The sequence below is a fragment of the Humulus lupulus genome, chromosome 1 (genome assembly GCF_963169125.1).
Source record: "Humulus lupulus chromosome 1, drHumLupu1.1, whole genome shotgun sequence".
Taxonomy (NCBI): domain Eukaryota; kingdom Viridiplantae; phylum Streptophyta; class Magnoliopsida; order Rosales; family Cannabaceae; genus Humulus; species Humulus lupulus.
In genome coordinates, this window is record NC_084793.1 from 16,918,934 (window position 1) to 16,983,835 (window position 64,902).

Genomic DNA, 64,902 nt, shown 5'->3' on the forward strand with positions numbered 1-64,902 from the left:
TCATGACTGTCTTGTGCCTAGGAGCGTCTCTTGCTGTGACCAGTAATTTGATTGTTCCGGCCGGTGACAATCCCTCTCCAGTAAATCCGTAAATAACTTAAGAGCATGGCTTCAAGCCATTGATGGACAATTCATTTTTTCAAAAGATGACTTGTAGATAATGTCCACAGAACTTCCCGTGCCAACTAGGCATCTCTTCACTTTCATGTTTGCAATTTGGACTGTAATGAAGAGCGGGTCATTATGAGGATACCTCACATGTCTAGCATCATCCTCCGTAAAAGTAAGAGACTCACTTTCATACTGTGGATTCTTTGGAGGCTGCTCCTCTACAGTCATGTCTTCTGACGTTGATGTTCCATCCAATTCATGTCGAAGTGTCCAGGCATATGTTTCCCTTGCCTTATTACTATCCCCAGCCAAGTGTGGACCTCCACATATAGTGTCTAAAGTGAAGTCCACTGGCTCGGGTTGCAAGGGTGGAGACCGGTGTCGTTTGAACCCAGGATTGTTGTTGTTCCCTTCTCCTTGGGTTTTCTTTGCCCGATACGTTTTCAACTTTCGCGACCGGAGAATAAACTCTATCTCGCCCTTGAGATGATTGCATTCGTTTGTGTCGTGACCATAGTCTCCATGGAAACAAAAAAACTTATTCATGTCTCTTTTACTCATCTCCTTCCTGATGGGTGAGGGTTTTCGGTAAGGAACCTCTTGATGACTTGCGAGATATATTTCTGCCCGGTTAGCCGAAAGAGTGGTGTAATTAGTGAATCGAGGTTCATACTTGGTTGGCTTATCATTTGTACTCGACTTAGCCTTCTTTTCTTCACGGCGGTCAGACTCGTTATTCTCACGTTTCTTTCCACCATTTTGACTATTTCCACCATTCTTAGGAGGGTCAGTTGATCAACCCGGATTGTTTATGCCTTTCTCCTCTTTCTCGATCGCGTCATCCAATTTCATATACTTGTTTGCTCGGTCAAGAAATTGTTGAAGTGTTGAAATTGGATTTCGATGTATACTATCCCATAAAGGGCTTCGATAAGTTATTCCAGAGGATATGGAAACCATCTTCCCCTTGTCTCTGACAGCAGTTGCTCGGTTGGCTTCTCTCATGAACATTTGTATATAGTTCTTTAGAGACTTGTCTTTTCCCTGTTTGATGTCTGCCAAGTGGTTGGCATAAACTGGTGGAGTTCGAGCAGTGATGAACTGTCTACAAAACTCTTTCCTGAAAGTTTCCCAAGAGGTAATGGAATTCGGCTTGAATTTCCAATACCATTCCTGGGCAGTATCGGATAATGTAGTCAAGAAAACTCTACAACAATAGTCGTCACTTACCCCGAGCAACTCCATTTCATCCTCAAATTTCCCGACATGTCTAATGGGATCTGCCTTTTCTGTATATACTGGCAGCACAGGTGCTTTATATTTTTCCGATGGCTGGGCTGCTCTGATCTGGGCACAAAACGGACTGCCACTCCTGTGGTCTATCGCATCCATACCGAAAGGACGTTTTGACAAACCTTGCACTGCAGCCATTAGCGCATCGAGTTGGGCTTGTATGGCTGGGGCAACCGACAGGGTCCCAAGGTCTTAACCACCTGGTTGGGCATTTCTATCTGGTGCACTGTCGTCGAGTATTTCTACTTGACTGGCAAGGCGGTTTAGATCTTGCCCTTCAACCAGGACGATCCTCCTCTTGCTGCTGATAATATCCCTTAGATCCTTCCAGGAAGTGCGTCCTCCTAACTGATCAAACACTGTGCTCTTAGACTTTTCAGAAGGCTTACTTCGCGGGACTTGCTCTTTCCCACTATGCTGTTGGCCGGGATGCAGTGGTGGCTTTTCGGTATGTACCAGCCAGTCTTTTCTTCCTTATTGGCCGTTTCCTTCTTTCTCCTTTGACCGATCGGTGTGATGGCTATCAACCTCATCATGACCATATCCATCTTTAAATTGTGAAGTCTTCTTATCCCGAGGAGTCTTGGTCTGATTATTCCTTGGTGGAGTCTTCTTACCACATGACTGGTGACTCCCTGATCTAGAAGTTTCTGACCGATGGCTCCTGGAAGGGGTTCTAGAGTTCTCCCTTTGCGTCGAGGCAGTTCCAGAGCGGACCCCATCATCCTCCCGACCAAGGGGATTACTCCTACTTCTGTCTGGCCCCCGAGAATTGGTTCTGCCAGCGGTTCCCTGACTAGCATTATTATTCCTTGCTCCCTGGGTGGCTGCTCCTCGTGCTGCGATTTGAGCATTGGCCTGAGTCAACTGAGTAGCCGCTTCTAGAGCAAGTGCAGCCTCACAATGTCGCCGGTCGGCCTCCTCCTGCCGCCGCCTGATTTCTTCACTTCTGGCATCCATCTCTTGTTTTTGCTGCTCTAATGCAGCCTTCTGCTTGGCCATTTCCTCAGCAAAATAATCTTACCGAGCATTGAAGTGCATCATATCCTCTTGGAAAATGCCTATTGCTTCCTGGAGTTGTTCGACTTCTGGAGTTGTCTCCTCAAGTAAGACCCTGGGTTCAGTCTCAAGGTTCTGAGGTCCAGGACCTTCTGATCTAGCAGGCTCTTTTGATGTACCTGGCTTCTTGGACGCCATATTGATATTCTTGGGCGCCATATTGGTAGGATAGTAGTGTATTTCTTCTATTCATGCTCTCAATGAAAGCATAAAAAATGTTGACCACGATTTTGGCTAACTGCGAGTAGACGCAAAAACGACAATGAACATTTAATAGAAAGTAAATAACACAAGTAATTTCTATAGTGATTCAACCCCAATTTGTTTGTAATAGCCTAATCCACTTAGAGTTATGATATATTTAACCTATACTTAAGATCAGATGAACCTTGGTCAACTGAGTTTCTCAAGTACAAGTAGGAAAATACAGTGTTTCTCTATCTGAACTCTCAGAAAACGCTCCCAGAATACCCCAAGTAATGGTCCCAAAGTCTCAAAACCAGAGAGCTTTCTTTTTCAGTCTCCAAAAAAGATTTGAACCCTCTAAATGATGCCATGAGCCCTTTATTTATAGGCTCATGGATCGTACACGAGAAATATCTCGTTTGACGGGATCCTTGGTTGTTCCAACCAACTTTAATTAAGAAAATATAAATAAATTCAAATTACAACAATATAGCTATTATTTTGGGATATCTGAGAGATTCATGCGGCAGTTGCGAGTGATTCCGGTTGAAGCAGTTACTAAGGCTTTACTGAAGAGTCACTAGATGGTAACTTCTGAGATTCTGATTCGTCGATTGACCAAATCCATCCCCGAAGTGACTGGTCGACCAACACAACTCACCGGTTGGCCAAATCACATTACTGGTCAGGCATGGCACACCACTGGTCGGGCATGGCAAAGCATACCACTGGTCGAGCATGGCACACCACCGGTCAGGCATGGCAAAGCATACCACTATTCGGGCATGGCACACCACTGGTCGGCTAAACTTATTTCCTGACCAGTAATATCATAACTCCTTAGGTTCATTCTCAACCTTTTCACCTCTTTAAATAACACATTTATTGACCATGCCCTGCCACTTGTACATCCAATTCCCACATCATTGAACAAAATTTTTAGGGATAACAAGTATATATAAGGCTATAATGTTTTGGGGGAGCATTGCAAATTTCAGTTTTTAGTGTTTTTGTTATTAATTTAATTTAAGTTTTGTAAGTATACTTATAATTTTAGTTTATATTTAATATATGTTGGGTTGTTTTTTAGTTATTTTTGTGTTGTTTTTTTAGTTGTTTAGATTTATGTATAGTTGTTTTTCATGTTGTTTTAGATTTATGTATAGTTATCTTCACATTGGTTTTTAGTTGTTTTAAATCTATATAGTTGTTCTTTTATTGTGTTGATGTCTAATTATTGTTTAGTTGTTTCAAATATATTTTGATTTTTCTTTAAAAAAAAACATGGTAGTATGCAATAGGTTGACTTATAGTTGTTATCTAATTATTATTTGTTTAGTTGTTTTTAAATATGTGTAGTATGCAGTGAGTTAATGTTTAGTTGTTGTTTTTTAGTTGTTTCATTGACACTGTATTTTTGTAAATATAAAACTTTAAAAAAACATATTTTTGAAGAAAAAAAATCAGCGACCGTAAAAAAGTAAAAAAAAATACCACATTTTTTAAAAAACCTCTATATTTTATAAAAATGAAAAAAAAAAATAGAAAATAGAATATAAAAAAAGGTATCCTAACATATTGAATGAGGATATCTCTTCTATATAAAAAGTGTATAGATAACCAAATTTTTTTGTTTTATCGGTTTGTTTTGTTAACTTTAATAGAATATTCTAAATATTTAACAAAATATACCTTTAAAACTAACTAAAAATAGATATTTATTAATTATATTAATATAAATTTAAATATTATAAAATATCATTATTATAATAATATCTAATATAAGACTACATATATAATAATTATATCAATATAAATTTAAATTCAATTTAAATTTCAAATATTATAATAAATAAATAATTATTAAACACATTAAAATAAGATATTTTTTAGATATTTTATAATGATAATTATTTAAAAATAATAAACCTTACATTTTATAACTTAAATAAAATTTAATTAAACTTAAACTTCACACATTAGAATAATATCATATTAAATATATAATATAATATAATCTACTATCAACTAGCGATAAAATTAAATTTAAAATCCACATATAATATTAATATTATATTAAACATATAATATATCATCTTTTGTTGTCACTGCCAAATTCAAAAACTAGAACAAACATAAACTTAAACAAAAATTAATTAATTAATTAAAATATGATATTTTAAAGATATTTTATGATAATTTTAATAATTAAATCGTTATTTAAAAATAATAAAGACATACAAATCATTTTTTTATCTTATAAATTTGTGTGATAGTTTATTTTTTATCAAGTGATTGGAACTATTTTTCTTCATCAAATTCACCAAAAGACATTGTGAGATACATTAGAAACTAAAAATAATTGATGCATATATACTATTGTCTACACTATGACTTTTTATATTCTTATTTTATTTCTATTATTAATTTATTTTTAAATATTATTGTAATTTATATATAAATATATCATGTAGTCATGTAAATATATATATTAATATTGTGTTTAGATGTCATATATGTAGAGATTATTGATATAAATATTTATATATACTATAGAATTATAATTCATTCTATTATATATACATATTTTAAAAAAACCAATAAATAAATTTTTTATTAAAATTATAGATAATGTTTACAATTTTTAAAATTAATCAAACGACACGATACTTCTATCTAGTTATTAGATAAGCATAAACAATATCATCCATAATATATAGTCTAAAACATTAGAGAAATTATTATTAAACTATACATATTTTTCGACAGTAATATATACAAAAAATAGTTCATATACATCAAATAGATCAGAATAGAGAAATACCTCATCTAACATACCATTTTATTATAATCCATATAAAAATAGCAGAAATTCCGTTTTTGGTAATTACCAAATTAATTAAACCATGTGAATTAATTAAAGTGCAGAATGGTAATTAACTGTTTACACAAATAGCAGTTCTGTCGGGACAAAATCCGAACTTGTCACGACAGAAACTGAACACAATAAATAGACAGTGCAAAACAATAAAGAAAACACCGAATTTTTACAAGGTTCAGAAACCCTTTCGGATAACCTACTCCTTGGGGCCACGCCCAGAGAATAAACCAATTAGTAAAGAAACAATGTGTACAAAAGCATTGACTTAAACAATGTAAGACTCCCTCTTAAACTATTGCCGCAATCTTGTTGTACTCTTCTCTACGAATCTAATTTGATGAAACGCTGATTCTCTTGAACTCCCTTCAAAGAATAGCAAGTGCACACTTCCTCCCGAAGTGAGACTTAGATAGAATCCTCTCCCGAAGATCCTTATGAACACGTTCACAATAGACACTATCTGTTTACAATAGACTAGATAGATATCCACAAGTACACTCAGCACTCTCACAAAGATTAAGGTGAACAAACTTAATCTCTACAAATAAAGACACTCTTCAAAATAACATAATGTTTACAAATATTCAAAATGGAAGAGGTGAAAATTCCAAAGGCCTTGGCAAGATATTTATAGGCAAGAAAATCGTCCAAGGCCATCATTTTCTGGTATCTTTGAAATCAATTTGCGAATTCCTTTGATTAAGGAAATCAGCCAGCCAGATGAATTCTATGTCGACAGAAAAGGAAACTGATGAGTCAGCAATGAAATCAGTTTTATCTGGCAGAACGAACATGGTCATTTCTTTTGACCATGTTCATTTTCGATACCTTCTTTATTCCAGAATAATCTTCTTTACTCCAGAATAATCATAATTCCTGAAAATAATCTCAAGATAATTACAAAATATATTATTACCAAATATTGATTATTTGTGATAAATAAGGTCAAAAATATATTCACACTTAAAGATATTTTCACACTAGAAAATCAGCTGAATCATTAGATCAAGAATCAATATGGATATGCTACTGATTTTCTTTAATAACTTTAAAATATTTTGTCTAAAATAAAGTTAGCCAATAAAGGACTTTACAATAGCATAATTTGTTTAAACACCTAAAAAAATCTTGCATTTTTGCCAAAATAAATCCAAAATATTTTTCTAAAAAAACGTAAAGAAAATAATATAATTGAACATTAATAAACAAAAAGGGAGATATTAATCTTGTATTCTTGCCAAAATAAATCCAAAATATTTTTCTAAAAAAACGTAAAGCAAATAATATAATTTAGGAAAATTCTATTGTGCGGATGTTAAAAATGTCCCCACATGTGGGAACCGTTTTTTGTAACGTGATTGGATTTTATATGGATGACCCTTCTTAATAAAATAGGCATGGGTGTATTTTATAATTAATTCCTGCTGGGTATTGTTTTTTCTCATCCCATCTAAAGATAATCAAAATCTCACAACATTATTACAAAATCAAACAAATACACAGTGAGCTCCTCCACCCCATCTCCCGTGTTCGTCTACCTAAAGCTCCTCCTGTGTTCGTCACACGCGAGCCAAGCTCCTCCAGTCGTCAAAGATCTGAGCAAGTTTTGAAGCTGTACATCCCCATCGTCAATCATATGCACACTATGCCATGCCCAACCAATGTCGAATCCAAGACCTGGTTCACGCTTGAAAGCCAGAGCTAGTCTTCTTCCCACTGACCCCTCTGCCTACAGCCATTTCTGCGCTCCAACCAAAGTCACTTTCCCTAGTTAGTATGAAATTTTTTGTTTGCACATACTGCAGTTCTGTATTGGAGGGTTGTGTTTAGGGTGTATGAAATTAGGGATTAATTAATTGGTTGGTTTCTCATTCTTTGTTTCTCATTATTTTTATTTGGGTTTCTCATACTGCGTATAGCCATATATTTTTGTTAATGGATCTTCATTTTGTTTGTTTGTGTAGTTAATTTTTTCTTTGTTATCAGTTTTTTATTTGTGATGGTTGAATTGAATGTCATTTTTGTGATGGTGTCAGTTTTCTTTGGTATTTGGATGTATGTTTTAACTCTTTCACCTTGTACAACCAATTATACATATATGAACTCTTATTTTGCATTCAGTTACTATATTACTTATGGAAAATTAAGTAAATGTTGTAATAAATATTTTGAATTCAATTTCGCTGCAAACAATGTTATTTCTTCTTATTCATAGCTTAATGGAATGGGTATTCTTTTGATGAACTCCAAAGTTTTCAAAAAAAAATTTCTTCATTTTAGTAAATGTTTTAGTGAATATGTTTGATTTTTTGTAGTTGATAGATAATCCTATAATTCGATGAAAGTTGTTATTTTGTTTGAACTTGTACTTGATTTACTTGTCGATGAAAGGCTCAGTGACTTGAACTGTCCTTTTCTGGAGAAAAATAAGGTTGGACATTCTACTGATGTTTAAGCAAGAACATGTTTATGTCTAGTGATGTTTAAGCAAGAACTGTCCTTTTCTAGTGTTTTTTATGAAATTCTCATTGGAGAAAGGGTCAATTTGATTCCAACCGCATTTTCGATTAAGGGGTCACTGTTTCTTTACGGAATTTTCATGAACTGGGCTATTGTATGACTATTCTGTTTGCAGCTTGGAACTTCTGTTGTATAGCATAACCTTGATAAAACTTAAAACCCGTGTGTTTGAAAATAGAAGCATAAATAATTTGCATTGTTATAAATCTTGATTGTTTATGACTTTGCACTGTTAAAAAACTGATCAAGTATAATATATATTATTTGTTAGGCTTTATTGGTTTCATTTAAGCTTATCATTTTGTATAAGTTTTTTCCCTTGGATTTAATTTCTTTGGAGATAATTTTGATGGAGATTTAGTGGGTTGTAGAAGTCTTTGCATATGCAATGCTTATTAATTTCCCTAACATTATAGGTTATGATGTGTATTGGTGATTTCGATATTCCCTAACATTTTCAGTTTTTATTCTTCATCTCTCAAGCATCTCATACTTGTGTTCTTCTTGATTTGCAAATCACAGTCATATTTTTTGTTTTTCTGCTGGGTTGAAGGGTGAACAAGTGAGAGGTCTTAAAGGCACCTGAAGCACTCTTCCAGGTTAGAAGCTTGTCGTTTAATTATGTTGTGTTTGAATAAATTTTGTTTGCCACATATTTCACTTTGTTTGTTGAAATAGTAAATCTTGCTGTGGTAATTTGACATGCCCCTGATTTCCATACATGGGTATGTATGCAATGCAAAGTCAATAGTAATTGAAGAAAAGTAAAGTAAAATATTTCATAGACATTGTTTGCAATAGTCTTTATTTATGTTGTGTATGATATTATCCTAAAAAATTGTTTGGATATTTCTCTTGTGGGGACTTTAAAATAGCCCCCACCAATGCAGACTTTTATAATATACAGTATATTTGTATTAGATGGTTGATTCTTGATTACACTTAAGTTATTGTGCACTTGGGCAGAAAATAGTATTTTTCGAAATTTTGTTGGTCTTTTTTCGTAAGTCTGTACATGTATGTAGTGTAGATGTGAACCATGACTTTAGGGTTTGGTGTTTCAAACAGAGAAAGAAAGAAGGAGAACAAAGAGAGAAAGAAGGAGGCTTGGCAATATACGGGTGGGGTTCATTCGAAGAGGGAGGTGAGATTTTTTGTTTCTACATCTGTAGCTTCGTTTGAGATTGAATGTTTGGTTTTACGAAATTAGATTTTAACACATATAAGTGATCTCTAAACTGAAGCCCTAAACCTAGTAGTTGGATGGTTTTGTGGTATAGCATTAAATTAAATTCAAATTGATTTTGAATGATGTGGTTTATTTTTTGGGGATTAACAGAGATGGGTGTGGTTTTACAGTTTTTGGCGAGAATTAATTTTGTTGTATATGTATTAGGATGGAAGGTACGATTCTGAAATACATATGTAGTTGTGTGGAAAGACTGCGGACTGATTATAAGGAGGTGAGGAAGGACTTGCGGGTCATACATCAGGACTTGTGTTCTTTACTAGATAATTGCAAACGCAGAGAGGAGGACCAAAAAGTTTATCAACTTAATATGGTGGATAGATTCGAACCAAAATCTGATGATGTTGATCCATCATATTTGAAACCTATTGGTAACTTTAACTCGTGTGATGTATATAAGGGTGATAGGATGAAAGGTTGTGTAGAGAAGAGTAAGGCAGATGATGGAGAGGTTGAGTTGAATAAGTCAAAAGGTAGTATGGCCGATTGTAAAGGACCTACTTCTTCTTTGGTAAAAGGTGTTAAATGTGGCGTGGAGAGTTCTATTAAGTTAGGCAGTAAAACAGAGAGATTCATAGGTAGTATGGGTGATAGTTGTGGAAGTAGTAAAAAGTTGAAGTTTGATGATTCAGTTTTTAAGGCATCAAAGCAGTTTGGGGAAACTTTATTGCAGCGTGAGCAGTCTATGAAAGTAAGATAGTAATGAATTGTTCTTTATTTTTAAGTTATTATGTTGTTAAGTATGCAATACTATTATTATTTCTAATATGGGCTTTGTCTGTTGAATATTTAGAAGCCAAGTGAGTGTTTGAACCTGGGATAAGCTCTTCAGATGTTAATGCTGCAAGAAAGAGTCGGACACGCACCGTAAGTGGTGTTGGTGGTGGTGGTTGCGGTGGAGTTAGAGGGAAGGTACATGTGTTCTTATATTGTCATTTGATGTGTGATTTTGTTGGTGACAATTAATGGAAATGGTAGTATAAATTGAACAGTTACAGAGTAATTCAGATTCAAGTGGACACAGAGTTGGGAGCAATTCTGAGTCAAGATCTCTTTTAGTTGGGAGTAATTTTGACTCAATTTCACATAGAGTTGGCACGCATAATAGCGATTCTATGCAACTCCGGGATATCGAGCCATTTAAGATATCCCTGCCATCTTTTGATGTTGACATTGCAACATTAGTGGAGTATGTTTTTAATGAGAAATTACCGGAGGAGTAAGTTGTTAGTGTGTGGTTGTTTGATGAGACTGAAATTCTTCTGTCTGAATTTATTTTTCGATTTTTTAAATAAAAAATTATTGGTTAATTACTGTTTACATTATTTTTGTATTTATGTGATTTAGTGAGGTAGTTGTGGACACTGAATTTAATTACCTGGCGAGGAGAATAATTAGATCATTGTCACCCGGTGTCATGGTTTTGGGGGAGGTGGGAGTTATATATATATACAAATTTTTGGATATTTTTTTTTAGCTGCACTAAGATTGTTTATATTGATTATTCATGTTTTGTTTGGTGTTGATGGCATGGATTTTGAATGTAATGTGTGAGATGAACACATGCACAGAGTTGCAAGTTTCCATGTCAATGGAGTGTCGATCAGCCTGATATTTGAATACTCGTGTGTCGGTATGGGTTTTTATATTGATTGTATGTTATAATTTGAATCATATCTTCTTCTTCTAATGAGGAGTATGTTTTTCCTTATTTGAACTTAGTTATATGTGATTAGTATACAAACTCTTTACCCTGATAATGGAAAGGAGACGTGTGCTCGACGATTTTTATCGGAGATCTAGCTTATTGTAAACGGGTATGTACCGATGGATATTCATATATATTATTTTTGTTGAGTTTTTATCTTGTTTAGAAAGTAATTTTTTATGGATATAATATGATTTTTCATATTTATATTCTCATTCACAACAAAAACCTACTGCACTGGTTGTTATTTATAGTTCGGGTGGATGAGGCAGTTGTAGAAATTTGTGATTCATTGCTGCAGAGGGGTTTGAATCAAGTGGAGTTGCTTTTGTGAAGGTTGTGGTGAGTATTAGAAGAGCTAGTAGTTACTGATAATATTTTGTTCAACAAGTTATAGTATGTATTGCTTACTACAAATTTTTGGAAGGTGATGTTATTTGTTTTATGGTATTGTGCTGAATACAAATTTTAGAAGATAGTTCATACATATTTTAGTTACTCTAAATTTCTTATAGAATTTAATATGATTTATTTAATCTCTTTTGTTTTTATTCAGGGGATAAGTTTAGATGATTAAATTGAAATTTTTATTATTTTGTGAGTAGAAAATTTTAGAATTTATTTCATTTGTGTTGTTGAGATGGAAAGTTTGGAAGATTATATCTAATTTTAATTTTTCTTTTTTTGCTAGGCAAATTTAGAAGATGAATTTTTTATTTGTTTTGTTTTTGGGCTTTAGACATAGAAATATTTTGTATTTGGTACTTAGGCTTGGAAATGATAGTTGAGAAGCTAAGTGTGTGTTTTGGTTATTAAATTTAGATGAAGAAGTTGGACTCTCTGCTTGCGGAAGACATAGCAAGGATTAATCCACAATGGGGGTCTTTATGTAACTTTCAAGTTAGAATTAACACTGGTATTGTCCAACAAACGAATGGATATGAAACATTGTGTTATTAGTATCTTCGCTTATTTTATTCATTTAATTTTAGGTTGCTTGATTTAGTAGTGTTCCCTAAAATTGTTACGATCATTATTTATAAATTTTGTAATAGTATTAAGTAATGTTGTTTTGTTTTAGTTTGATTCTGACAATGATAGGGCTTGTGTGGCCGTTCGTCTTCTCACATCTAAACACAACAAAGTTCGTGATGAAGTGAAGAATGCAGCCGCTGCGTGGAAGCAGGAGAAGGATGTTGGTGAAATTCTTGGGAAATTGTTGTAGTTGATTTACTCGTTTAGTTTGTTGTAATGTGTGAGAGGAATACTATTACATTTTGGCATAATGTTTTTTTGGTGGTTGTTCATTTAGCTAATGTACATAATTTTTTGGAGATGAGATGTGTTTGTTCAAACTGAGTAGTACTTGAGAGTTGAATGTTGTTTATATGAAGTTGGAACTTAATTAGTACATCATTTTGTCAAAAAATTTGGAACTATAGTTGTGTGGATTACTTTACCTTCATTAGTGAAAAATGCAGGTTTTGATACTTTGATTCCCATTTATATTTGAATTTTGATGGAATTGTTTAACTTCTTTGTTTAATTCAATTTATTAAGCATTTTTTATGCCATTGTTTGATTACCTATATGATTTGATCTGATTTACAAATTTTTTATGTTTCATTTTAATTTACTAGTTATACATAATAAGGCAGTGTTATTTTGAGAGGGAAGGTTTAAAGATATGGATTGATTAGTGTGAGACTTTGTGAACCTTGTATTAAAATTTAATAAAGGAATAGTAGAAAATTTATGTGATTTAATGGTCGATGAGGGGAAGTTTATACATATACGTAAATATCAAAGTTTGTAAGTAACTATTTTTTCTTTTGCAATCCACTGTGTATCAGTACCTAATTTTGTATACTCCCACCATGCGTATTATGCTTATACTTGTGTCAATTTATGTGTTCAGAATTTGCTGAAATTTTTAACTTAATATATATTGGAATATATGAAGCATAGAGTGGGTTTTCAAGAAATAAAAATGAATCCTTCTCTCCCACCTAATTATCCAAGATTTAAAACGATGAATTTTAGACATTATATTCCCAACCTCAAGAAGATAGTTTCAATAACCATATGGAGGTTCCCACCACTTAAAGGCAGAACTCATATCATCTGTTGCAGAGTAACTCAAATTTTCTTCTGTATAGTTATGCACTTGGTTCGTACAATCTGGTGTGAAAGGTTGTCGGTGAGTAGGTGCGTTGAAGTCTTCACTTTTCGAATTATGGTAGATAGTATGTTTTTCCCTATCATCCATATCCTCTGTTCCATATAGATATTCGTCTTCTTCCTGTGGTTCGGAGTTGTCAGAGCCCCCGCTCTTGTGGTTCGGAGTTGTCGGAGTTATGCACTTGGTTCGTACAATCTGGTGTGAAAGGTTGTCGGTGAGTAGGTGCGTTGAAGTCTTCACTTTTCGAATTATGGTAGATAGTATGTTTTTCCCTATCATCCATATCCTCTGTTCCATATAGATATTCGTCTTCTTCCTGTGGTTCGGAGTTGTCAGAGCCCCCGCTCTTGTGACCATTTTTCTTTCTTTGTAGACATGTAGACTTGTTGTGTCCTTTTTTTTTTTGCAAATACTCCACTTTCAGGCTACTCCACCATTTGACCCTTTCATCTTAGCTGTGCCTTTATTCTTACTCAAATAAGGATTCAATATGTTGAAGTCTGATTGACGATGTAAAGGAAGCTTGTCCTTGGAACCTTCTTCCCCAATTTGGATGTTGTTTCTTAATTGTGCGCAAATTCTATCAATCTCATAGTTTGCTATTTCGTATGCATAATGAGTCCTTGATCCCAGGTAAGCGAGTTCAGTCATTTTGCTAGTAATGCCACCAAACCTTGCTCTCTCTTCTACATCTCTGTCTTCATATCTTGCATAGGAATCGTTTTCCACATCGAGAAGTTGTGTAGCGTCAATCGTCCACTGTGTTAGGATTAGTGATTTAGGCATTTGTGTGATATGCAGGTGCTTAATTGCTGCAAAAATATGCCGACAAGGTATTCCAAAGGAAAGAAAATACTGGCACTCACAAGCAAATAATTGACGATCATCTGTGACATAGACTGACCTCCGTGTTCCTGGGTGAGGATACTTCTCTAGCTTCAATATCATTGCATCATCCTCTACGTCAATAGTTGCAACGGTGTAGTTTCCTTCTTTGGACATCTGCTTCCTTACTCTGAAGAACATGTTCCTCGTGTAAATTATCGACAGCTCATCCTCTATGTTGTGCAAATTTGTCTTGCCTAATTGTGGGATTGTGTGCAAGGACTCATACTCGTCTTTAGCCTCTCGTTGCCGTACCCATGAAAGTGCCATGTCAAGAGCTCTAACAAACTCATACATCTTCATATGTTGATTGACCTTATTCTTCAAGATAGCGATAAAACCCTCGCTCCTTTGGGTTGTTGTCATTCCGCAAAAAAAATTTCCCCTCAAGAAGGTTTCTGCCCAACTCTTTCTTGATTTATAAAGACTTACGACATATGAGTTATCTTCCACATCAAAGTGAGTGAGCAATGCTGCCCACCTTCTTTCAAATTCCTCCTCGGTGTAATATCTAAACACTAAATTAGTTAGTTGCTTCCCGAATGATGGGTCTTTTGTGTGAGAAATGGCATTGTTGTGTATATCCCAATAACATAGCCGATGTGTGACATTAGGCATCAACTCTTTTAGTGTTTTTTCAATGGCAGAATCTCCATCGGTGACAATTGTTATCGGTAGCACACCTTTCATGCAAGCTAAGAAGGCTCTCGTTGCCCACATGTAGCTAGCAGTGGATTCATTGTCAAGGATTGTGAAACCAAGTATACAAGTCTGAAAGTGGTTATTAATACCAACCCAAATCAACAAAGGCTTACCAAAGCTATTTGTCTTATATGTAGAATTAAAGGCGATTGCGTGTCCATATCTTTCGTAATCCGACCTTGATTTTGCATCTGCCCAGAACAAGTGAAGCAATCTCTTGCCTTTATAATAAGCAAATAAATCATAGAAACCTGGATCGTGATCTGCTTTGTGCTCCAGATACCCCTTAAAGCCAACATTTGAAGTCGATGACATTCGATTGTATAGGTCTTTGATTGTAAATGGGGTCTTATCATATCCGCCGACTAGCTCTGCCATGTATGACATAATGTGGCATGTTCTAATGCCAGATTTCTTCATACATTTTGCCTTCTGAAGACAACCAAGTGATACCACTCTATTTGACCATAGATACTGCTTATGACGACCACTTGCTAACGAGTGTGAATGAAATGGAAAAAAAATATTTGCATATCCAGTTACCCCTCTTTCTGTTAAGGATAACTCGAAAAGCCACATTGCACCCACATCAGGTGATGGCCTTTGGCTCCCTCACTCTATCAAGTCTTGAAGTATGCTGTTCAGACCTACTTCCCTGCCTTGAGCAGACCCACTCTCTTAAACGAACGTTACCTCGAATATTTTTACGCATGTGGCCCTTACGAATACTAAACCCTCTACCTTTGCGTACTCATATATGAATTCTTCTACCATAAGAAGTGAAGCAAAAGCATGACCGACCATGTTATCCATTGTCAAATTGGTAGCCGCTACATGTATACCGTACTTTAGAAATACCCCCTGGTTGGACAATCCTTCATCATTTGATACCTGCAAGCCCCTTTCATTAGTTATGTTCTCTTGTGTTTTAAGTGCCTCATTTACTTGGTCACCATCAATAGGTCCCCCCTGGCGCACATCTTCCACTTCTTCCTCTTCACATGTCTTATTTTCTCCACTAGAGTCACTGCTAAAGAGGTCCTGCACCTCCAATTCTGCTTCCCAGTACTCCATAAAAAACGTATAACCTTGTTTGAAAAAGGGCAGAACATGATATTGCATTTGTAAAATGACATCTATGGTTGGAGAGAATATTATGACTACAACATAAAAACATAGTTCAAGGTTGGCTTAGGTAATCTTACATTCATTGTCATGTCTCGAAAATCAATAAAACTTCTATATCCCACCCAAGAGTTGGTTGTGGAAAAATAAGCGATGTAGACATTTCTATAGTAGAAAAATGGTTGATAACCTTACACTGTCCACTAAAATGGGTAATCCAACTTCTTGTTCTTAAAAGTTGGAGGGCAGAGATCTCAGGTTGTACATCTGCCTTCATATTATCCTGACAATAATTTAAACCACCCACATATGTTGGTATGAACATATTACAACCCTATTAACAGGCTAAAATATGATGGGGAGGTATTTCTAGTGAAGTTGTTATTTTTCATATTTTTTTAACAAGCCACACTGAAACAAATACACATGAGACATGGAGAAATCTTAAAAAAAATTATAACATAAGAAATTGTACCTCTCCGATTATGGAAATCTTTGGAGGTGTCCGGAGATGGGGGAATATCAAATGCAACCACCTCCTCAGGAAAACAGTCCCCTGCCAACAGGTGAACGTAGTCTTGCCTAATAGATGGAAAATGATACTCACTAAATCATGTAACAATATCATAAACAGGGAACCACCAACACAGCAACTCCATTGAACAAGACAATAAATATCTTCAAGGCAGGGGCATTTTGCTGTTATGAGAGTCAAATTTGAACAAAGACATTTTGACTCACCCAAAAATTGAAGACCAAATATTGAAGCACATGTGTTAGATATTGTGTTTCCCTTTTGGGGATGTTCAAATGTATTGACATTCATTTATAAAAGTCAATTTGTCTACACAACTTGTTGAAAATGGTAGGCTGTCGTGTAGGGATAATAAAGAAGCCTTAGTTAGATCAGAGTTGTTCTGTCTTGCTCTAATTTTTGCACCAACCAATAAAGTTCTCAGTTTTTCTAATGTAAAGCAATCAATGATAGTTTATCCATTGTGGTGGAGCCTATTGTGTTTATAAAAAATTAAATATTGTGGAGAAATTTATGTTGTGTATTCATTTTTTTATTTTAAATTTAACCTTCGGCAATTGAAGATAAATTTGCCAAAATGGCTTTCTGAAATAGTGAAATTAGCAAAAAATGACTTTTTCATTTGTTTTTTTTATTTTTTTTATTAATTTCTACTTTTTTAAAAAAAATTTGATGATGTGCCACCTCTCTTCTCCAATCGCCTTGCATTATAATCTGCAATTTTTCCTGGTTCATATGGTAGATTCATAAAGATTCAGTTCAACTTTCTACACAGAACCATTGACCCAATACATACATACAAGTAATTGGAAATGGAATACGCCATTAGGAGGATCGTCTCATGTTAAAAAGTTTCATACTATGTGGCACTGTCATCAAAATAAATAGATCAAACATTTGAACCAGCTACCTGTCTCTACATGTATGATGTACATATTGGGGGTTTCTCAATCGACGATATTAACACTTCAGTGTTCATGACATGGAAGTTTGGTTTTACCTATCCCCCTATGCGAAGTCCAATAGCCATGGGGAACTTCTTATCATCTGCACCATTGGATCCTCCATTGTGTTTGTAAACTTCACTCTCCTTATTAAACACAAATAACACAATTTCATATAAATAACTACAATACGAATTCCTACTAACTTCTTTAGTGACGGGTGATTCAATCACAATTAGTTATTAAGATATTATAATATTATGGATCAATTTTCACCCTTGATCCAATGATGGTACACCAAAGTCACATTCATTCCTAAAATTAGATACATGTCAAAAATTATACATCTGGGAAGCTTATAAGCATGTCACAAATTATTTTGATTTTGTAGGAAGTGTCCAACCAATTTTACTCTATACAATTTTGAATACATATTTAAATGTAACAACCACCCTTCTTAAATCAGTTTTTTTAATTTAATTAGCTTGGGAGCTTCTGAATTGTATACGTGCCACTATTTTTTACAATAGTTCCCCTGTCATAAATGTAAATTTCAGTTTACATAATTGACATATGCACTGAACGTACTAGCTAGTAACAATGCAATGTAAATGATATTGTCAACGTTTATGAAACACTTTAATCCTCCGATGATGTTTTTTTGAGAGATTAACAAAATACATAATTACCACAGCAGTTACAAATATTGATAAGCATTTGAAATACTAGAGTTAGGAGTAAAAAAATCAGTTAGTACCCATGACGAATTCCTCTGACTCTCTGCCTCCACTCAGTCCAGCTCCAAGCTCGTTATGGCGTTTTTCTATTGAATCCACCTTCACATCCACAAAAGCTTCAGATTGCACGACGCCCTCTCTTTCTCGACCACGTAATGATCCTGGAAACCTAGAAATATTAGTAATGTTATAGCTACAGCAGCACGAAGCTATGTGCATACTATTAGATTTCCATTCTACGTTATCCTCGAGAGAAGAAATCTTCTTCTTCAACGATTCAATCTTTTGTTCTTGTTTCTGACGGAATAAATTCCCACATTTTATCTCGAAAGACAGATCCTGAACCTCTTGCCTCAGCTCGTTAATGGTTCGCAAAGGATTGACTGGAACCTCCGTCAACTTAACGCAGCCGACCCCCTCCGAATCCGGCGTTGAAGGTCTTTGAGTGTGGTCAACAGGGAAAACCTCCAAGTTGCATGAATCCATGGACGAGTTAGACTCCATTTGCAAAGGTGCAATAAATCGTTGATGAACTTAATTGTAAAGTTTGAAAGTGAACTGAAAACGAGGATTGGAGGGCCAAAAATATGAACGAAAGAGGAGTTGAGGACGTTTACAGTCTCGGTCGTTTAAATTTAAATTTTAAATTTTAAATTTTTTGAATGCTTTAAAGGCATGTCCCACTTGCCTACATCTGTTTCTAAAGTTGGCGTCACTGGACACGTGTTGTTTTTATATGACCAGGGGCACCTCCTCTACATTGCCTTACTTCCTCAGTCACGTCAATCAACTTTTCAATAAAAAATAATGCATAGTGTATTAAGAATTTATTGATTACACTGTCATATAAGCCAAAAGTTTTTCCACTTTTTATATCTACAAGGGGGAGTGCCACGTGGGTTGCGAAAGGTGGAAGATTTATTATTATTTTTATAGTGATCATTTTGACACGTTGTTTTCCATGCGCCTAAAAAAATTAGTCACGTGTACAACATTCTCTTTTTAAAATATTTTTTATCACTGTAAATTATTATGATTTCGACATTATATTATTATGCTCTAAATAACTACATTACTCACGGTCATAAAAAGAACAATGCTAAAAATTGTTTACACCTCATAAATACAAAAGAGGCCCACCAGTGGAGGTATTTCTAAAGTCCCTACCATAAATTCCTTCTAAAATCAATATCTAAATAATCATAATAATATGTCGAAGAGGGGTATGATAAATAACTTTATAATCTTCTTTGTCCTTGATTACAAAAGTTTTCTTAATGTGGATTCACTTACTTATAATATGTTTGATTCTTATAATGTAAAATTTAATGCATGAACAAAATAATTACAAGTAAATCTGAAATCCATAAATTCAAAACATAAACACAAAGACTTCAAGAAATTAATTTAATAGAAAAATAAATTAGGGAATTCAATCAGTTTCCTCTATCCACTCTAATACTTATCAATGCTTGTGTTACATTCTTTATTCTTATTAAGATGGCAAGTTAACAAAATCTTTTTATATTCAAATTACGAAATATAAAACTCAACCTAAAGAATCATTTTCTATATTTCTATGCGAAATTCAGCATTAAGAGGCAATCAATTCTCAAATCTCACTTTTCAAGTTTTGATTCAAAAACACGTAGGTTATGAAAAGTGATGGCCATTCAATTCTCAAACAATAAACATAAATTGAGAAGATGTCAATAGAGGAATAAAGAAAATAAAACTTTGCTTTAATTCATAAAAGAATTTCCAGTGATTAAATTAAAATCCCTAATACAGAAATTAGTTGTTAATCATTAATAAATCCATAAACAAGAAATTAATCATAAAGTAAAGATAAGAAAAAGAGAAAAGAACTCTATGTTGATCCCAAATCTTCTCCAAAATGATCCCACTCCTTTTCTCTCAGTATAGGTATGCAAAAGTGCCTCATTTTCTCGCCTAAATCTTGATTTAAACCTAATTTGAGGTTTTTTTAAAACAAAAATATGAACAAAAAAAATATGCATTTTCCACCTTTGACAACATATCCTGCGGTCGCACGATGTCATTCATGCGGTCACATGAATGCCCTGGAAATGCCCAACTCTTCTGGAATTGCGGCCACATAATCCTTTACCTGCTGTCGCAAAAAGTGGTCCAAAACACCGTTTTCCCCCAACTTTTGTCCTTTTGTCAGTCTTTCCATCATGTTTCTACACCTAAGTCACCTGAGCCCTCTGACACCTGAAAACACATGAAAACAAGCGTAAAATAGAACAAAACAAAACTAAACCCCTAACACTTAACCTGAAAACACATAGATAAACGAGTGTAAAATTCAATTAAAATTTGCTCGACCTCGTGTAGAGAAAACAAGACTGAAGACAAACGAAACAAAAAAATACAGACACTAAACAAATGAATCAAGATAACCACAATTTTTAAACCAAAAAAATAATTGAATGACAAGCATATAAAATTGTTGAAAAATAACTGACAAGTAATCCAGATTTTCAATACAACCACTTCTTCAATTTACCCTAACTCATTGATAATTTTTGTCTACTCAATCAAGAACAGTAAATAACACACATTTAAAATAATTTACACATGTTGAATTCTCACCATCAATCCATCAAATCTCATATTTCCATATGCTTGCTAACTTATTATTCTCCACGAATATATATCAATGCATGTTCAAGAATCAAAAGGTCTTTTAAAGCTTGTATTGAACGGCTTAGGTAACGGTAGATAAAATAGTCATTTTGGGTCAAATATACCATAAGCATATAATCCAAACAAACCAAACCTGATATCCACATTGTAATCCAAACAACCCCAAAGTTCCCTTTATTTTCCAAGATTGAGAAAAATTCACACTAGATATATCTTTTTTTTTTCTTTTTTTTTTTAACTACACTTCCCCAAACTTATGTTTTTCGATGTGAACAAACATAAGAAGTGTAGTTTATTTTCACTCTCTTTTTTTTTTCTTTCCGAATTTTCCTCTCAATCTTTCCTTTTATTTTTCTATTGTCACAACCAAATCACAAAAATAACACCCATTACAAATCAATACCCATTTATATGTTTATATATATATGCTTACGGTATAAATCAAAGGAATGGAAAATAATAAAGTGTTCAAATAGGCTCAAAATAAGTGTTTTACAATAAAAAGAAATTATTTTAGGCTCGAAAAGGGTAACTAGGGATAAAATAATCAAGGTTGGCTTGAAAGGTTCAAACGTTCTGAAAAAAAAAATTGCCTAAATCATTTTCCTAAATAATCATTGACTATGATTTCGCCCCAAATAGCAAGCAAGCAAGTTCTAGAATTTTTCATACATTCTTTCCACATTCAAAATTCAGCAAGTGTACATACATTTAAATGCAAGAATTTACCAATCATGATCAAATATTCAGTTTTACCTGTTTCATAAAGTAATCCGAAGAAGTGGTCAGACCAAGCACAAAGGTTTTTTTTATATATAAAATGAAATATATTTTTCTCCAATTATATCACAAGTCATTCTCTTATTCTCATGGACTAAATCATTGTTATATTGATTGGACAGACTCTGTAGATAATCTAACACACAACACAATTAAGAAACAAAACCAAACACTCTATAACAAAACACCAAGCGAAATAGAAACTGGACTCAACTAACCTGACACAAATAACTAAAATAAATCCCTCTTCCCCAAACTTACAAAAATCAGTTGTCCCCAATGGTTAAATAAAAGTTCAGGAAAGGAAACTTACCTCACTCGACTCACGATGAAGGACCTGCCCGTCATCCCCCTCAGGTGGAGGATACCCAGAGTTGGGTTGTTGTGGATATGGTGGGAATCAACTAGTGTCAATGCCAAAATAAGTGGCAAAGGCTTGGTTGTAAGTGTTGGATTAGCTTATACAGGATCTTTATTTATTTTCATGTATATCTAATATTAAACAAATTAATACGAGATAGCCTAAAACATGTTTCTAATATTGAATTCAAGAGAAACAAAGAATAGAATACTTACAGTATACGCAGCGGAATTAAAGAGTCCTTCCTTCAGTTTCTCTAACTCTTGTATCCTCTCTGTCGCAGAGTATTATCAAGAAACTACACCGATCTTCTATTTTCTTCACAATCTTCCAATGTATCCTTAGAACCACCTAGACTAGTGTGGGCAATTCTCAACACATGAGATAGATATAGAGAGAAGAAGAGAAAATAACAAAGAGGCTTAGAAAATGACTTGTGTTTAGAGAGAATCTAAAACTATTAGAAAATCTGACTTGTGACTTATCAAACTTATGTTTTGACTTCTCTCTAAGCACTCCTTTTATAGACTCAATTAGGTCATTTAATTTAATTAAAAAATCAATAAAATAATAGCCATTTTGAAGCCCTAGGTCGAAATTATCATGGGCTATAGGCCCATGAAATTTTCCATTTGATTATAAGCCCATTGGACTTAAAATCAAGGCAGACATAGACATAGACACTACTTAACTTATAAGCCCATTGGGCTCTATGGGAGTAGACATAGACACTACTTAACTTAAAACTACAAATTACCAATAAAATAGAAATCAATCACATTTGCTCAATAAAACTTCTATTCACACATATTTCAAGAAATAGCACAACATATACCAAAAATATGTAAGATATGAGAAAAAATACCAAAAACAATCATATCTCTATTTCTTTAGGTTTCTAACTAATCTATGATACCCTTGTCCTGGTTGGCGAGAGTCAAAAATACCACTAGTTAAATAGAGTTGTGTAAACTCTTTTAATAATGGACACCACTATTAACAACCTACTATTTGATCAAAATAAGAAAACAAAATCTCTTATTTTATGAGCTAGACCCACGACTTCAATAATCATAGATTTAGTTCTAGTAGTCACCGTAGGGGTGAGTCTAGTAGAATTTGACCTATAATTATCTATCTTTCGAAATCTAACCTTGTCAAAATAACTAATGAACACCTTCCGTAGGGGGACGAATCAAAGCACCTCGAGGCCCCATTAAGCTATTGACTATATTAAACCAACGACGAAGATCGAATAAAATCCTTAAAATAAGCACATTATAAAATTAAAATAGTATTTTTATTATTTATTTTTAGAAAATTAATGACTATGGTTTTCCAAAAAAAATTAAACAAATTAAAATTTTTAAAATCAAAGTCCTATAATTTCTTATTAATTTTAAAGTGTCACATTGAAACAAATTCAATTAATTTAGAATTAATTTGTTGCTAATCAATATTTAGGTTTAACTAATATAATGAACCTATACAATTAAGTCCAACTCAGGTAAATGGGCCTTAACAATTGGGCTTGTATGGAGGAGGTGTAATGACCCAACTACTCTAGACTTTTGGACCATTAACGAAAACTATACATAAACACTAATCCTTAATAAATCTTTACAAAGACCATAACTTTATTAAGAAACTTGTAAAAATAAAAGTTAAACTTACATAAAATATTAAGTAGAATATGGGATCCCATTGTTTTAAAATCAAAACATGACATAATTAAAAAGAGATTTACATAATAAAATGCGGAAAAATACATGTAAAGACCATAAGAAACAAACTACATCCTCGAATCGAAACGCTCGACTCTTGAATCCATTCCGCCTCAATACACATTCTCCAAGCTTCCAAGAACCTTTCCCGCCACTAAGACTATTTTCCTGCACATATAAACAAAAAGGAGCGAGCCTAATGCCCAGCAAGGAAAATCTAACACATAGTCCATATACATAAATTTCATAAAAACATAACATAACACTTATATCACATACATACTATAATGGCCATTATTACTTGGGGTCCCATAGACTAAACAAGTCATATGCCCATTAGATTAGTGGGGTCTTGCTAGCTAAGCAAGTCATATGCCCATAATCTATTTGGGGCTTGTTAGTCATATAGGTCATATGCCCAAGCCTACAAGCATACTTAACATAACATATTTCATAACATAAAAATCATAAGATAACATATAAAACATATAACATATAAATTCTATCCTATTTTCCTTACCAAAATTACCGGGATATGAGGATAGAGTTGGAACTTTGGAACACTCCTAAAAACCATTTGAAACAGAGTGAGTACTTTGAAGAAAAGAAATGAAAGGAATGGGAGGACTATACCATTGAGAATATACTTACCAAAAACTTATGTGCAAGTTCTTAGATTTCATAACCAAATAAAGAATAAGGTTAGAAGGCTGAGTAGAAGACTATGAGAACTTAAATAAAATAATACCAATGAACTAGAGTGTGGGAATACCTTGAAGACTTGTAAGACCAATCTAAACCTTGAACCGAAATGCTATAAAACCTTACTTCCCAAGTGTTTGATAAGCTTATGATGATCAAGCTTATGATTCCCAACCCAAGTGTTTACACTCTCACACTCACCTAGCAACTTGCAGCCTCTGAACTTAGAGTAATAGATGAATAAATGGCTGGGTACTAGGTCCTATTTATAGAGTTTAGGAATGAAAAGATCTCATTTAACTTGAATAAAAATAATGGCTTTTTAAGTGACAATAATTTGAATTATCGTTCAGCAGAGGCTGAAGACTCGTTCAGAAAGGTGCTGGACTTATCAAGAGGTTGAAGGTTTGAATGGAAAACGATTTCAAAAACTTTCAAATTATGCTGAGAGGGGCGATATATCGCCCCCTGTAGGTGATATATCGCCTGGGCCAGTCTGCCCGAGGAAATCGTGCATCGTTTCGGGTTTTTCGTATCTTCGTGCTGCGATATATCGGCATACGCTGATTATTTAAACATGAAATTACACATTTTTAGCTTAATTTAAATTGAGTAAACAACCTTGACTAAGCCCTCTAACATTTTCAAAGCTGATGACTGACCTTAGAGCATTCAAATTTTATCCTTAATAATTTTAATCCTCAAAATACTTAATCATTAATAACCCATACATAACATGTGCTATTATCTAATTTGTTCTTATCTAAACCTTATAATATAATAAATATTACCCTCAATATCAGTCATATTAATCAAACCTTAGGTTAAAATTAATATTCTTAAACTATAGGTTAAACTTAGAAAATCTACAAGTACTACTACGAGTGTCCAAATAAATCCCGGTCTGAACCAAAAATCCACAGTCATAAAGATAATACTATTATTACTATTATACTACTATCTACTTAGCTAAGTAAAGTTCTTGGACTCTACAGGAGGGTTGGCTCCAGTATGTCGTTCCCACTACAAAGGCCCCATATCTTCCATACAAGGTCCAAAATACAAGAATTTAAACCTTCGTTTTATTAATTGTTATTAATTGATTAGTCCCATTATATTCATGCAAAGCAAATGGGCCTTCACAAGTGGAATCACCCACAAGAGAGGAATTTAAACTTTACATTTTCTAATGGGCCCAAATAAAACCTATCATTTTATGAATATTTTATTTGGCAAAATACCATATATCTAACAAACATATGGGCCACTATATGCATCTAAGCTTAATTGCAAAAATACCACATATAGTGCAAACAGACATGTTATAATTGGATGGGCCTAATCATGTTACTATATGAGCAATTCTATGAATTTATGCAAAAATACCACAATTTATTTCATTTGCAAAAATACCACAATTAATTATCTAGAATTTATCAAAAAAAAATTCAAATTAATTAAATTTTTACAAAAAAAAAATAAGTCAATTTAAATTAAATTTATCAACAATTAACAATAGTTAATTTAAATTTCATTTATCAACAATCAACTTGGTTTTATATTAATTTGATAAAAAAATATTAATTTAATTTAAATAGAATTTATCAACAATTAACCAAAGTTAATTTAAATCCCATTAAAAAATTATTTTATTAATTGGCTGAAAAAAATGATATTTTTCAAAATTTAACCAATTTTAAATTTTAAAATCAATATCTTAACTATTTTCCAAAATATATTGTGTTGTTATAACTATTGGCTAATATTTTAACAATTAAAAAATAAAATAAAATATAAATAGTTATAACAATCCTAAAATATCTCAAAATAGTTAAACAAATTCAAATATCCATAAAAATATCTAACTAACAATATTCAAATTTCAAATAATTTAAATATTAAAAACTATAGAATAAAAAGATATTTATATTTTCAAATAAAGATTTAATAAAAATATCAAGAATTTAAATGAAAATATATTAAATATCTCATATCATAATTCTAATATTTTAATATATTAAAAGATTTAAAATTAAGTTGTTAGTTTATTTTTAAATTTGAATTTGAATATTTGTAGAAAATATCTAATTATTTAAATCTCAACTAACAAAAATATCTTTTTTTTTTTAAAAAATTAAATGATAAAACAAAAAAGATAATTTTTTGGTTTTGATTATAAATAATTTATTTCTACAGATTTTATTAATTTTAAAAAAAATGGATGAATAGTACTCGATGTACTGTTCACGCGTGCAATTTTTTACCAAAATTTTTTCCAAAAATTTTTTGGAGCAATTTTTCAAACCAAAACTATTTTCTAATTAATTTTTACCATGTTTTACACAAAATAAAGCATATATAAAATTAATAGCATAGAAAACACAACAAAATAACCTAAAATTTGCTAAAATTCACATAAAATCAATATGTTCATAAAAACATGAAAAACCATCCAATTATTCAAACATATCATATAATCCAATTTTAAACATGTTCATGCATGAAAATAAAGATTACCAAAAGCTCTGAGGCCAGTTGTTGGATTAGCTTATACAGGATCTTTATTTATTTTCATGTATATATATTATTAAACAAATTAATACGAGATAGCCTAAAACATGTTTCTAATATTGAATTCAAGAGAAAAAAATAATAGAATACTTACAGTATACGCAGCAGAATTAAAGAGTCATTCCTTTAGTTTCTCTAACTCTTGTATCCTCTCTGTCGCAGAGTATTATCAAGAAACTGTACCGATCTTCTATTTTCTTCACAATCTTCCCATGTATCCTTAGAACCACCTAGACTAGTGTGGGCAATTCTCAACACATGAGATAGATATAGAGAGAAGAAGAGAAAAGTACAAAGTGGCTTAGAAAAGGACTTGTGTTTAGAGAGAATATAAAACTATCAGAAAATCTTACTTGTGACTTATCTGTCGTCTTTGAAATCTTCTCTCTAAGCACTCCTTTTATAGACTCAATTATGCCATTTAATTTAATTAAAAAATCAATAAAATAACAGTCATTTTGAAGCCCTAGGTCGAAATTATCATGGGCTATAGGCCCGTGAAATTTCCCATTTGATTATAAGCCCATTGGACTTAAAATCAAGGCCTGTATTATTTTCTATTGATTTAATTAATTAAATAATTATTTAAATCCTTTATCAAATTAATTATTTATAATTTGAACCTTGATTTAAATTTATTTATTAATATAGATACCAATTTATCTTAATTAATAAATCTGTCATAATTTCTCTTTCCTTCTCAAAATTACACAACTCTGTGAAACTTTCCAAAATTGACCTGGTCAACTTTGATAATTCTAATTGATCATTAAATCAATTAATTGAGACTATCTAGATGATTTTATCCAAGGTACAATGGGGACCATGGGCCTATGAAATCAAGCTCCAATAAGTTATCATAAATCTAACAAATAAATTTACTAACTTATTAATTCCTCGTGACTCCACTATAGACTTGGAATTGCACTCTTGAATTCATAGAACGCTCTATAACAAATATAGATACGCTATTAATTATCCATTGTTACAACCATAATTTTCACTCAATCCTCTATAGACGGTCTACAATGAGATAGGACTAAAATACTGTTTTACACCTCATTGTATTTTATCCTTAAAACACTTAGTTCCTTGTAAATAATATTTCAATAAACTAATTTAATTACTGAAATGAGATCTCTATCATTTATCACCTTGAACCAAACTAAAAGGAAACCATCGTTTCACTTCTTCATCAGAAGCTATAGATGTTCATATCTATGATTAACACTCCCACTCAATTATACTACCGAGTTCCCAAGATGTAAGTATGGGCTAGTCCGTAGGGTAAGCTGGTAACGAACAAGTCAAAGAACTCAAATAATACAATCAGTTAGAATACTAACCACTCAGAATTGAGATTGAATTGACCTATGGTCAACTATATGATATGACTAGAATAGATAATAACGGTATGTTTACTTATCTTATCAACTGTCAATATCGGTCCTGTCCAATGTAACAAATACATCCGATCTTATCTACTTTGCTAATGTTCTGGAAAGAACATAACACTGTAATGTGTAAGTAGATCATATCGTAGATTGGCAAGTCAGTGTAAATCCGGTGCACTAACTAATCTTAGGACTAACTTATTTTTTAACATATAATCATATTTATATTCCACTGTGATTACGTCACTATAAATAAGATTAGCTATATGCTCGGGATTTAATAGAAGTTTATATTAAACAAATAATCATGAAAATAAAACATGTGAGCAAAGTGATTGACCAAGTCAAAAAATGATTTATATTCTTTTATTGATAATAAAATGAGATTACAAAGAATTTGGGTTTTAATTAGGGTATAAAACCCCAACAGTAAGCATATTGGTTCTGTGCCACATTGACACTCCATAAGTGGTGCTGCTGGAACTGAGACACCAAAGTGTCCATCCTTTGGCTTATGCTCTGAGTTCTTTGCGATGGATGAACGGACTGTCTGGAGGTATCTTCACTAAAAAAGTTTTGACATTTTTAGTCTTGACCAAATCATAAACTAGAGGGGGCAATTTCTCCTCTAATTCATTAATGGGTACCCCTACTTTCAGACATAAACTGGTGATAAGGCTGGGAAAATACAGCCCTACATATCCAGTGACACAACACTCATTCAAATTAGAAGCAATAATATTGCCTACATCTATGGATTTCCCTTGTAGGACAGCATGGACCATTACTGCCTTACTAGGGGTGACAATGGTAAAAGCTTCAGTTGGTGTCAAATTTGAACAGATAAAATATAACCACACTCTTTTCTCCCTCGTCAACAAATTGAAAGGAAACCCAACTCTGTGAGTGCCATTAAAGGTCCATTCTGTTCCAGGCGGGGTTAAGGCTTGAAAGATAGTCTCCCAAGTGCTCTCCTCACATAGTTGGTCCTGTAATTCCCTATACTCATTAGTTTCTAGGGTAGGCAATTTGAAAAAGTTGTTGATATCACTTTTGTGAAATTTCACAGTTTTTCCCCTAACAGTGGCTTCCCATGTATAGTCATGGTGAAAAGCATTAGCATAAAATTCTCGAACTACGAGGATGATAGCAGCAATTGGAGGAGCACAGAAAATGTAATGCCCTGGTTACCTCAGAACCATTACCGTGAACCAGAATTTGACCCGCTACTCGAGTCCTTTGGTTAAAAACGTCTTCTAAGTGTTATTAACAGGCTAAGGTGAAAATCAACAAAAAGGAAAGGATATGTTTTTGTTTTTACGAGATTTTCGGAAACTATACTAATGAATATTAGATAAGACTAATGATATGGAATATAGAAGATAAAAACAGGATTTTTACGTGGTTGGGGCGTTAATGAGCCTTAGTCCACGAGTCAGTTGTATTAGAGCTTGGAAAGTCTTTTACAATGGAGTTTCTCTCTATGTTTTGACAGAGTAACTATATACCAGTCGAAGAGAGATCTTTTTTCCAATGCTCTATTGCCTGTATTTATAGGCTCATAGAAACACTGGGTCTGGGCCGGGTATGACCCGGACCCATCAAAGAAGTGGATACTCTTGGCTTCTCTGGCAAAATCCCAATACAAAAGATAAAAATACATAGGTCCAAGAATAATTAAGGCCCAATGGGGCGGCCCAAGAACTATATTTCGCCCGACAAAATGGTGCTTTTGGTCTGGGCACTCCGAGTTACGAGGCAGATTTAAGGGACAAAGCCATTCAGTGTACTGGCAGCGCAGGTCTGAACTAGCGGCGTGCAATCCCGAGGTGGCATTTTCCGCAGATGAAAAGTGGGGACAACCCCCACGCATCGTGGGGCGGCTTCAGGGTCACGGATGTTTTTCCTTGCCAACCGGGAGGACTTGACCCGGGTTCGATTACCTCTGTCCCTTTTCGTTTACCAGAGGCCCGAACCGTTTACCAGGCTCCGGGATCGTTTTGCATATGCCTCAACTGTAATCCCAACTGACCATAAATTTCCTGGGCGACTGTCCTGGATCACCTTCCCGGACACCATCCGGGTCCATAACCAAACTTGGGCCGTAGTCCTTGGTTACTCCCGCAGTTAAGTGGGCCTGGGCTGGGCCCATATCCAATCGCCTAGACCATGGGCCTGGACCATCGTCCCGGGCCCACAACAGGAAGTGGGGATAACATTTACCCCCCAATCCTTCGCCTGGGTCCGCGAGGTGCAGGCTTGCCTTGTTCCCGGATACTCCACGGTTGCCTTCCTAGTTCCTGCTTTCGAATCGTGAGTCTGTGGCAAAGGGCAGTGACGCTAGCCGTATGCTGAGCCCGGACCATTTACCAGTGTCCGGGTACGTCTACCTAAGTCCTGCTTTGTGGCAGGGATACACGTGTTGGCAGGCGACTGCTGCATAGATGGCTCTTGACCTCGAAAGGTCACCTAACCACCTCAAGGGTCGCTAGGCCTAGGCTAGTGCGCCAGCATAGATTCCGAAGCGTCCCATCTGCATGGGGGTCCTTCATTAATGCTTCTGTGCTGATGTGGACCGTAGGATGGGGCGACCTTTGACATTTACCTCTCCTGGGCCGTTAGATCTGAAATGGCGAGGATCCAGCTTAAGCGTGCTCATAAATGCCCCTACACGATCTTGGACCATTCGATGGGGAGATTTCTATCCGCTGGATCAAAGGCCAGGATTGGGGCCTTTATAAATACTACTCAGACATTCATTTGACATTTTTACACTCTCGAGCCATTTCAAGAACTGATAAGCTTTGAATGTCCGATATCGCCGATGACATCCTTCACCGCCTGCTTATTCTATGCCATCGTCTATTTCCAACAGTCCCAGCATCTACCCCTCCGTCTGAGCGCACGTCCTGGGTCTGCCCTATCGACGAGTTGCTGAATCGGCTTCACTAGTTCAAGAACAAAGTTCTGTCGTTCTTACCATCGGACAACCACCATCCTCTATGGCCAACAACTCACAGTAAGTCCTTCTGACCTTCTTGGTGAATACATGAACATAGGATGTTCTTTTAATTCATATGCTTAGGCTGCTAGAATCTTCTTACACTTAGGAACATTGTTAGGAAGGCCGCCTAGTCCGGGTTGCTCCGGGTCCAGATGCTTCCTGGACAGATGGTGGAGCCTACTTAGTAGCTCCTTTTCCGTTCCCGATCTGGGTCTCGCGGTTCCCTGGTGATCCCGGACCCAATCCGGAGGGGACTCCAAGCAGTCCTTAGGAGACCCCTCATACCTTAACCGACTTTCTTAGGTTTAGGTACTGACTGCTTGGTTTCTTTTCTTTGTTCCCAGATCATCAATCATGGAAACGGGCGTCACCCTTCACTCAGAGGAGGAAGTCAACATGGCCCCCGTCGTCCTCTCCGGGTCCTGGACCCCCAAGGGCAACAGATGGGAGATGGACGTGATGACCAACTTGTTCCGAAACTACCAGATGATGTACATCCTGGAGAGGCGCCTGGGCATAGAGTCCACTCCCAGACTCTTCCACAACCTCCTGGCCAGGATAGAGGAGCGGGCGCACAAGTCCGTGGAAGGGTTCGGGGCCTGGAGCGCTGGCCATATTAGCATGGGAGCCACACTCCTGCTTCACGACTACTGCGTGCGATTCCTGACGTACGTGGGGATTGCACCGTTCCAGCTCCTGCCACAAGCCTACTGACTGCTCGCGGGATGGCGAGTATTTTGCATCGCAAAGGAGATCGCGGAGCTGACCCCTGCGGAAATCTTGTATTTCTACAAGATGGAGCCGCAGGTCAACGCCAAGGACAAGACCTTGGACGGCTTCTACAGACTGAAGCCACGAGGTAGCTACCCTGCTCCCACCAGCTCTTGGAAGCATCCCCCAGACGTCCGTCACTACTGATTCATGACGTCTGGGTTCCTCGTGGAGAAGAACCCCACGGTGCTCCTAGACTTCCAGCGAGTGGGTAAGTACTTCCCCGATCCTTTTCCTCTTTTATTTTTTCTTTCTTTTTCTTCATTTCTCATCATGTTCCTCCGGGTGGCAGGACCTTTCGCTCAAATTCCCCTCACCCAGTTCATCCTGGAATGGAGGAGGTTCTACTCCGGGCTGAGCGCGGAGGACCTGAACGTAGGAGGCTACATCAATACGGATAACCTAAGACTGGTCGGGATGCTCGCGACCCACTAGACTATTGTCATCCCGAACCTTTGGGGAATCCAGTGCGAGAAGAATGTCGCCATCAGGGAACAGCTGGCCCTGGAGCACATCGCGGAAGTGGAGAAAGCGGCGCGAGCCGACGCGGCCAAGCGAAAAAGGGACCTAGCCCAAACGGAGGTGGCCACTTCGGAGGAGGTGGAAGAGCTCTTCGAGGATGCCCTGCCGAACACGGGGACCCCCGAGGCTAGCGTATCGGGGTGAGGTAACTCCCCTTTGCTCTTAACTTATGCTCCCCAAGTCGGGGACTTAGCTAGGGATAGGCTAGCACTCCGAGGCCCCGCGTTCGAGGCTGACGGGGAGATGAGACCTTCGTCTCCCGTCCCCGTAGGCTCGGAGGTTATTATGTTCTTGTCTGAGTTCCTTCAGTACAGGAATTTCTTGAACCTGGACGACATGGGGGATCGAGTCTATTCCTTCGCTTTAGAGAAGTTGAGTCACGCCCGGGGCTTAGATTAGGGTTTGTCCCGGGTCACTCTTAGTTTTGATTTTGATTCTCTTGGTTAATCATACTAACTCTTGTTTCTGTGTTTTTGTAGGAGACTCCGACATGTCTACCCCTGCAAGCAAACTGAGGCAACTCCTTAAGGATCGGGCAGCCTGGAAGGCTGCCAGAAAGACAACAGAGGCGGCAGGCCCGGACCCATCCCTCAACAAAGAGGCGCCAGGGGCGGAACTTCGACCCGGTGGGGGAGCGCTTGTCGTGGTCCCCATATAGGCTGTGGACCCGGCTGCAGTCCCCGGCTCTGCCCAACAGCTGGTGATTGATCTGGAGACGGGAACCGCGGCCAGCTGAAGTTTCGGGAAAAGGGGCCTGGACGCGGGCGCTGAGGAGACCAGCACCGGGAAGAAGAGACCCCGGATGAGAAGAGCCGATTCGGCCGACGAGTCACATGGCGAGAGTCGGCTTGCTGCGAAGGAGATTCCCGCATTACCAGCCTTCCCTGTACGTCTGGCACTACTCGAGGAGGGTTGGCCGTCGTGCGGGACAAGCAATCCCGACTGATTTCCCGGACCTGGGAGAATGGCCGGGGCTGGAGAGACGAGACATACAAGGCCCTGACGATCCATCGTCAGGTCGAGTTCGCGGAGTGTTCGGCGGCGTTTAGCGCCCCTCAGCCGATCGTGGATCGGCCAGCTGCCGAGACAGGCTTCCGCCCTAAGCTTGGGCAGGACACGACCCCCTTGGTGGAAGACCTGTTGGACCAGGTGGGGAACACCATGTCCAACCTCCAACTCAAGCGGTACGCCACGATAGCCAACCCGGACGTGTTGTTCATCTCCCAGGCTCTCCTCCATCAGGCCACCGCAGTAAGTTTTACTTCGAGTCTTATTCTTCCATCTTCTTATTTGTTTATAAGGATTCCTCTTAACTTTACTTTGTTCCAGGTTGACCAGCTGTCTCATCGGAGTGTTGATCTGGTGGCCGAGTTGGCCATGAAGACGAAGATGATCCAGCTGGAGCTGGAGGCGGTCGTGAACCAAAGGGAGGCCGCCAAGGAGGCCCTGGCCAGGGAGACGACCCAGGCTCGGGCAGACTGCGCAGAGTTCGACCGTGTCAAGGCCAGGCTGGAAGAGGCTTTTTCCCGGAAGGAAACCGAGGCCAATGAGAGGGCAGCCCTTCTGGAGGCGACCACGGCTCAGTCTGCCTGGGACAGGGAGGAGATCCAGACCTTGACGGCTCGGGTTCGCGAACTGGACAACTCTCTTCGCAAGGAGAAGACGGCACATGAGGAGGCCCGCCGCAAAAAGGAGGAGGCAGACGGCATGCTGGAAGTCACCTTCGAGGAGGCCATTTACATGGCTTGGCGCAAGGACAAAAGCATGAACCTCCTGGTCTTCCCCGACCCAGAATCGAAGAGGGCCGAATTCGAGGCCAAGGAGAAGGAAGACACGGAGCTTCTGGAGGATGAAGCCTAGGCCCGAATCTTCACCTTGCCTCTTTTTTCTCTTTTTTGTAATTTTGTAATAACTTTTTCGGACGCATACGCGTCCAAAACAATTTGTATTTCTTTTTTCCGGTTTATCTTTTTTTTGTTATTCCTTGAGTTGAAATTTCATTTTATTACCGTGCCTGACTGATTCTGAGGGTTTGGTCTCGGTTCCAATGCCCTGGGCCAACGTGGCTTAAATAGTTTATTGTGGAACCTTGTTCCCCCTTTACCAGTTGCAGGCTATGGCTTTACCCTGGGGCATACCGGATGCTTTTCTCTCCCGGACATCGCTCGTCCGGGGTGGGACCAGCCTTGGGCTCGGTCCTTTTAATTTATACCCCTGGACATCGCTCGTTCGGGGTGGGACTAGCCTTAGGCTGGGTCCTTTTAATTTATACCCCTGGACATCGCTCGTCCGGGGTGGGACCAGCGTTAGGCTGGATCCTTTTAATTTATACCCCCCGGACATCGTTCGTCCGGGGTGGGACCAGCCTTAGGCTCGGTCCTTTTAACTTACACCCCCGGACATCGCTCATCCAGGGTGGGACTAGCCTTAGGTTGGGTCCTTTTAATTTATACCCCTTGGACATCGTTCTTCTGGGGTGGGACCAGCCTTAGGCTCGATCCTTTTAATTTATACCCCCGGACATCGCTCGTCCGGGGTGGGACCAACCCTATGGCTTGGTCCTCTTGATTTATACCCCCGGACATCGCTCGTTCGGGGTGGAACCAGCCCTACGGCTTGGTCCTCTTGATTTATACCCCCGGACATCGTTCGTTCGGGGTGGGACCAGCCTTAGGCTCGGTCCTTTTAATTTGTACCCCCGGACATCGTTCGTCCGGGGTGGGACCAGCCTTAGGCTCAGCCCTTTTAATTTATACCCCAGGACATCGCTCGTCCGGGGTGGGACCAGCCCTATGGCTTGGTCCTCTTGATTTATACCCCTGGACATCGTTCGTTCGGGGTAGGACCAGCCCTACGGCTTAGTCCTCTTGATTTATACCCCCGGACATCGTTCGTCCGGGGTGGGACCAGCCTTAGGCTGGGTCCTTTTAATTTATACCCCCGGACATCGTTCGTCCGGGGTGGGACCAGCCTTAGGCTGGGTCCTTTTAATTTATACCCCCGGACATCGTTCGTCCGGGGTGGGACCAGCCTTAGGCTGGGTCCTTTTAATTTATACCCCCCAGACATCGTTCGTCCGGGGTGGGACCAGCCTTAGGCTTGGTCCTTTTAATTTATACCCCCGGACATCGTTCGTCCGGGGTGGGACCAGCCCTGGGCTCGGTCCCACAGGGTTTGTATTCCTCAGACATCGTTGGTCCAGGCCGAGACTAGCCTGAGCTTGCGCCCCGCCGAGTATTTGCTCATACCCAGGATACCCCCCACAAGTGAGCGGAGACTGGTCTGGGGTCACTTGAGTAAGATTTTCAATGTTTGATAACATTTCTTTATGACGTTTTGCACACACCATTTTTATTATTCAAGGGGGTCGCCCTGAGGCGTACATCACTCACAACGAAAATACAAAATTGGAACACGCTCTCCTGACTACTGATAGTATTTACAGAGATGTTCCGCATTCCAGGCTCGCGGGACTTTCTAGCCATCGAGCCGCTTTAAGCGGTATTTCCCGGGGCACACTTCATGTTGGATCTCATAGGGCTCTTCCCAATTCGGGCCCAGAACCCCCATTCCCGGATCTTGAGTAGCAGAGAAGACTCTTCGCAAGACTAAGTCGTCGGTTCCAAACTTTCAGCTTTTTACTTTTGAGTTGAAATGTCATGCGATCTTGCCTTGGTACATCTTCAGCTGCACTTGCGACTCCTCCCTCCTCGATGAGATCTAGTGATTCCTAGAGTAAGGCGTGGTTCTGGGCGGGGTCATACGTGTCTCTTCGGTGAGACGGGATGGTCGTTTCGATGGGAATGACGGCTTCGCATCCATAGACCATGGAGTAAGGAGTGTGGCCGGTGGATGTCCTCTCGGTCGTCCGGTAAGCCCACAACACGCGGGGCAGCTCTTCAGTCCATTTGCTCTTGCAGGCCTAGAGCTTTTTCTTTAGCGTCCCTTTTAGGATTTTGTTCACGGCTTCTGCCTACCCGTTTTCTTGGGGCCTAGCGACCGCGGAGAAGCTCTTGATGATGCCATGTCTCTCGCAAAAGTCCGTGAAGTGGGCGCTGTCGAACTGCTTCCCGTTATCAGATACAATTTTGTAGGGGAGGCCGTACCTGTTGAGGTTTTATGCCCTAATTATAACCCAAATTCTTTGTAATCTCATTTTATTATCAATAAAAGAATATAAATCATTTTTTGACTTGGTCAATCACTTTGCTCACATGTTTTATTTTCATGATTATTTGTTTAATATAAACTTCTATTAAATCCCGAGCATATAGCTAATCTTATTTATAGTGACGTAATCACAGTGAAATATAAATATGATTATATGTTCAAAAATAAGTTAGTCCTAAGATTATTCAGTGCACCGGATTTACACTGACTTGCCAATCTACGATATGATCTACTTACACATTACAGTGTTATGTTCTTTCCAGAACATTAGCAAAGTAGATAAGATCGGATGTATTTGTTACATCGAACAGGACCGATATTGACAGTTGATAAGATAAGTAAACATACCGTTATTATCTATTCTAGTCATATCATATAGTTGACCATAGGTCAATTCAATCTCAATTCTGAGTGGTTAGTATTCTAACTGGTTGTATTATTTGAGTTCTTTGACTTGTTCGTTACCAGCTTACCCTACGAACTAGCCCATACTTACATCTTGGGAACTCGGTAGTATAATTGAGTGGCAGTGTTAATCATAGATATGAACATCTATAGCTTCTGATGAAGAAGTGAAACGATGGTTTCCTTTTAGTTTGGTTCAAGGTGATAAATGATAGAGATCTCATTTCAGTAATTAAATTAGTTTATTGAAATATTATTTACAAGGAACTAAGTGTTTTAAGGATAAAATACAATGAGGGGTAAAACGATATTTTAGTCCTATCTCATTGTAGACCGTCTATAGAGGATTGAGTGAAAATTATGGTTGTAACAATGGATAATTAATAGCGTATCTATATTTGTTATAGAGCGTTCTATGAATTCAAGAGTGCAATTCCAAGTCTATAGTGTAGTCACGAGGAATTAATAAGTTAGTAAATTTATTTGTTAGATTTATGATAACTTATTGGAGCTTGATTTCATAGGCCCATTGTTCCTTGGATAAAATCATCTAGATAGTCTCAATTAATTGATTTAATTATCAATTAGAATTATCAAAGTTGACCAGGTCAATTTTGGAAAGTTTCACAGAGTTGTGTAATTTTGAGAAGGAAAGAGAAATTATGGCAGATTTATTAATTAAGATAAATTGGTATCTAAATTAATAAATAAATTTAAATCAAGGTTCAAATCATAAATAATTAATTTGATAAAGGGTTTAAATAATTATTTAATTAATTAAATCAATAGAAAATAATACAGGCCTTGATTTTAAGTCCAATGGGCTTATAATCAAATGGGAAATTTCACGGGCCTATAGCCCATGATAATTTCGACCTAGGGCTTCAAAATGGCTGTTATTTTATTGATTTTTTAATTAAATTAAATGGCATAATTGAGTCTATAAAAGGAGTGCTTAGAGAGAAGATTTCAGAGACGACAGATAAGTCACAAGTCAGATTTTCTGATAGTTTTATATTCTCTCTAAACACAAGTCCTTTTCTAAGCCACTTTGTAATTTTCTCTTCTTCTCTCTTTATCTATCTCATGTGTTGAGAATTTCCCACACTAGTCTAGGTGGTTCTAAGGATACATTGGAAGATTGTGAAAAAAAATAGAAGATCGGTTCAGTTTCTTGATAATACTCTGCGACAGAGAGGATACAAGAGTTAGAGAAACTGAAGGAATGACTCTTAATTCTGCTGCGTATACTGTAAGTATTATATTATTTGTTTCTCTTTGAATTCAATTTTAGAAACATGTTTTAGGCTATCTCGTATTAATTTGTTTAATATTAGATATACATGAAGATAAATAAAGATCCTGTATAAGCTATTTCCAACAATACCGACACACTATGTTGTTGATGACTAAATCCAAGGCCTTCTTCGAAGTGATCGTGTTCATGGGCTCCGCCTCAACCCACTTGGTGTAGCAGTCCATGGCCACGATGGCATACTTCACTCCTCCTTTCCCGGTCGGGAGCGACCCTACCAGATCAATCCCCCACACCGTGAAAGGCCAGGGGCTAGTCATCAAGGTTATTTCTGTCAGGGGGGCCCGCGGGACCTTTGCGTACCTTTGGCACTGTTCGCACTTATGGACGTAATCGATACAATCTTTCTTCATGGTCGGCTAGAAGTATCCTTGGCGCAGAATCTTTTTGGATAGACTGGGCTCGGCTGTATGATCTCCGCAAAAACCTTCGTGCACTTCATGCATGATGGTGCTTAGCTCTGTCCCGGACACACACCTGAGGTAAGGCATGGACAACCCCCGGCGATAGAGTTTTCAGTCCATCATGACATATCAGTGGACCTGGTACTGAAGCTTCCTGGCTGCGGCCCTGTCGGCTGGCACCTCCCAGGCTATCAGATAGCGGATAAGTGGTCCCATCCAAGACGTGGAGTGGTCGATGGTGTGGACCGCGTGGGCTCTGATGCTTGGGATGGGGAGATGGTTGACGGGGACTAGCCTGGCCAGTTCTGCTTCGGTGTCGGTGGCCAGCTTCGCTAGTGTGTCCGCGAAGACATTTTGCTATCTGGGGATCTGGCGGATGGAGTGCTTTGTGAACGCCTGCAGCATCTCTCTTGTCTGGGTCACATAAGCCGCCATTCTCTCTCCTTTAGTTTGATATTCCCCCGAGATTTTCCTAACAACCAACTGGGAATCGCTGTAGATTTCCAGGTTCGCGGCCCCTACTTCCCGGGCCAAACGCAGCCCGGCTAAGACAACTTCATGCTCAGCTTCGTTGTTCGATGCCTTGAACTGGAAACGCAGGGCATTTTGTAATTGGTGTCCCTATGGTGATACCAAGATGATCCCGGCCCTGGCCCCGTCCACGAAGACCTTCCATACGGGCACCGCGGGGGCCTCAGGATCATCTTCCTGAGATATCCTAGAACACTCAACGATGAAGTCGGCCAAGGCTTGCCCCTTGATGGACACTTTAGGGATGTAGGATATATCGAACTGGCTTAGTTCCATGGCCCACTTTAGGAGTCTTCCTGATGACTCGGGCTTCTTTAACACTTGTCGCCGGGGGTTGTTGGTCAAGACTTTTATGGCGTGGGCCTGAAAGTAAGGTCGGAGCTTCCGGGATGCCATCAGCAGGAAAAATGTCAGTTTTTTTATTAGTGGATACCGAGATTCAACGTCCAACAATTGCTTAATCACGTAGTATACCGGGAGTTGTGTCCTTTCCTCCTCCTGTACCAGCGCGGCGTTGATCATGTGCTCGGTCACTGCCAGATAGAGGTACAGAGGCTCCCCGTCCACCGGCTTTGCCAGGATCGGAGCTTGGGCCAGGTGTTCTTTCAGTTTCCGAAAGGCTTCTTCGCACTCAACTGACCATTCGAACTGCTGGCTTCCCCGAAGGACGTTAAAGAACGCGATGTACTTGTCCATGGCTTTGGAGACGAAACGGCTTAAGGCGGCTATCCGCCCGGTCAGGCTTTGCACGTCCTTATTCTTCCGGGGAGAGGGCATATCAATCAGTGCCTTGATCTTATCCGGATTGGCCTCTATTCCCCGGAAGCTCACTATGAAGCCCAGGAACTTCCCGAAGGCCACGCCAAAAGTGCACTTCTTGGGATTCAGCTTCATCCCGTACTTCTGAATGACTGCGAAAACTTCAGCCAGGTCGTCTGAATGCTTCCCGGACATCTTGGACTTGACCAGCATATCATCGATATAGACTTCCATGTTTTTCCCTAGCTGGGCCCAGAACATTCGATTGACAAGCCTTTGATAGGTTGCCCCAGCGTTTTTCAGTCCGAAGGGAATGACGATGTAGCAGTATATTCCCTTGTCGGTTTGGAAGCTGGTGTGCTCCTGATCTGCCACATGCATAGAGATCTGATTGTAGCTGGAATAAGCGTCCATGAAGCTTAAGATCTCATACCCGGATGTAGCATCCACCATTTGGTCGATCCTGGGTAACGGGAAACAATCCTTCAGACAAGATTTGTTGAGATCCGTGAAATCGATGCACATTCTCCATGTTCTGTTCTATTTCGGCACCAGAACGGGATTGGCCAGCCACACGGGGTATACCGCCTCGCGTATGAAGTTGATTGAAGACAGCTTCTCTACTTCCAATTTAAGGGCCTCGACCCTCTCCGTCCCCAAGGGCCTTCGCTTTTGGTGGACCGAGGTCGCGTTCAGGTCGATACTTAACGCGTGGCAGATGATGTTGCGGTCGATCCCCATCATATCCGAGTGAGACCAGGCCAGAATATCATGGTTCTCCTTGACTTGGGCGATGATGGCGGCCTGGACATCTGCCGGCAGATTTTTCCCAACTTGGATGACCCTGGCCGGATCGGTGTCGCTGATGCACACCTCCTCAATCTCGTCCATTGGCTCCAGGACGCTGTCGTCCCCTATCCTCGGGTCCAGGCCATCTTCTTCCCGGATCACTCTCTCAGCAGGTAGGGGAGGAATCAGGTCGATGAAGTCCTCAACGGGCTCGTCCCGAACCATATATATTGGCCGGGCGGACACGTGGTAGCACTTCCGAGCGCTCTTTTGATCTCCCCGGACAGTCCCCACCCCTCCGTTGTCGCAAGGGAACTTCATGCAAAGATGATGGATAGAGGTGATGGCCCCGAACTCGACTAATGTGGGCCGGCCGAAAATGACGTTGTAAGCGGTGGGGCAGTCCACCACTACGAAGGTGCAAAACTTGAACGAGTGCTGCAACTCACTTCCCAACGTTATAGGCAACTAGATCTTCCCCATGGGGAGTAGTGCGTCTCCGTTGAAGCCATAAATCTGGGTTGAGCACGATGCCAGATCCACTTCAGTCAAGCCAATGGCAATGAAGGCGGGCTTGAACAATAGGTTGACGGAGCTCTCGTCATCCACCAACACACGGGACACCAACTTGTTGGCGATTTGCGCATCTATGACCAGCGGGTCATGGTGCAGGAAATGGACGTTACGGACGTCGTCCTCCATGAAGGTGATGGGGAGGTTCATCAATTTCGGGCGTTGACCCGGGGCCTGGACAAGGGCGCACACCTCCTGATCATGGTCTAGTTCGCTTAGGTAGCGTTTTTGGTCGTTCCTGGACAGTCCTCCCAGGTGAGGTCTGCCCGAGATGGTGGCCACATGCCTGTCCACTCGAGGGGGTGCTGTCCCGGATGGGTAAGGCATTTCGGGGCCAGGAGCTTGCGCAACGGGGGCCCCCTGAGGGGTCTGTGCCGTCGGTCCCTGTGCATACCCTCCCTGAGGCGGGTATGCCCTGGGTGCTCCCAGGATCGTGGGTTGTCCGGGACCTGCTGACAGGCCCGGGACTCCCACGGGCATCCTGACCCACTGGTGGAGATGCCCCAGCTTGATGAGATTCTTGATCTCGTCCTTGAGCTACCGGCATTCTTCGGTAGTGTGGCCCACATCCTTATGGTAGGCGCACCTCTTGTTGGTATCCCTCGGATTTCTTCCCCCCTTGAACATGGGGCTAGGCTTCCGGTAGTGAACCGCCCTTTCTGTGGCCAGGTAGATGTTCTCCCTGGTGTCCACCAGATTGGTGTATTCTGTATATTGGGGCTCGTAGCCCCTTTTTCCTTTCTTGGTCGGCTCAGGCTGGTTTTGGTCTTTGCCAGATCGCTTTCCCCGGGAGGGGTTTACGCTTGCTTCTGTCACTCCCGCCTGCAACTACTGGGCCCCGACGGAGGCGACGCTGTGACCCGCCGGCGCGGCCCCATATCCGGAGAAATGGGCAGACTGGGCCGGGGCATATCCCGAAGAGGCAGGACCGTACACCGTAGGGGTGTAGGTGATTCCAGGCGTAACGGCCGATCTCGGGGCAATCGGGGGCATGACGTAGGACTACGCCGGGAACTGCACCCCGTACCCCGAGAACGCTTGGGCGCTGGGCTGTGGTGCCGGAGGCCATCGGAAAGCCTGGATCTGAGCCTATTCCCAATTGATAAATCCTTGGACCCTCCTGATGAACTCTTCCAGGGTAGCTGCCTTGTTATGCTGCATGTCATCCCAAAGAGGGGACCCGACCCGGATTCCGGACTGCAATGCCACCAAGCACTGTCCGTCGTCCACCTTTGTCTTGGAGGCTTCTTCAGTGAAGCGCTGGATGTAGGCTCTCAGTGTCTCCGCGGGGAGCTGTTTGATATTTGCGAGGGCGCTGGTTTGCATGTCCATCCTCATGGCGGCCACGAACTGCTTGTGAAACGCCGACTGCAGTCCTGACCATGATTGGATGGATCCCGGCTTAAGTCTTTTCCACCACTCCTCGGCGGGACCACCTAGATTGATCGAGAAACAGAGGCATTTTCCGTCGTCACTGACGTGGGCCACCGTCATAAGCCGGTTGTATCGCAACAGATGGTCCCTGGGGTCGGTGTTTTCGGTATAGGCAGTGACGCTTGGCATCTTGAACCCCTTGGGGAGTACAGCGTCCAAGATATGCCTCGCGCAGGGTTCTTTATCCTCTTCATCGGAGTCGGTATTCGCACCATCCTCCATGAGCTGCCTGGCCGTGCCATCCTCCAGGGGGATTCTTTTGTTCCTCATGTCGTTGATGTTGTTCCTAAGGTCGCCACCTTGGGGGAGGATCTTTTCCTTATGGGCCCACTCTTTCCGAGCGTTCATTCCGTCGCGTAGGTTTATCCGGGACGTGTCATCCCCTGAACTAAGGGCATGACGCTCCTCGCTGCGCAGCCGTTCCAGACGGTTTTTGTTTACCGAGGCGCTTGGGTGCAAAGACCTTTCCTGTTCGTCTCGCTCTGGGGCGTACCGAGGTCGTGCATTCCGCGGCTGCATCCCCTGCGGATTGATCAGGTGGCCCCGTCCTGGGACGGGGGGCACCTTCTCTTTCCTAGGGAGCGGCTGGGAACGGGTCCCGGATTTCGTGATAGAGGTGTTCTTTTCTCGGGTCTTTCCACCGGCCTTCTTTTTCTCCCTATCTGGGTTTCCTAGGGCTGGCTCAGGAAATTGCTCCGGGGGAGGGGCCAGCCTCGCTTCTTCGGGGACCCCGGCTCAAGCTTACGGAGCGGGCTGCTGCGCTCCTGGAAGTGGGCCAGCTGGGGGATTGGTCGTCGGACCCTGCGCGGCTATGAATGCTTGCAGGGCTTGGAGAGACTCTTGCATCCGCCGATGCGCCTCCGCCTGCTCAAAAATCTTGGCCTCTTGGTCCAGGACTTGTTGCCTCAATCTAGTCACCTCTAGGTCCTGCTGGTTGGGCTCTCCTTCTGGGATCTTCGGATCCGCAGCTTCGTCGTGGTACTCCCCCTCGTTTTCCTCTTCATAATATTCCTCCTCGTTCTCCTCTTTGTACTCTGTCCCACCCTCATAGTCTTGTGACTCGTCAAGGTGAGATGTTTGAGGAGGAGCGTTCTCAGGCAGATTCTGAGGAAGATGCTGGGAAGGCAACGGATCTCCATTGCCCTGCTCTGGGTTACTAGGGTCAAAAGTGGTGTGTCGTGTATTCACCATTGTAGTAGAGGCTTGGTGTTAGCACTAGCTTTCTCAGGCTCTCAACGAAAGCACCAAAATGTTTACCGAGATTTTAAAAAACTATACTAATGAATATTAGATAAGACTAATGATATGGAATATAGAAGATAAAAATAGGATTTTTACGTGGTTGGGGCGTTAATGAGCCTTAGTCCACGAGTCAGTTGTATTAGAGCTTTGAAAGTCTTTTACAATGGAGTTTCTCTCTATGTTTTGACAGAGTAACTGTATACCAGTCGAAGAGAGATCCTTTTTCCAATGCTCTATTGCCTGTATTTATAGGCTCATAGGAACACTGGGTCTGGGCCAGGTATGACCCGGGCCCATCAAAGAAGTGGATACTCTTGGCTTCTCTGGCGGAAGCCCAATACAAAAGATAAAAATACATAGGTCCAAGAATAATTAAGGCCCAATGGGGCGGCCCAAGAACTATATTTCGCCCGACAAAATGGTGCTTTTGGTATGAGCAGGAACCATCTTTTCATCCTTCTTTGCTTCTGGCTTTTGCTGAGGACACTCTTTCTTGCGATGCCCCTCTTGGCCACAATTGAAACACTCCTTGGTGTTGGCGCGGCATTCTCCGGGGTGCTTCTTCTGACATTTGGCACATGGTGGGTATTCCACGTAGCCCGACCTATTTCCCCCATTATTTGGTCGTGCCCTCTTATTATTGTCAGTTTGCTTGTTGTCAGGATGCCTTCTCTTCTGTCCGTTACCATTGTTGTTGGACTGATTGTTGCCGCTATTGCTAGACTGATTGTTGTTCCGACTGGCCTGAGGTTGGCTTTGCTGTCTGGGTTCAGGCTTACTGGCTTCTTCTTTGCTTACGTTGGCCTGCAACCTTTCTACTTCGATTGCCATCTCAAGAATGTCGGCATATGAAGTGTTTCCCGGGTTTGCTAGCTTCACCCCCTTCTCGATCTTTGGTCGGAGTCCTCTCACGAATTTGTTCACCCTCAGATAATCGGTTGGAACTAACTCTCCTGCAAACTTGGCTAAGCGATCGAACTGACAAGCATATTCTGCCACTGTTAAAGTACCCTGCTTCAGGTTGGTGAATTCCTCGACTCTCGTAGCAAGTACCGCTGAATTGTAGTACTTCTTGTGGAAGAGCTCCACAAATCGGGTCCACGTCATGGTGGCAGCATCGTGGGATTGCTGGACCAAGCCCCACCATATCTTGGAATCTTTCTTGAGTAAAGATGAGACGCAAGATATACAGTCCGCATTACTGAGGTTCATGTGGGCCAGAATCGGCTCCACATTCCTTAACCATTCTTCCGCTTCAAAGGGGTCTGTAGTCCCTTCGAAGTTCGGAGCGTGCTGCTTGCGGAACCTCTTGTACACTGGCTCCATGTGTTGTACTGGATATGGAGCGTAGTTCGTCATAGGCTATCCCCCATATGGACCAACTTGTTGGGGTGCTGGGGCCATTGGCTGTGGCTGCGGCTGCGGCGGAGGCTGAGGCTGAGATTGAGCCTGTTGGCGTTGTTGCTGCAGAAGTTCCTCGACTTGCTGTCGCAGTATGGCAATCTCTGCAGTGTTGTCAGCTGGCTGTGCCGGTGCGTTGCGGCGAGCAGTAGCACGCACTCCCCTTCGGCGAACTGTAGGGACCGCATTGGTCGCTGGAACATCGTTGGAGGCGTTTCCATTGGTGCGTGCAGATCTTCGGAGAGACATCGTAGCAGAGTTCTAACAGTTGAAAGAAACATGTTAGAACTTGACCTAATAGGCTTTAAGGCAAAAACTTATTCTAAAACAAACATATCTCAGACCTATTTATTATGACTTCTTATGAAAAATTATATAGGTCTTTATTTATTATTAGAGTGGGTTTCTATACTTAGAAAAACAAGTCATCTTTATTTTCTAAGTGTGTTTCTAATCTTCCTATATGACTTAATTCTCAGGCTCGAAACTTATCTTTGTTCCAAAGTTAACCATATTGAGGGAGGGCTGGGATCAGTAAAATCGTTCCCACTACTATGGCCCCCTAACTCTCAATAAGGAAACCAGGTTCATCGATTTGTATCCACCCTCACCGAACTCAGTCATTATTCATTTTATTTAGTATTTATTATGATTGAAAAAAATAAAATCAAACTCACACATGATATTCAAATAGCATGTTATTCATTTGGAAAAACAATTTCACTTATTACAATCAAAGTAAATAAAACAAATAAAAACTACTAATCTAAAAATCGGGATCTTCTACATCCGATCCGTCATCTAGCATATCATCATCTATTTGTTCATAATCATCATTGTCATGAGCATCGAAACGTCCTATAGGAAGGTTGGTGAGAATCCTATGTTTTTGCTCATTTGTGAACTGAAACTCAAATTTTGCGGTAAACCTAACTAAGAGGAAATAGTATCTCATTGCTAATGGTAATTCATCCTCCTCATGCATTTCTTCCCATATTTCTTCTAAAGCTGCTATTACAGGATGGAAATCTTTAAATAGCCTAATCACTAGTACATATTGTTCTGTTGATCTTAGCATTATTTGTTTAGCCTCTTGAAGGCCACCTATCTCTTGGTGAAACAAAAGCAACCTTCGAGTGATCCTTTCTAGGGCTCCTACGGTGTTTCTTGGCTCCCTTATTCTTTTTAAGGCCTTAATGGCTCGGATATCTTGGTAGGTTAAAGCTCCGTTCATTCTTAACTAAAACATAAACACTAAAGTTGTTAGCTATACACATAGGCAAAGTAACTTGTAACTTAAACACTTACTTGGCGGTCAGATTCGGAGCTTTGAGCGTGTGTATCGAGGAAAACTTCATGCGAAGGAACCGTTTCCTCTGATACCAACTGTAATGACCCACTAATCTAGACTCTTGGACCATTATCGAACTATACATACAAATTCTTACTAAAACATACATTTGCGAAAATACCATAATTTATTATAAACTTGTGGAAACAAAGGTTACTTTCATAAAAATAAGTAGGATATGGGTACCCATTGTCTTTAAAACAAAAATAACTTAAAGTGAAAAGAGTTACATAGAAAATGCCGAAAATACATGTAAAACCATAAAAAAAAAAAGTAAAACAAGACTACATCCTCGAATCGAATAACGCTCGGCCCCTTGACTCCATTCACCATCGATACACATCCTCTAAGCGTCACGAATCTTACCGCCTCTAAAGCTATTTTCCTGCACATAAAACAAAAAAGAATGAGCCTAATGCCCAGCAAGGAAAATCTAACACATAGTCATAAACATAAATTTCATAATAAATGTAAAGACATATCATAACACTTAATACATACACTTATTATAATGGCCATTATTACTTGGGGTCCCATAGACTAAACAAGCTTATGCCCATGAGATTAGTGGGGTCCTACTAGCTAAGTAGGCATATGCCCATAATCTTTTTGGGGTCTTGCTAGTCAAATAGGGCATAAGCCCAAGCCTACAAACATACATATTCATAACACATTTAATAACATAAAACATAAGATAACATAAGCATATAACATATTGATTCTAGCCTATTTTCCTTACCAAAGTTACCAGGATATGTGGACTGAGTTGGGACTTTTTGGAACACTCCTAATAACCATTAAAAAGAGTGAGTCTAAAGAAGAAAAGAGATGAAATGAAAGGGATGGAAAGACTAAACCATTGAAAGTTACACTTACCAAAACTTATGTGCTCAAGAGCTTAGATTTCCTAACCAAAATAAAATGGGGTTAGGAGACTGAGTAGAAGATTAAGAGAAGGGAAAATAACTTAAAACAAATGAACTAGAGTTTTGGTTACCTCAAAGACTTGTAAGATCAAATTACACCACAACCGAAATACTATAGAACATCACTTCCCAAAGTGTTTGATAAGCTTATGATGTTTAAGCTTATGATTTTCCCAAACCAGGTGTTTACACTCTCACACTCACTTAACACTAGCAGCTTCTGAACTTAGAGCAAAAGGTGAATAATGGCTGGGTACTAGGTCCTATTTATAGAGTTTGGGAATGAAAGTATCTTGATTTTACTTGAATAAAAATAATGGCTTTTTAGGTGAAAATCATTTGAATAATCGTTCAGTAGAGGCTGAAGACTCGTTCAAAAGATGCTGGACTTTTGAAGAAGTTTGAATGGCTGAAAGGAAAAGAATTCAAAAATGTTTGAATTTATGCTGGAGGAGGCGATATATCGCCCCCTGTAGGCGATATATCGCCTGGGCCAGTATGCCCGAGGCGACCGTGCATCGTCTCGTGTTTTCCGTATCTACGTGCTGCGATATATCGCCCCCTATAGCTGCGATATATCGGCACACGCTGAATATTTAAACACGAAATTACACATTTTTAGCTAAGTTTGAATGGAGTAAACAGCCTTGACTAAGCCTTCAACGTATTCAAAGCTGCTGACTGACCCTATAACATTCAAACTTTACCCTTATTTAATTTAATCCTCAAAAATACTTAATCCTTAATTACCCATTCATAACATGTGCTTAAAATCCTATTGGTTGATATCTAAACCTTATAGTATCATAAATATAATCCTTAATTATCAGTCATATAATCAAACCTTAGGTTATACTTAATATTCTTAAACTATAGGTTAAACTTAGAAAATCTATAAGTACTACTATGAGTGTCCAAATAATTCCTGCTCTGAACCAAAAATCCACAGTTACAAAAATGATACTAAACATACTATAATACTACTAAACAATTAGCTAAGTAAAGTTCTTGGACTCTACACGCGGCCCCCAGAACTTCCTGAAGCAAGGGTCACGACACCCTTCATCAAGGGTCGAGGCGCCCAGCAGGCACAAAGAGCCCCACCTGCTTCTTCAAGTCAGGGCCGCGACACCCCAAGAACAGGGTCGCGGCCCCCAACTCTGGGCCATTCCAAAACACGTTTTTACCACTCCAAAGCCTCCAAAATCATACCTAAACATTCCCCAATCATCAAAACAAAGTTCCCAATGCTTCAAAACCCTCAAAACCCAAGGTTCGAACGAACCGAAAACTCAACAATTTACAAAATCCAATTCAAAGCTTAGAAACTCTAAAAACTCAAAACTTTAAACTTAGATTACCTTCAATTAGGTTATTTCCCGTAAAATCCTTCGGTTAAGAAGCTTCTAATCTTTCCTAGGATCGCTATGCCTCGATCCTCGCTTCGGATGGCAAAAATGAACTAATGAAGGAGAACGAGAGGTTTTCTAACGTACGTTCTATCTGACAAGCTACTTCAAGCTTAAGTAACCTCGAATAAAACCTAGTGCTCGGGGTCCCAAAAACACCCCCGAGGACATTATAGTCAAAACTTCAAGAATTTCACCCTGATCTCAATAACTCCCAATTTATCATCAAATAAACATTCTTACTACCCAATAATTGACCCCATTATGACAAAATTGCTAATCCACTAAATAGGACCGTCTCATGCTTAATAGCTTGAATATATCTCCATAATAATGGAATCTCATTCACAAATCACATTATGCACCCAAATACACAAATTTACCCTCAATGGGCCAAATTATCAAAACATCATAATTATTCAAATGTGGACCCACATGCATGCATATAACATCATATTATAATATAATTCACATAAACATGCATATATTCATTTAATGGCATAATTAAACAGTTACGGCCCTCCCAGCCTACTAAACCGCCACTAAACCACATAGGAGAATTCAGGGCATTACAGAAAACCTCCCACTTATGGGCTCTAATCACAGACTTATACTCTTCAGGGACAATAAACTCATATTTCCAATTGGTGGCAAACCCTCTCTCCCTAATAAGGCTACGCTCCTTATCTTGAATGTACCTAGAATTGGCCATTGGGTTGACAAACCTAGGCACATCCTCAAAATTTAGGTCTTCTTCATTCTCTATGGGTGGGGGTGGGGGTGGTGGTTGTTGTTTTTTCGTTTTTCCAGTTTTAGTTCTTTTTCTACTAGTAGACATTATTACACAATAACCAAAACTACACAAAATAATGCACACACCCTCACCAATTCACTAAAGACCACAAATTTCAAAAATTATAATCAATGTTCAATTTATAAGTGTCCACAATCAAAAGAAGCACAAGAACAATGATCAATACCTTCAAATTTAAAAATCCCAAAATTTATGGCTTAGATTTGGAAAATGGCAAAATTCTCCAAATAAATTGATCACCCGATGAAATTGGACATAAATGTAAGCATCTAGACTTCCCAATTTCACCAATGTCACATCAATTTCACAAAATCATAAAAACAAAAATTATCCAAAACTAGGTCAAAATTTCCCAATTTCAAAATCAAGCAAACTCAACACAAATGCAAATCCACCAACGTTCAATACAATTGGTTCAATGGTAGCATAAAAATCCAGAAATAACATACGAGGTGAAACACGACGCACAAATTTCTGATTCACTAGCTTATCATGAAAATTTTCTGAAGAACACAATGTAGAACTTAATAAGAAAATGATAAAGGAGACTTACAATGATGGATGATGATGGAGAGAAAGTTGGCAAAGATTAAAAAGGAAATATACTTACAAAATCTTGGAGTGGTAGGGCCTCTTGAAAAATAAAAATTTTGAAGAGAGAAGGAGAATGAGATAAAATGAAATTAGGTGATGAAGAGAATAGGGAGATGATAAATGAGGGTGATAAGAAAGAGATAATGATAAAATTAATTTTTTAATTAATTAAATTCATATAATTTTTTATATAAAATAACGTGATCATGCGGACGCAGGAAACCATACGTGCGACCGCAGGAACCTCGCCAAGTTGTGTAGCCCACTGGAGCTGCGGCCGTAGAAAGTTGTTCCTACGGTCGTAGAAGTGTCCTGAAAATGACCAACTATTCTGTAGCTGCGACCGGAGAATCCTTTCACTGCGGTCGCAGAAAGTGGCACGAAACAATAAGAGATAAGACCTTCAACATACGAGGCACACCACTTTGACATATTATACAAAATAACTAATTAAATATAATATATTATTCAAACACAAATTTGGTACAATAAACCATGATATTAAAACTATGTGTTTTGTTTTACTAAAAAAATTTAAAACTTTTATACTCCTACATTAAAAATGAAAATAATTAAAATTATACTTTTTGACAATTTCATAAAGAATTCACTCAAAAATATGGGTATTTGAGAATGTCGAGAATAACGGGAATTGAAGGATGTTAATTATGATTAATGAAATGGTGGAATCGAAGGGGGAAAGTTTCAGGGCGTTTCTGGTTGAGTGTACAGCTACAGCGCCCACTAGGGGGTGCTACATGGCTACTCAGGGAAGTTCTTGTCGACTTGGGCGCTAGGGGGTAGCGCTACTCTGTTCCATCAAATTCCTGTTTTGGGCATTTATAAGGGTTTTTGTCTCGGGGTTTAAATTCCTAAGGCTCGGATCGAATCTACTCACCGTTTGGGTACAATTCAGGGTCCTGGGAGTGAGGTGTAGGTCTACACCCTATTATTGTTGATTTTTATTAATGGAGGTTATAATTGGTTATGACTAGGTAACTGCTAAGGAATCAAAAATTCGATCGTTCTGAAGGGTTGTTCTGTTACTATTTCTCGCTCGAACCAGATGTAAGAAAATTGCACCCCATATGTGACATGCATGGTTATTATTGAGGCATGTTGAATGTTTAAATGTGGACATTGATTGAACATCGAATGCTTAACAAATCTTGCTCACTTGTGCAGGGCACTGACTAAATAGACAGAATTGGAAATGGTGTCAGTATTAACTGTGAAGATGTGACTCATTAGTCAAGTTCGGTAGTAGTACTGAGTAATGGTCACATGGTATTGACTAATAAGTGAAGAACGGCCTTTTCGTGTTTATGGGCCCATGAACAGTTTTATGTTATAAATAAAACATATCATTTCCTTTTGATTGGTCTTTCACCTAAACCTATTAATAACACCTAGATGCACGTTTATAACCAAAGAACTCGATTAGCGAGTTAAGCACGGGTCAAAGTTCACAGTAACGGTCTTGGAGTAACTAGGGCGTTACATTGTACATGTACTTTTATCTATTATTATGGAAATTTTTAATATTACAGACATTTACATTGTACAAACATTTTATACCTCTTATACATAGACAAGAAAACTTCTACAACTATTAATTTGCATTCTCATATGATAATACATGGAGATAATGCTTAATAGAAATACTTCTACAAAAATAAAATAAAATACTCCATATAAAGATTATCTAAGTTGATACTAAAGGTCGTATATTAAACATATTATTGAAATTACATTACGTAGTTGCTGTGGATACTCCCCGACCTTCATAGAGGTCATCATTTTCATCAGCATCACAACCTATACCACCACCTACTAATTCTTATAGGCTTGTCGGGTAGGTGAATTTTTGTACTGTTGGGGAAGCGGTGTGGCCAAGGCCACCTTATATAAGTTTATTTGTTTAGATGTTAAACAAATGTGGGAAAGTAAATGAACTTGAATAACCTGCATAATTTTTAGTCACCACTATAGGTCGATTGGTGTGACCGTATAAAGAAGACGTTAGGATTGAAATAGAAATTTGTAACATAGCTGGAAATCTTACTTTACCAATTTGAAAATGGGTTAAGCCGGAAACATTTTGTTTAAGAAATTCTTCAGGCATCCACGCCTCCTTCATCTCTTATTTAGAATCCATTAACATATGGAAGTGATGTGTAGAGGTGGGGGTATAAGGTACACTACAACTTTTCTATAATTTTCATGTGGACATTGAACATATCTCAGTCGGACAATATTGTAGAAAATGAAAGTTATTTATAGAATAAAGAAGGGTGAGTGGGATGGTGGATGGACGATGTCCTCCGTGGGTCCCAGTAATTTTTATGCTATATAGTGAAGGCAAACTCTATTAATATGGTGGGAATTGAATGGTCAATGAAAGGCTAGTACATTAATAAAAAATCTGCCCTGCAGAGAGGCGTGCAACAACGTTCGAAACACTGCTCAAAGAAATAAATCACTGAATAAGGCCTTCTCATTACCTGTGCCATGCCGAAAGCTGCCCTGCAGAGAGGCATGCAGCAAGCCAGGCTGGGAAAGTGGCCCGGACTTGGATAAACGAGTGGACAAGACATGTAATCAGTAAAATGAAATTATTGGTATGGCCAGCTATTCACTTATATGAATTCACATGTGAGCAGTGCCACAACAGACAAATCATATACAAACTGAATCTCTGTTGGAAGTGACCACTGAAGCTCTATTTTATTGCAGTCTATGGAAGTGACCACTGAAGCTTTATTTTACTTTTTCATTGGAAGTTACCACTAAGATAAATTTGGGGTAAAACGTAACTATTATATATTTTTTTCATATGACTACTCAATAATTTAAAGCATTAACTGTATGTTGTATTATTGTGAAGAACTTTCTTATAGATACTAGTAATTAAGCGTAAAACAAATTAAAGACAAGGGAAGGTGGAAACACACAACTCACCTGTCATAAGAGCACTCCCAATGGAAGAGGTAAAATATCTAATTCTTTATAATATAGAGAAAAAATTGTTAAATAATCTTCCATTGAGTGATGTAAAGTTATATTTTTTTACCTAAATGAATAATATTTCTCTATATGTAGTGAAACACCATTCATCAAGCTATAAATATTTTATTATTTTTGTATAAACTTTTGTATATATATGAGTGTGATATTATTATATTTAATTATTTTATTTCTTAAAATGAATAAAAAAAAAATTTTAAATATAATATTTAAATGATGTAGAGAAAAAATAGAGAAACTAGTGTATGATATAATGTAAAATTTTGAGGTAAATTATAAAATAGTATGTTTTGGTGATGTATTTTGTAATATACTTTCTCTATAATATTTAGCTAAAACTCACAAAAATATCATCCATCAGCTCCTTTATACATATATTTATAATAGTTATGCACAAACTCTAATTAATCCATATCTACATTTACATATCATTTATATAATATTTTAATATTATTATTTTTCTTTATAAGCTTTTTCTCTCCCATTTAGTATTTATATTTATTATTTCTTTTTTCTTTTTCAATTATTTTATTTTACTTTAATTAATAAAATATGTTTAAAGATATAATATTTAAATGATGTAGAGAAATATATAGAGAAGTTGATGTATAGTATAATGTAAAACTTAGAGGTAAAATAGAGAAAAGTGTGTTTCGGGGAGGTATTTTAAAAGATGGAGTAGAGCATTCATTGGGAGTACTCTAATACTGTCATAATAGAGAGGAAGTAGATTCAAATACTTTAGACATGTGCCTCCCACCTTATTTATAAAATTGCAATGTAGTTAACCTTTGCAGGCACCATATACTCTTCAAGATTATTATAAACGTTGATATACATAATAATTTGTAACCTCATTACCAAATTTTTTGTGGAATTGATTGAACATTACAATGCATGATTTCTCTTTAAAAAATCGAATGTGTTAGAGTTGTTGAACGTTTCACATTAACCAAAGGGAGACATAAGATTTAAAAATTGGTAAAGGTTATACGAGTTACAATAAGTTAGCATATGACTGAAGTTAGTTGAAAAGAAATGATGGACCCTGCTAATTATAGTGTGGCTGAATCTACAGTTAAAAAAAGGAGTTTTATTAATTGGTTATGTCTACCATTAACCAAGGAAAAAAAAAAGTTGTATGTGGATTCAAATTGGGGTGTACAAATGGTATTCAATTATAATTTCATCAGTAGCTTAGATTTCTCATATGTCTGCCATTAATAGGTTATGTATGCCATTAATAGGTTATGTATGCCATTAACAAAGGGAAAACACATGCTAGGGGCAATTTCTGCGACCGCAGGAAGAACATGCTGCGGCCGCAACTCCAGGGAAGATATGCCTTTCTACGTTATTCCTGCAACCGCAATTCCAAAGAGGATAGTCCTTTCTACGCTATTCCTACGACCGCAGGAATAGGATACTGCGGTCGCAATTCTAGAGAGGATAGGTCTTTCCACGATATTCCTGCGACTGCATGAATAGAATTCTACGGCCGCAATTCCAGGAAAAATATGCCTTTCTACGCTATTCCTGCGACCGCAAGAATACGATTCTGCAGCCGCAATTCCAGAGAGGATAGGCCTTTCTACGCTATTCCTACGACCGCATGAATAGAATCCCACGGCCGCAATTCCAAAGAACATGGGCATTTCTACGGTATTCCTGCGACCGCAGGAAGAGGATTCTGCAGCCACAATTCCAGAGAAGATTTTGATTTCTTTTCTTTTCTATTTATATTTACTTTATGTTAGTTTATTTTGTATGGATTTTTTAATGATAAACATGACCTAATTTTATTTTCCAGGGTTTTCATTGTAACCACTTGGATCTTTGTTAATTTCTATGAGGAATTCATGATTCTTTATTCACTTCTATTCTATTCTAAATTATCTAAATAACAACTTAATCCACAAATATCCTAACTAACCATAAAATAACAAACTTTGATTCTCTAGGCTGATTTTGAATTTACTAGGCCCAAATTCTTATTGGGCTTTAGGGCTTTATGTAGACTCGATCCATAACAAATTTTAATAATACCATAATTAATTTATTCTTACACAATCACCCATTTTCCCACAAACAAGCCTACTAATATCATAAAACTATACTATACTATAATAATTATAACCACTAAATTTTTAAAACATAATAAATAAAAATAGAGTTACCAAACACTATTTTATGTTTAATTGTCAAATTTTGTATTAATTAAATAAATTTTTTTTACGTATTAACACACAACACCTAAGCTTCTTTCATATACATCACATTCCTTCAAAATTAGAAAAACAAGCTTGGTAATTTAATCCCATCAACATTTATAGGATAGAATGAAGCCAAAAAAGTTGGGAAAATCTCAATTCCCATATTTGTGTTTAACAGTTACAAAAGGCCATGTGTTTTTGGAAATTTTTTTAAGCTGCCAATATATTAACTATATAAAACTATGTTTTCAGTAGTTTATGTAATTGGGTCGTGACATTGGCTTATGTTTTTGGAAAGGCCCACTACAAATGAAAAGGCCTAAAACCAGTTTGGGGCTCTGTGTATCCACAACAGAATCATCCCCCATTCTGCACATGGAGATCGAAGGTGGGTACTTTCTTGAATGAAGGAAATAAATTGATCAACCACCTTCCCAGTAAGGGTTTTAGGCAGTTTGATGGAGTGGACAAGTAAGGGTTATGCATCTCTTTTTCATTGTGAATAGAGAATATTAACCAGTAACCGGAATAGTCTATCGACCATTGATAGGAAGATTCAGAAGCTCCTCCCCACTGTACAACACCAGCATCATCAAAGAACATCAACTACCACGAGTCATAACTGCCCCTGACTGTAAGGTATTTCTTACTGATCAATTGATTTTCAAAGGGACCTTTTTGTTTCGTGTCAACGTGAAGATTAGGGAATAATCCATGAAATAGTCATTTAAATCTTTTTCCCTTTGCTGTGTAATATAATTCATTAATAAAGCCCTTACCACGTGGCATAATAATTGTTATCATAGTGAAAAGTATTATGGATCTTTGCAACTCACTCTTTCGAAGAATCCCAGTTTGTACATATATGTTTTGCCACATTTATTAAAATTATTTAGAACCTGGTATGCACATTTTTTCTAACTTTCTAATTTAATTATACCCTCCATTGTGTCATTTAAGGAATAAACATCTGCTGCTCGATATGGTATTAATAAGACATGAACCGCTCTACAAGCTTAACCAAATACCTCCCCAGGCCCTCGGACACTGATGCCTTCATTTGGGGCTCCATTTCAAGTCACACTTGAACTGAATACTCCACCGCCAACCCACTGAATATAAATGAACTTATAAGTATACCACAGGGCCAACATGGTCTGAGGAAGCAATAAAAATAAGATCACAACGTCATATTGAATCTGTCAGGCTACATGAGCAGGACCACATCTCCTATGAGGTAAACTTTTATGTGGTTATTTTTACACAAAAGTCACAATAGGGAAAGTATCATATTGGTAATGCATTGAAGTACCATGTTAATTATAATTAACTAATTTGTACATAATTGAATGGAAAATACAAAAGTGTGTACATTCTGAATGCTCACTTGACGCTTGATGACTTCATTAGGATAAAACAATTCAAATAAAAGGAGCTGGAAACTCTGTACTCAAACTGAACTGGTATATGGAACTACCAACTGCAGTCAGAGAACGTTTTCGAGTTACAGGACTGCAACCACTACTAGATGGCCTCAATCGAGCCGATATGGACGTCCCATTAATGCAAGCTCTTACTGAAAAGTGGTGGGATACCACCCATACATTCATATTCGAACAATTAGGAGAGATGACAATGACTCCTAAAGACTTTAGCGCCATTACTGGAATACCTGTGTATGGGAGACCAATAAAGATAGACAAGCACATTCACAGGAAGAAGGATACCATACGAAGGTTATTGGGATGACCTTTAGCCTTTGTTAACCAAAGAAGAGTTTATATCAATTGGTTGTACCAATCATACAAGAATATGAGTACGAAAACTGAGGAAGATAATGACATATTATCCAGGGTCTTCATTTTGGCTCTTTTAGGCGGTACCCTTTTCGCCCATGCCAATGATATGGTTCACCTGTTCTATTTACCATCTTTAGATTGTATTGCAGATATAAATAATTTCAATTGGGGAGGGGCTGGCCTTGCGTTCTGTTATCAACAAATGGGCGACTTATGCAGACAAAACACAACCAAGATTGGTGGCCTATGGAAAGCTTGGGAGGTAAACTCAACCACATAACATGCTTAGTACACAATATATTTTATGATGTTATCAATAAACTTAATTTCTCATATGCCAAATAAATTTACAGGTTTAGGGTAGAGAATACCTTCCATGTATGCGCATCACACCTCAATGCATCTCATCTAAAGTATTTCCCTGTAGTTTGTTATGGAATAATTGCCTCCCACCAACCATGGAAGCTAAAGTGTTGTTGAAATACTACAGGCTGAAACTGACCCAACTAACTTCTAAACAGGTACCAATCCAACTATATTCACCAATAAAGATTTACTACATTGTTGGAACATCCTTATTTACACTATTGTACATAATTAAGCAGAGCTTACAATATTGTTCTCCTCATTTTCATAAAGGTTGAGTGGTATCCATGGGGAGCAAATACATTTCATCCATACTATGTCGCACAAAATGAAGAGCCAAATACACGGCAGATACTACTTTTTGGGCCAGACGGAGGTGAGTGGTATTTGGGCGAAAGAGTCACGATGCAGACTTCTGCCATGGTACCAACTCCAATCCCAAAACAACCTCCAAAGTCAATGCTAGTTAAAGAGAAACTAATAATCATTACGAAAACATGGTGCCTTACTGGGAAGCCAGCTTATCATTTCTGGGAAGAAACCACGACCATGGATTACAATGAATACAGATCTAAGGTTTTGTGTCGTAAGGCAAGGGAGAAGGTATGGTATTCCACTTTCTTAAAGGAACAACATGAAGATTATTCAATTCAAAATTACTTGATGATAAAGGAGAATCAAGAGGATGGGAGGAGAAAATGAAGGTTTTATACTCCACCAAAACAGATAAACTATGCTAATGAAGTGATGTTTTCATTCCTATTTCAGGAAATTAACAAGAAATCAGATGACATTAATCACATGACATTACTTCACAAAACCACTTCATCATCAAATTCAGAGGTACGTTGAAAATTTTCAATCTGTTCATAATTACTCGTATATCCATTACACCTAAAAAATATATTCCACTCCCATATTAGACAATACAACACAAGATCAACCAAGTTCTCACCAAAATGTACAATTTTCAACACAATCTAATAATCTGAATTACAACAATAAGGGAGGCATTGCAGAGTTACACAAGTGTCTTACAGACTGAGCACCGAAAAAAGGTAACATATCCATAAACCTAATAAGTGTTTAAAACTTCAAATGCAACAGCATCCAAGAATGTTTCTTTTCTGGTTTACTAATGAAAAGTTCTGAAAATTATGGCAGAAAAAAATAAAAATTGTCGACTTAGGAGAAGGAGATCCAGGCAACTAATTGTCGTTCTTCAAAATACCAAGATTGGGATCAATAATCAAAGTTCTTGGCCAGGGACACCAACCTTGCCCCACCAGAACAATGTCTGCATCATTTTCAATGGCATAACATGATATTTTCTTATAAATGTTGAAGGACAACTTATCATTCAGTAGTGGAATAACCAATTTTTTTTTTATTAGTGTTGAGCTTTATATCATAAATTTCAGTTACAATATATTCCATTTATTACACTACCACTTTCAAGATGGTTAATTATTTAAATTCCAAACTTAAATTATTTAACTGTTGTTGAAACATGTCGTCCCCTCAATTATTTCAAACATATTTTTAAAAGTCATATATTTCAAGCTTTCTAAGATGGTCCTCATCTTTGTCAAAAAAAATTCTACACAACTCAATATTTCCATTCCATATGACCAAATCTGAATTTGGATCCTAATTACTTTAAATAAGACTGTCAAATCATTCAAATTTAATTTCCATTACATTAGTATATGGTATGCTCAGCATATAAAAAATTATAACTGAACTAAACTTGATTAACATAGACGTTCTCCAAACACATGCTATCAAAATCTGCAACCCAAAAAATTAAACACAATTATATTGTAAACACCTTAATATGCCCAACTTCATCACATAGTTCAACTAATGTAAATTCATCACCTTATAACCTTTCATCTCTACCACAAAATTGTCCAATAACTTATAACTTCACAATTGCTTTTTAGTAAAGAAAAGAAAAAATCAATCCTTCCACCCACATAGGTTCCATCTACTCAACCTTCCTTTTTATCCTGCATCTTAACAGCTTTCTGAAACATATTATCTCTTACTTTGTTCACCCCAGATGTGAGGATTCTTGCACCAATAAGTAGCCTATCAATCTCCCTAGGTACCTGCACAAGTTTCACGAATAAAAATAGAAATCAAAATATGGTACACATGTAACATTCAAAAGCAATTTAAACCATGTACTACAATATAACTAACATTGGTTGGTCCTGCCCAAGTACATCTCCAGTCCAAGTCGGCAACGACATCGTCTCCTCTTCCATCTAAAATTCCATCCACATACTCTTGCAGCAGCATCTTCATTACGTACACAGCACAATCATAATCTACGCACTTCTTACGATGGGACGAAGGTTCTACTACATCAAAGTCGGCGAAAGCCCAATCACTTGTGTGTACACTCTTCACTGATTCACAGAATGCATTATCCATCGACCGCAACTAATGACCCAAACAACCAACACATTACAAGGCACATTTTGCTAAAAAAATCATTTATATTATAAATAAATCATCAAACAAAAATTACAACGAAACTAAAATGATAGCACCAACCATTATGTTAATTATACAGAACCCGAGGTGAAAAGAAGGAATTTCAAAATTGTCATAAACATCCACTTTCTTCAATGCCAAGTTAAATACTGCTAGGAACCAGTGTCTCTTTGCAAGGATTGGGGCACAAACCTATAACCATATAACAAAAAAAAATATGGACTTACATAATATGAGAAATCATTTTCATTTAAAGGTCTCCAACATTACCTTGTCACAGTCAGCAAGTTCTCCACACCAAGCACACCATTTTCCACCATCAATAATACTAGAGCAGGATGAAGGATCGGGTCACTCCTACCACGTTTAAAGTACATATACAACACATTCATCCAAATAAATCTACACACATATTAACCACAACAAAAATATACAAAAACAAACCGATAAATATGTCGGTATCCAGCAAAATCTAATCTTGTTCCCACGCTCACCTAACTCCGTTGAAGATAAAATCTCAACTAAGTAATTCACAACCTTCAAACACTTTAAAGAGTTAGCATACCACAACCTTCTTCACATCATTTAATATAAAATAAAATCAGAAATCCAAAACAATATAAGGACATACTCTAGCGCTCACAAGTTGCTTTTTTGACAATGTTAGGAAATCTCTCCTCCTACCAACAACTTTCTCACCAAGGAAAACAATCTAACTGTAAATAGAAGTTTAGAAGATAAGCTTAAAACTCTACAAATTAATACTCCAACTAAAAAAATTATAAATTAAATTATGCACTGATATTTATATAATTACTCTGCCGACTTTGTATGGTCCATCACATACTCCATCAAAACTTTCTCCTCATTATTGAGATCGTGCAAATTAGCCCAACTACTACGATTCAGAATACATGGTGGAAATACACTCTCCTTAACACTTTCCTGCGTTATATTAGATACTAAGTTCATCTCCAATCAAAATAAATAAAAAGTTACAAATAATAAATTTATTAAAAATACATAATAAATGTGAAAATATAAACAACCTCACAAGATAGGTTCTAAAATTCTCTTTCTTCTACATCAAAAGTATTACAATCAAATCCAGATCCACCAAACTTAAAGACCAACTCCTTCTCCTCTTCAAAGTGCAACATTACTTGATATTCAGATTTGAAAAATTCACCTTTGCGACACTGTTCAGTGGCACTAATCAAATTAATTAAAGTGACAAAATGTGAAGACAACCCATCTCCTTCTACAACACATTCCTCACCAATCAGCTGACTAGATTCTCCACAAACTACCTCACCATTATTAAAATAACAACTATTGTTGCAAGTATTCTCCTCCAAATCAACTATATCAATTCCATCTCCTTCCTTACCGTTTCCATGACTGATTAGTGGTGAAAAATGCATATTTATTAACTTTAATGGTCAAAATAAATTAAGTCTAATTAATATTTTCATGGAATTAATATAATTTATTTAATAAATGAAAATATTTGATTATGATTTAATTTATTGTTAATTTTTAGGAAATAAATTGCATTTGAACACAAGCAAAAAGAAAAGAGAAAGAAAGAGTTAAAACTGAAAAAAGAAAGGAAGAAAATGATATTTTGTTGAAGAAATCAGACCCATTCGGCCCAAGACTCCAGCCCAATCCACAGGCCCACGCTGAAGCTCCAACACCCCTGCTGCCACTTGTCCACATCCCAGCTGAGCCCAATTTCCTTCAACCACTAGCTTTCCCTTCAGCAATGTGATCTCCAACGTGACCAGCCACATGCTTCTCCCAAGCCTCCAACGTGACCAGCCACATGCATCTTCCTTGCGCCACCTGTCCCCACCTGCCATCAGTCCAGCTCTTTATTTCTCCTTCAGCCGAAGGTCCAAAGAGAAGCCTCCTTCAATAACAGCCTCTCCTTCTCAGCAAGCCCAAGTGGCCAAACAAAGGCCCACGGTTCCAGCAGCCCAAAGCCAGCCCAATGCATCAACACCCCAGCCAGCCGCCTACGTGGCAGTTTTCCATTGGCTGAAAATGGGTCAAAACCCTCTTGTATCACCAGCCATATTTTGTGTGTATTGAGCTTGTAAAATTGCCATTTTGAGCTTTAAAGCTCATGTTTTTGTGGTATTTTAGAAAAAGAGTATTTTGACTATACACAAAAATAGCTAGGGTAATATTAATAATAAGATTTGATTTTTCAAAATTATATTTTATTATTAATATTTCAGATTTATTTTGTAAACCCCATTTTTTTGTTTAATTTCTTTTTAGTCATTTTCCCCATCTATAAATAGGGATACTTTCTTCACATTTGGTATGTAATTTTTAGAGTAGAGAAACTGTAGCAAAATTTCCACTCACTTTCTTCTCATATTTTCTTCTTAGAATTTTGTGAGAATCATGAGCATAATGGCGTAATCTTCCTAGGAAGGTTAGGGATGATTCCATATGCAAGTGATGTTATTTTGCTACTTTGATTTACTATGTTCTTAATGTAATATATTTGAGTTATTTATGTTCTTTCATCTCTATCTTTATTTTGTTATCTTTATTTACTTATGCTAATAGTATATAGGATTAGTCATGCTCTTTCTATGTGCTTCTAATTAGTAAAAGTAATATTGATACATAATTTTATGTCTAATCTTCTATTGCATTATTGCCCTTGGGTATTTTGTCATTTTTAGATTTTTTCATAAGATTAACATTGTGCTTTTAAAGTAAAGAACTTTATAACTCAAATGAACTTTTGTTAGAAAAACTATGGACTTTAATGTTAGATTTTCCAAGTAAATGTTGGGATGTGAACTATTTACTTGTGTATTTTTGTAAATCAAGTAACCAATTAACTAAAAAAGCATATGGATGATTCTTGAAACCTTTCATTTTCTCAAACTCTTGATTACATCTTACCTTTATTTCACTTATCTCATTTCATCACTTTATCAAAATACAATACCAAAATCTCAAACATCTTTCCATTTACAATTTTATTTACTTCTTATTACTAACTTTTTGTGCTATTTCCTACTAACCTTTTGATTTTAGGTTACCTCCTTGTGGATCGACCGCCCGATTATACTACAACCACCGCTTAATGGTTGTTACATTTTGGGCGTTAAACAAATTTTGGCGCCGTTGTCGGGGAGGTAATTTTCAAAGGTTTAGTGAAATTTTTACAAAAATATTAGTAACTTTATTTATGTTTTTGTTATAATAAATATTGTGTTAGTATAGTTTTTATTATTTACTAATTTTTAATTAATTATTATTATAACAAAAATAAAAAGAAAAAAAAACAATCATGAAAAAAAATTCCTTTATTTATATATATATCTTTTATTTTCTTTCTCTTTTTTTTTATCCTTTTTTTCGGTAAAAAAAATATGTATATATATATTTATACATATCTATTAAAAAAAAACTAAAAAAAAAAAAGCAAAAACAGAAAAGAAAAAAAAACAAAAATATATATATATATATTCTTATTTCTATTTCTTTGTTTCCTTTTCCATTTTTCTTCTCTTTTTGTTGTTTTTTTTAAACCATATATATTTATATCATTTTTTTTTCTTACTCCATTTTTCTTTCTTAATTTCTATTCTATTTTTTTTGTTTAATACATATTTGAAAAAAAAATAGATTAAGCTTGCTATTTTCTCTTCACTTTAATTTTATTTTCTTTATTTTATTTTGTTTTGTGTTTTTTTTTATTATTTTGTTACTTAGTTTAGGTTTTTCTTTTCCTTTGCCTTAGTTTTCCTTAGAATTTAGGTTTTTCAAAAAAAAAAAAACATAAAATTGCATAAAATTTCAATCATAAAACGTTTAGTATTGGGAACAATTGTGTAATATTACAAATGGTAGAAACCGATATTGTTCTGTCTAGAAAGATTGGTTGTTAAATAAGGTTTGTGATAGTGTTACCCTCCACACTTACCTGGGAACCTCGGGGAGTTCTGTCTAGGCAAGTGTGGGTCTAAAGCGGTACCTTGGCAACCTTCCCAATCGGCCTAGGAACATTTTGAGCATCTACCTTTGTACTATTACATTGTTGAACTTATTACTATAAGAAAATCAAGCTTGTTTTGTCAAAATAAGCAATTTCACTTTGCTTAAAGGTTGTTTGGTCGAAAAGGTTGGCCTGTGATCCACCATACTTACTCAGTAACCTCGGGGAGTTCTAGTAAGGCGTTGGAGATCACCCGAAAACCTCCAAATCTACCTGGGAACAAGTT

At 37.9% G+C, this 64,902-nt stretch overlaps 1 protein-coding gene and 1 long non-coding RNA gene across 2 annotated transcripts; both read right to left on the bottom strand.

Annotated features, from left to right (window-relative positions):
* Positions 1-13,609: 13,609 nt before the first annotated feature.
* Positions 13,610-15,355, bottom strand: LOC133788394 (protein FAR1-RELATED SEQUENCE 5-like). The gene has a single exon (XM_062225904.1). It carries the CDS (start codon positions 15,353-15,355, stop codon positions 13,610-13,612), a length of 1,746 nt encoding a protein of 581 aa, XP_062081888.1.
* Positions 15,356-60,706: 45,351 nt separating this feature from the next.
* LOC133815831 (uncharacterized) lies at positions 60,707-61,163 on the bottom strand. The gene is made up of 3 exons (XR_009884873.1): positions 61,091-61,163; positions 60,917-61,000; positions 60,707-60,838 (listed from the first exon to the last, which is right to left on the bottom strand). It is a non-coding gene; the product is annotated as an uncharacterized LOC133815831 (long non-coding RNA).
* Positions 61,164-64,902: the final 3,739 nt, after the last annotated feature.

Coding starts and splice junctions, on each gene's coding strand:
- LOC133788394 (XM_062225904.1), bottom strand. CDS start 15,355: ATGTGGCTTTTCGAGTTATCCTTAACAGAAAGAGGGGTAACTGGATAT.